The following is a 54,581-nucleotide window of genomic DNA, read 5'->3' on the forward strand; positions in this document are numbered from 1 at the left end:
ATGTGTGGCAAATATAATGAATTCATAGATAAATAGAATTTTGCATAACCAGTGAATTGACAAGTCCGTCTTCAAAACTGTAATCTTAGAGGCATTTTAAAAGAATGACAGAAGTCACCCAAATAAGCTGAAAATATGCAAAGAAAATATACCTTACGGAAATGAAACAAAAACCCAGGCAAAAGGTCACATTCAGGGGGCTTGAGTATAAAGCTGTCAAAACTGGTAAAATGTGTAAATCACGATGGGAAAAATTAGAAATGATAAGTGTGTGACAGAATTCTGATTGAATGGCAATACAGACGACAGAAGGAGTTAAGTATATCTTAGTTTAACCAGACCACTGAGCTGGTTAGCAGCTCCCCTAGGGCTGGCCCGAAGGATTAGATATTTTCACGTGACCAGGAACCAATTGGTGACCTAGAAACGGGACCTACAGCTTATTGTGGAATCCGAACCACATTATATCGAGAAATGACTGTCTAATCACCAGAAATAAATTCCTCTGATTCCACGTTGGCAGAGCGGAGAATCGAACACACGACTACCGAATGGGTAGTCGAGCACGTAATTCCCTCGTCCAACGAGGAACTAGACAACAGAAGGACTCATAGAGGAAAGAACTGTGCAAGTTTCAGAAAACTAAGAGCGAATGATGATCAAGTATTTTTCATGAAAAAAAAAAATTGAACGCAGTTGGGAGAGGCTGTATACATAGGCGCACATAGGCCAAGGGGAAAAAAACAGAGACAATGTGGAGACTAACCAGAGGCTATTGAGGTAATTCTGTAATCAGTAATGAGTCCCTATTTGATAATTTCCCTCTATTTGCAACAAACACTTATCACTTTAGCTCTTCTGAATAATATACTCACCACTCCAGATGGAATTTCCGAGTCTTCACCACCGGCCACCCGAGTTACCACAGGATACTCATCTTGGAAGTATATGACGTTCCTGGAGGCTCTTCTCTGCGTTTGTCCTGAAAGGATTCGTCGGTGATTTATTTCCACGAGTCTCGCAAATGAAATATATCTTTGGGCTGAATATAGAATAAATATGAGTAATGAATTCAACCGTTTTTACAAAGGAGTGATATTCCTTGAATATAGAGTAGAGTTAGAGAGTTTAGTTTTTATCTAATAATTGTATTCCAGTTATCTATATTTTGTTTTCAAATTCCTTGCAGTGAGAAAATATACGCAATTGTCCTTCCATGTAATCATTGCTACATATGAATGAACAAAATGCTTTTTGAATAAAGAGACTACAGTTAGCTTTTTGTTTGCTGAAATGATAATAAAAAGTAAAATATGTGGATATTGCACAAATAGGCTTTCGGAGAGCTATGGGACTAAAGGTTTTTGGCAAACTGAAGTGGATAAACTACCTCACTATCCAGATGGTGCTGTTTCACGCTTAGAAATTACTTTACGTCGTGACAGGAGACTCTGAATTCCACAAACTCTTAACTAAATCAGTTTCTTCATAAGGCCGTGACTTTGAAATATATTCTCAAAATAAAATAATTGCCAGGAGGGACAATTACCAGCCCCAACGGTACTTTTACTAAGCTTACGAAAATCAGGGGGAAATACGTAAAATTTTGCCCTGCAAATTAACCTGTGGCGTTAAAAGCAGGTAAAGATGAATAAATATATCATTATTGCCCAAAATATCTACCCAGCAAGTTTAATCTAAATCATAAGGAAAATCAAGGTAGAAAATGTGTTGTGTAGAGGGAGGGGGAGCTTGGAAGAGATAATGGCGAATCTCCAATATATCTATTACTAGAGTTTGGGTCAGAATCAGAGGCAAATTAAATGTTTGAATTTAAATTGACTTGTTGGCATTCAAAAAGAGATCAAGGTAAACATTTGGTGATAATAAGTGCCCACCATAATGTAACTACCTATCATGTGTCACCAGTCGGAGAAACAATAATAATAATAATAATAATAATAATAATAATAATAATAATAATAATAATAATAATAATAATAATAATAATAATAATAATAATAATAATAATAATAATAATAATAATAAATCCCAAGAAAGTTTAAGAAAGATCAGAATCAGAGACAAATTAAATTTCTAAATTTAAATTGATTTGCTGGCATTCAAAAAGAGGTCAAGGTAAAAACATTTGGTGAAAATAAGTGCCCACCATAATGTACCTACCTATCAGGTTTCACCAGTCAAAGAAATAATAATAATAATAATAATGTTTATGAAATACAGAGGAAAATAGAAAATTTCCTTCCAATAGACACGAGACCTTGAAAAATAAGTCAGTGTCCAAATGCCTAAAGCAATAACTTCTGACGCATACTTTCTAATACTTTCTCATACTTTTATCGCGATTTTTGTAAGTGGAATAAAATGTACTAACATTTTACGATTTATTAACCTATAACCTTTAAGGCTTGGTCAAGGTAAACAAGTCGTGATCCAAACTCCAGCTTACTCGGGACACATGCAAGGTTTTCCTCTCATTCATAAGTTGTAAACATTATATTCCTACTTTTAACGTAAATGAAAGCGTGCTAAAATCTACGATCAAATAGAACCTTGCTTAACCAACGAAAATTGAAATAAATACGCTATGTTTTATTAGAAATAATTTTTCTGTACTGTTTAACGTGCACGTTATTTGTTTTTCACATTTTTCTTCCAATAAATAAATCATAAATATCCTGTCCTAAAATTCCTGTATCTTTAACCCAACGCGAAACACCTTTTTCAGACCTTTTTAGGAACTTCTATCGATCTTTCTTACCCCCCTTAACAAGAACAACAAGAACAACAAGAACACGAACAACAACAAAGTAACTTGTAGGCTTACTCACCGAGTAAGCGAAAATAATGGTAAAATAGTCACTAACCCTCATCATGCCTACTTGGAGAATTTCTTCCGATTTGAAGAAAAAAGTACAAAGATTGCTAATCTTACTGTACCATAAAGGGCTTTTTGTCTGTCCGTCCGTCTGTCCATCTGTCATTCAATCACGGCCAAATGGCTGGTCCGATGGGCATGAAACTTAGCAGGGTTATAGTGGGAACTCCTAAGATGGTTTATAATGTGGTTTCATCCTACCTCCCACCCCAAACTCCCAAGGGAGTGGGGATGAGAAGGGATTTTTTTTTATGGAGCTGGTTCTGCCCGTGAAACGGGGCTGGTTATGCCCGTAGACTTAGTTCCGTTTACGAATGCATCATACATCATGGAAAAGAGTGCTATAAGGTAATCATGACAGTCGTACCTCAAAAAAAATCATCTGTCGACATAATCGAATAGTAATTCAAACAGTAATAGTTTTTTTCTCTTACCTGCAGGATGTTGCCAAGTAAGGCTGCCTTTCGTCAGTAGAACAAACGCGAGTAGAAGTCTGGCAGATTTCCGTCGCATTTTTTGGCTTCTTCTCTTCGATCGAATCACGAATGAGACTTCAGAGGTGTCAAAGGTCACATGAAACGTCGAATAACTGAAAGAGAAACGAATTGATTCTTTCCTGTCGTCTATAATTGTAAAATAACTCGCACATATATTTGTTATACTTCCTATTGCAAAATGGGACATTATATTGTTCTCACGTGCATGTACTGCGCATATTTATACATAAATACATACAGACATGCATATATATATATATTATATATATATATAATTATATATATATATATATATATATATATATATTAGAGAGAGAGAGAGAGAGAGTGGCATAAAACAGAACCGTTATTGTACTTTTAATTGTTTTTTTCTTCATGAATATAATCATCAATTATACCGTCTACAGAAATTTATGAATGCTGAAAATAAATGGAAATACTTCAACGATTCTCACTGGGAATATGGAGTCTCTTTTTGTATTGGAATCTACTCTTCTCTTTCGAATTCAGTTTTATGTCTTTAACTAAAAATTTGCTCGTGTCCTATGTTGACACTTTTCTTGCGTGGGTTCTTTTTCCAGCGCAATTTACTTTGGTATTAATATATAATAACGATGGCGTTTTCTTTTTACTCTTCTTACCAAAAAACGAGAAGAAAATATTACTTATCGTAACCTAATATCTATGTCTAACAGCAACAACGAAACAGGTCAAAAGGAACGTGAACAGAACAACGGTTTCGGAAACAAAATGAGACAAGGGTTCGCAAAGGAAATGAACTGCTCCTGTGGTGGGTTATAAGGGTTGATGATACTCCGGAGCCCCGTTATGCATTAAGGCATCTTCTTGAAAAACGGCACCGTTCTTAAACCAGGTAGAATAAGTGAACTTTCTAAAAACCTATTTATATAGACATAACCTTTCCGTAGATATCTATGTAAACTGGAATCCAACTGCAGTTTATGTATGAATTTTCACAAGCATAGGCCTATCTTTCAACAAACTCCACACGCATAGGCCTAGCTTTTCATAAAGTCCACACGCATAGGCCTATCTTGAAAATAAGTCTTATAAACTGAAACTGGACACCAAATCCAAATGCGTGTCCTTGAACGCTTACGTAATCTTGTTAACACAATATTATCCATAAATTCGTACGAGCATAAGGCACAGTTTGACACAGAAGTGCGCCAACTCTGATTCAGCGACTAACTTCGAAACTTAAACAAGCAGGACTGGATACAGACTGAAGGGGTTACTGGAACACGCTCTCTCTCTCTCTCTCTCTCTCTCTCGTCTACGTTCTTTATTTCATTAATATTTTGTTTAAAGAACTCAGGGAAAATTCATCTATTGTTAGAGTTCATTATGAATTCTCTCACTAGTTTATGGGAAAAACTTGAATTACTGAAATATTACCAAAATCGCGGTAAACAGTATTCATCGGTTATCTGGCAACTCAAGCAAGTGAATACACAATTTGACTAGTGATAACTTCTCTCGCACCAAAGATCATAAATAATAATTAACGAATTCTGGAGGAGACAAAACCATCATTGACTGGGTTAGAGGTTCATAACTATAATGATTAATCGATGAAATAAAATGCGTTAAGTACAGAATGACTTTAAAACGCAAATGCTGGTTTTGGTACATGAAGAAAGAACATTTAAAAGATTTTCTTGCTAAGAGGATTTATTTGCATGAAAGAAGAGGACGTGGTAATATTTGTTTACGTGCATATTCAGTGATTCTAGTTATAGAATATAAGCTAATTTTGGTGGTTGTGTAATTGCATACACACAAACATATAAATTATATATATAATTTGTGTGTTTGTATATACATATGAAACGAAACCAAATAAACTAACACTGTGTAAGGAGTTGCTATTACTAATATTTGTCTGAAGAGAACCTCTTCTTGTCAAGGAATTCCTGTGGTTGGCTGGTTAGATTAATCTGGTTTATTCCAGCCATGAGTGAGTCAGGTGTGAGAGGGATGATGGGGGAGCCTGGTGTAGACCTCGGGCTCTGCCCTACCTACAGAGAAAAATAGTTCAAAGCCCGGTTGATGAAAGTTGTTTGTTTTTGTTAATGAACAAGTGGGTATTGTGTCAGTGAGTGTTCTGAGAGTCGTGATAATATTTGTCATAACATCTTTTAATCTTTTTGTTGTTACTGTCGTTAATATAAGCTGTTGTCGATGATGATGATTAGATAAAATTATAAAAGTTATGTTATAAATAACTTTATATAGTATATGCATACCAAAAATGGTTGGGATCAGATCATAGGTCCATGGCATTTATTTATTTGTGAAGGCAGAGACGAGAAAACAAAACACGGATATCTACATTTGGCGCTGCTTAGGAAGTGGAAGACACTTTACCTCTCTCTCTCTCTCTCTCTCTCTCTCTCTCTCTCTCTCTCTCTCTCTGTCCCTTCACATTCTTCTCTTGGCAAGTCGCCTCTGATGAAAGTGGCAACCTACCCAGCCAGTTATTAGCTACCTGGCAAACGGCTCCATCACTGTAATATGCTTATCTAGCTCTCGCTACAAAATGTGTTTAGCTTTAACCTCTTGTATTTTGAGGAGCCAAATTGTAAACCGTCCTTTAACGCTAATAATCTGCCTTTTACCGAAATTATCTTCCCCCAGAGGGCGTTGTCGAACGCGATTTTGAGGTCTGGCAGCAGCGTTTGTCGCGGTTGTACGTGTGTGAAGACGGACGTACCAGGCGAGTGACTGGACTGCTTTGAGGTTTCCAGTTGATATGTTTCACTATGTACCTTGGATCTGCTATGCCTAGGCTTGTGCGAGTGTTTTGTGGAATGCTGCATTACTCGATTTCCACATTTTGGAGCGGAATAATAAAGAAAATACCAACCTTACGAGAAATGGGGACGTGGTGCACACTTTTTGTTTATTTGCTTTCCTAGTACGTGGTGAGTTATTTGTATTGTTTCTCAAGAAGTCAAACTTACGCGATTCATTTGAATTAGAACGTCGAACAAGCCAAATACATGCAGAAAATATGGAGATACAGACTGAAAGTGCAGCGAATTAGATCGGTAAGGCTTATAATATTAGAACCACACACACTAACACATGACGAAATAGTCGTTACCTTACTTGTCTAGAACTCACAGCACCACATCTTGGATATACACTGATCACATACAAAGAGCTGGACTCCCTTGCCTCCCTGTTAACAGCGAAAGACTATGCGGCTGAGATCGGCCTCCTCTTACTTTATCTCTCTCTCTCTCTCTCTCTCTCTCTCTCTCTCTCTCTCTCTCTAGGAACAGGAAAGCCGCAAGCCCACCAATGGCTAGGATCCTCTCGCACGTTCGCGTAATCAGGTTCTTCTTGAAGAAAGACGCAGCACAAATCATATAGACTCATAAGCCAAAACAGTCCTACTCGTGTCGAATCTTATCAGAAGGATAAAGTTGCATTTTCTTCTTCTTCGTTTTCCCTTTCATATCTATAAAGGTTGGAAGCTTAAGATTTTATGAATAGCTGCATTATCAATTAAGTCGATTTTATTTTACTTTGTTCATCTTGCATCACTGAATGTAAGGCTTGTTTGTACCTTGCCTCGTGGTATTTCCTCTCGTTGCGCAAGATCATAATAGTGGCACTAGTCAGCTACTTGCTATGACTTTTCATAGGTGTTTACCGTTAATGCAAATTCATTACTTATATCCATCGATATAATAATTTTTCTTACATATTTCCTGTTCTTATGATTTTTTTCTGATTCCACGTTATATTCTCTAAGAATAGTCTTTTAAAAAAATCAAAAGATATTATGTTTACCCGGGAATAGTTATGCATATGAGGGCAATAATCCACACTTTAGTTGTAACCGTAATATGCAGATTATTCTTTATGTTTTTCTTGCTCCTTGATTTATTTTTTTGCCCACTTCACAGGAAGAGAGAGAGAGAGAGAGAGAGAGAGAGAGAGAGTTGAATGCCTTCCTTTAACACCTAAATTAATTATGTAATGGAGGTCGTGGGATTCTGTAGCCATGACCAAAGTGCTAAGAACTTTTGGGGTTATTTTTGTATTTTTGTGTTTTATCTGAAACGGATGATCTTCTATATTCTTTTTTTATTTAACCTTTAAAAGTATCAAAAACTAAATATATTTCCACCTAAATATTTGATCAGCTAGAATATTGCATCATTTTTTCTTTCAAAAGCACTTTACATCATCTAGGACACCTCTGTTATTATTATTATTATTATTATTATTATTATTATTATTATTATTATTATTATTATTATTATTATTATTTAAGTGCTAGTAATTGGTGAGGTTGAAATAGATTTCGCCGACGTATTATTATTATTATTATTATTATTATTATTATTATTATTATTATTATTATTATTATTATTATTATTATTATTATTATTTAAGAGCTTGTAATTGGTGAGGTTGAAGTGTCGCCAACGTATTATTATTATTATTATTATTATTATTTTATTATTTATTATTAATTAAATTATTTATTTTAATTTTATTTAAGGTCTGGTATCGGTTAGGTGTTGCAATAGTCGCCAACAGGCATTTTTGTTAAATATTATTTTTATATTGTTATTATTAATCCTTATTTACGGGCTTATTAAATTGGTGAGGTTTTGAATTAGGATGTGGCCCGACTTTGCTTATTATTATTGTTAATACAAATATGCAAAAAATCTTTAATGATAATAACAGCAGAAAGCAAGCACGGTGAAATTTTTGGGGTCACTGACCGAAACGGCCGTGGTCACATACCAGACAGAATCGTCTTCTCCACGCAGGAACATTTGAGAATTTTTTTAGAAGAGATGAAAAGTTTATAGGTTTTTTTTAATATCAGGTTCAAGAGCGAATACTCATGAACAGACTGGATATTGGTTTCTATGTGAATCATTACTGAGAGTATTTCCGGTATGTCCAGTGAGCGAACGCTTATTTACGATATTTTTGCATGTATACGAATGAGTAATATATATATATATATATATATATATATATATATATATATATATTATATATATATATATATATACATATACATGCATACATACATACATACACAAACACACACACACACATACACACATATATATATGTATATATATATATAATATAGTATAATATCTATATAATATATTATATATATATATTTACTTTTAATATATATCTAGTAAGCGCTAACAAAAATGGATAATTTTTCTTTTAAAATAACTAATTCAGTCTTTAAATTTCAACTTATGCATCGAACTTTCTCAAGTTAGCTTTATTAACGTTACTCAGAGCTTTTTTTTTTCTTTTTTTAACATAACTAACATCTTTCCCCGTTTTCAGTGGTTCATCTGCTTTCCCCCTTCCCTGTCTGTGCTTGTATTCAGATGTAGCTATTTTCGTATATGCACTGATACGCGTCATTAACCCAGGTAAACTACCTGCGCACATCTGCGCTTCCTCTGCGGGAAATGTCTGAAGGGTGACTAACAGTCCTGAAAAAAAAGGGGAGAATTCCTTATATGACTATTTAACCTAGTTAACCTCACCATGGTCCATCGATTATATCCCACCTGCTCAGACAACACGAGACCCTAATGCTTAGATCCGATAACTTTCATAGCGTCTTGGTCAAAGGGGATTCCCCCATACGGTTAGGAAGCGTTCGCTTTGAGGTAGCGAAAACATTTGTAACATTGCGCAACCACTCTCTCTCAGTCTCTCTCTCTCTCTCTCTCTCTCTCTCTCTCTCTCTCTCTCTGCATATTTGCATGTACACCTTTCTAAAATTCATCTCTCTTATCTTCCTCTCTATCTTTTAACAAGATGTCGACCTGTGTAAGAGGCCAAATATATCTTCCTTTTGAAGTCTGATAAATTAGAAATATGGATCTCGTTAACGACAGTTTTTTGTACCTACTCATTTTCATCGGCAAGTACGCAATATAGTGTTCTTAAGATACAGGCGTCTGCCTGATGGCATTAGTATTCTGTACGGCAAGTCTCTAAGCTTTTTCTGAGAATAATTTGGCACTAATCCCATCTGTCTCCTATGGGGAGACTTTAAGAATGCATTCTCTGGTGTACATGAAAGTTACCTCACTTTTATTACTGAAGTGATGTTGACTCTTAAATTGTCATACTTGGAAGTTTTGATAGTGACTTTTAATACTGGTCTGAACACTGATTTCGCTCTGAATTGGAATAGCTTTGTAACATGGAAGACCTTGTTTCCAATGTCATTTAATTTCCGCAACATAAGTTACCATATTCAATAACACAAACACAAACGCACACAAACACCCGCATACACATATACATAAATGTACGCATATATATAAAAATAAGATATAGTGTACGTGCGATATATGTATATATATACGTATATATATATATATATATATATATATATATATATATATATACATATATATATATATATATATATATATATATATATATATATATATATATATATATATATATATATATATATATATAGTACTGGTAATCTTCTTAGGCACGGAGATATGGTAATTTAATTGTATTCCACGTAGGAAAATGGAAATAGTTTATCTCAGAAAATGCCCAACAGTTTCGTCCTCCAAGAAGAGGTCCATTGGAGGACGAAATTGTTTGACGTTTTCTGAGATAAACTATTTTCATTTTCCTATGTGGAATACAATTGAATATATATATATATATATATATATATATATATATATATATATATATATATAGTATGTATGTTATTTATTTGTAATGTATACATTTTTTTTTTCTAGCGGCAACAATAAAAACGAATAGCAAATTCTCCCTTTTCCAGTAAAGGATATATATTTCCATCCATTCGAACATATTTAGCATAACGTTTTTGAGCATTGCGCAGCAACTTAGTAGGAAGCTTTTGGTGTAATGAAAACTGAGAAAGCGCCTGACATTTCAGGAAGAGATACGAAAGAAAAGGGGTTTTAAGTGACCTCACGGGACTTTTCTTGAATATGGGGACGTATCGTTCAACTTGGTTCGTCTCTGACACGCACGCCGTGGGAAAAATCCTTTTTCTTTTTGAAGTATTTTCTGAAATAACGTCAGTAACCTGAAGGAAAATGGCGATCCGGGGCGCGGATGTGAATTTTTTCCTTCGGTCTGAGTAGGGAAACGAGAAGTTGGAGGTTAATGAAGATTCCTAAAGCAAAATTCGTTTTTCAGGAAGTGGAGAAATGTAAGAGTGACGTCGCGCTCGAATGAATATATATATATATATATATATATATATATATATATATATATATATATATATATATATATATATATATATATAGTATATATATATATGTATATATATATATATATATATATATATATATATATATATATATATATATATATATATATATATATATATATATATATATATATATATATATATATATATATATATACATACACACGCACACACATACTATATATATATATATATATATATATAATATATATATATATATATATATATATATAGTATATATATATATATATATATATATATATATATATATACCTTTATACCTTTATATATAGTATATATATATATATATATATATATATATATATATAGTATATATATATATATATATATATATATATATATATATATTATACCTTTTATATTTAGTATATATATAATATTATATATATATATATATATATATATATATATATATATATATATAAATATGTGTTCCAAACTTTCTTGATTCAATTATACATATACTATATATACATATATTAATGATACAGATTTTACCCTACTTGAAGAAATCAACCCTGGAGTTTGACCATCAAGAAAGTGGACAGCTGTTAAAAATAGGAAAAATGATTTGGAATTGGCTGAGGATTAATGTGGAACTTTTGGATGAGGATGAATTTATTACATTCAGTCTCGATTGCACATCAGATGAAGTCTGTTTTTTGCTCTCATCAATAACCTTTACGTTCATTAAGGTTCATTTTTAAAAAGTTTGTTTCGTCCTACGGTATTAAGAAGGCGGAGAATATTCAAACAGTCAAGGACAATAGAATCTGAGAGTCTGAACTTGGAAGATTTAAATAAAAGATGACAGCATGACAGGAGATTCACATGGGACGCGTTTTTTAAAACGGAAACTATGAGCTTGCAAATGTAGACAATGCATTAGTATGCAGAGGCTCTAAATAATGGATTTTTATAAGATGTATGACAGGATTAGTATATTTGATAAAATGAGTTAATTTTTTCTCACTAGTCTCACTGCTCTGACTCTCAAGAGATGGATGCTTTGCAAAAATGTTTGGAGCAGGATTGGTCAATGTTTTATTTATTTACTTATTTATTCTTAAGTAAGCGACCTACCTGAATGTTTAGAAGGTGGAAGATACTCAGAAAGCTAACGTTAAGTGTTAATATTTAGTCCTTTTAAACATAGTTCAAAATATGGCCGTTTATAGGTGGATTTTCAGGAAGATAAAAGCAGGCCTGCATATTCAGATGAAAACGCATATCCAGAACCCACCACTAGGAGGTCTGGACCTCAAGAAAAGTGAGGAATAGTAAAAAGCCAGAGGCAGGTTTTGACATCCCAGAAGTGCGTTTTTAGAAGGGTAGGCCTGAATGTCAAATGAATATACAAGAAGATCCTGTTGCAGGTTCCATTCCCATGCAAGTGTAATGAAAGCTGAGAAAGCAACTGATATTTCAGGAAGAGATACGAAAGAAAGGGGGTTTTAAGTGACCTCACGGGACTTTCCTTGAATATGGGGACGTAGCGTTCAACTTGGTTCGTCTCTGACACGCACGCCGTGGGAAAAGTCCTTCTTCTTTTTGAAATATTTTCTGAAATGACGTCAGTAACCTGAAACAAAATGGCGATTCGGGACATGGATGTGAATTTTTACACTCGGCCTGAGACTCTTGCAGTCCTCCACTTCCTAAATAAAGAATTGTGCTTTAGAAATTTTCATTAAATCTATAGGATTTTTATATGTATATGCATAGTATATATATATTATATATATATATATATATATATATATATATATATATGTGTGTGTGTGAGTGTGTGTGTGTGTGTGTGTGTGTGCGTGTGTGTATACACACACACACACACACACACATATATATATATATATATATATATATATATATATATATATATATATATATATATATACGCTGCATATATACATATATTAATCATATAGATTTTGCCCTACTTAAAGAAATCAACCCTGGATTTTGAGTATCAAGAAAGTGGACAGCTGTTAAAAATAGGAAAAATGGTTTGGAACCTTTGGATGAGGATGAATTTGTAAAATTCAATCTCGATTGCTCATCAGATGAAGTCTGTTTTAGCTCTCATTAATAACCTTTACGTTCATTAAGGTTCATTTTTAAAAAGTTTGTTTCGTCCTACGGTATCAAGAAGGCGGAGAATGTTCAAACAGTCAAGGACAACAGAATCTGAAAGTCTGAACTTGGAAGATTTAAAAAAAAAAAATATTACAGCATGACAGGAAATTCACATGGGACGCGTTTTTTAAAACGGAAACTATAAGCTTGCAAAAGTAGACAATGCATTAGTATGCAGAGGCTCTAAGTATAATGGATTTTTTATAAGATGTATGACAGGATTAGTATATTTGATAAAATGGGTCCATTTTTTCTCACTAGTCTCACTGCTCTGACTCTCAGGAGATGGATGCTTTCCAAAAATGTTTGGAGCAGGATTGGTCAATGTTTTATTTATTTACTTATTTATTCTTAAGTAAGCGACCTACCTGAATGTTTAGAAGGTGGAAGATACTCAGAAAGCTAACGTTAAGTGTTAATATTTAGTCCTTTTAAACATAGTTCAAAGTATGGCCGTTTATAGGTGGATTTTCAGGAAGATAAAAGCAGGCCTGCATATTCAGATGAAAACGCATATCCAGAACCCACCACTAGGAGGTCTGGACCTCAAGAAAAGTGAGGAATAGTAAAAAGTCAGCGGCAGGTTTTGACATCCCAAAAGTGCGTTTTTAGAAGGGTAGGACTGAATGTCAAATGAACATAAAAGAAGATCCTGTTGCAGGTTCCATTTCCATGCAAGTTCCTTGTTGGACGAGTCGATAACGTGCTCGATTACCGCTCTCAGGGTGCGGGTTCGATTCCCCGCTCTACCAACGCGGAACCGGAGGAATTTATTTCTGGTGAAAAACATTCATTTCTCGATGTGGTTGAAATGTGGTTCGGATCCCACAATAAACTGTAGGACCCGTTGCTAAGTAACCACATGGTTCCTAGCCACGTAAACTTATCTAATCCTTCGGAGAGCGGTTAAGCAGCTCAGTGGACTGGTAAAATAAAATATATTTAACTTTTATTGTACATTAGCATGTCTCTTTTGTGAATGGAATTGAGCTAAGTGAATTCAGACGGGTCACTTTGTCACGACGAACGTTATAGAAAGAAAGGCTCCTCTGACAATAGGATGTCTCTTATTGTTATAATCAGGAAACAATGTGATCGAACGCCAGGATCTTCATTATTGGCCCCAGGTCATCTAGTCAGGTAATCTGGTGGTACGTCCAGCAAAGGAGTCAATAGGCAATAATCTCTGAATGCCATTTTTCTTGTATTGTCCTCTTCGACCGTCCCCATCCTCACCCCCTCCCCGGGGGGGCGGGGGGCTCTTCACTGATAAAAAAAAATTCTATAGATAATTGATTATCCGCTAAAGACTGAATTGCAAGTTCGTACATAATAAGCCTAAGGTTTTAGACATGGCGTTGGATAAGGTCCCTTTCATATCATTAAGGCTTTAATAAGGTGAATAAACAACAGGATTTCTTGGCATAGATTGAAATTTTTAAAACTATATATTCCATAAGGCCAAGCTTCTAACGATCTTCTCGCGGAAGGGAAACCATTCATACTCGGTGAGGTCATTCATTTTAGAGACAGCCTAACAGGAAATTGTTACGTACAGAAAAATTTTAAAGCAAAAAAGGGAGTACAGTTCTAAAGGCTTTTAGCCTTAAGGGCATGACGTCATCAGTGTTCACATGATCTTTGTTGGAACAAGTTGGTCTAGGTTCCCGGGCTAACTTGTCCCAACAGAGCACGATCATGGAAGGGGAATGTCCCCATCATTTTAGTAATGGCGTGAACACCTCATCCTCTGACAATGTGACGTTCGTATTACTTCTTTCGAACGTCTCTAGAACAAAGAACGCTCGTCCAACCTGACGTTCTAGACCCAAGGCGAACTTGAGAACTATAGTACTATATACAGGGTGTCCATAAAGTCCCAGTACCATTCTAAGCAATAAATACCTGTAATGGTACTGGGACTTTATGGACACCCTGTACTCTCTTCATCAAAAGTCAGTTGAGGGCACCGTCCAATCAGATTCGTATCATGGAAATGGCGTCATCTAGAGGGATGACATCATAGCTGGAAAAGTACGCGCAAATAATGCTATAAGAAAAAATACTCGGAAAACCGTACGTCTGCGTCGTTGCTATCAACAAGGGAATTCCCCGTGTTTAGAATGAGACTCGGCCGTCCTCGAACTTGCACTGCCAACACGTCTCTCTTCCTCTCACCCCAGCGCGCTCGCATACATACATGCATCTATGTATGTCTGTAATATATATATATATATATATATATATATATATATATATATATATATATATGTTATATGTATATGTATATATATATATATATATATATATATATATATATATATATATATATATATGTGTGTATGTGTGTGTATATATATATATATATATATATATATATATATATATATATATATATAAAAGAGAGAGAGAGAAGAGAGAGAGAGAAGAGAGAGAGAGAGAGAGAGAGAGAGTTGACTAAATAGAGAGAGAGAGAGAGAGAGAGAGAGAGAGATTGACTAAATAGCATCATCATAAGTAACCGAACGGAAGTATAATCTGAATATCGCAGCTTTTAACAAAAGCTGTGAAAATGAAAACCGTCGTTTGTCCTGGTCTTCGCAGCATAAAGAAGCAAAAGAGAAGAAAAATCAACTGACGATTCAAAATATATAATCCCCCCCCCCCCCCCCGCCCGTAGAGTTTTCCACGGCTTCTTGTCATTTCTAGCTTTCTGAAAAGAAAACCACTTTGTCTATCCGTCCGCACCTTTTCTGTCCGTCCTCAGATATCTTCAAAACTACTGAGGCTAGAGGGCTGCAAATTGGTATGTTGATCATCCACCCTCCAATCATCAAACATACCAAATTAGATCCCTCTAGCCTCAGTAGTTTTTATCTAATTTAAAGTTAAAGTTAGTCATGATGGTGGGTCTGGCAACGATATAGGATACCCCACCACCGGCCAGTGGTTAAGGTTTCATGGGCCGCGGCTCATGCAGCGTTACACCAAGACCACCGAAAGAGGGATCTATTTTCGGTGGCCTTGATTATACGATGTAGCGGCTGTACAGAAAACTCGATTGCTCCCAAGAAACTTAGGCGCATTTTCTACTTGTTCTGTGTTGCTGTTGATCAGTAAATTATTAAATTATTTAGTTTTAGAAGTCTATTCATTTGGAGTCAAGAGGACAGTAACCTTAAATAATGAAATTGGCAACTCGAAATCTCTGATCAAAATAAAAGGATAAACTTCCGACTGCGTTGTTAATCAACATCTAAAGTTCATTTTACCCCGTAGGAGGGTAATACCGTCAGGGCACCTCATGCGGTGCACTGTAGGCATTACCCAGGACCCACTATATGCATATGGAATTTCAGAAGATCCCTTGTTGTACCATTTCTTCCTTTATGCTATAACCTTACTCCTGATATTTTTAAGGTTTTATATATTTTTATGGCAAAACAGGTCGCACTTGACTAATGTATAGGTACTCTTACTTTCATATGCGACGTCACTCTGATTTCCATACATACTTCTTCTTTCCCACCGATATTCCTACACTAGGGGTTGGTTGCCTGATGCGCCTTTCCTTACAATATCAGACATGGCTTATTATTTGGCAAAGAGGTTTTGACGACCGCATGCCCTTGCTGTCATCAACCACCGTTATTGGCGGTGGGCCTAGCCTTTTACTAAAACTTGAGACTGCAAGGCAGCAGTTTCTACAATTACTGGCGGTGGGTCTAGCCTTTTACTAAAAAGTCCACCTGCAAGGCAGAAGTTTCCACAGTTATTGGCGGTGGGCCTCTCCTTTTACTGAAAAGTAAGACTGCAAGGCAGCAGTTTCCACAGTTACTGGCGGTGGGCCTCTCCTTTTACTGAAAAGTAAGACTGCAAGGCAGCAGTTTCCACAGTTACTGGCGGTGGGCCTCTCCTTTTACTGAAAAGTAAGACTGCAAGGCATTAATTTCCACAGTTATTGGCGGTGAGCCTCGCCTTTTACTAAAAAGTAAGACTGCAAGGCATTAATTTCCACAGATATTGGCGGTGAGCCTCGCCTTTTACTAAAAAGTAAGACTGCAAGGCACTAGTTTCCACAGTTATTGGCGGTGGGCCTAGCCTTTTACTAAAAAGTAAGAATGCAAGGCAGCAGCTGTCCTTTTAGTCGTCTTTTACGACACGCATACCTGAAGCCACTTTCTCAAAGTGATCAAAAAACTCATCTGGAGCTTCTTCAGTAAACTTAGGGATTAACTTCTGTACTCTTACTACATCAAATACAGGGTCTTGATTACCTTGGTTAGGGTTAGATGGTGTTACAGGTAATGTGGATCTAGCTCTTATCAATTCTATCTCCCTTTCAAACCTTACTCTTTCTCTTTCCTCTTCTGCTGCTTTTTCTTCTTCTCTTTCTCTTCTTTCTTGTTTTCCCTGTCTATTCTTTCTCTTTCAGCTTGCATTCTCTCTCTTTCAGCAAGCATTTTTAGCTTAATCAAATTCTCTTCTGCTTCAATGCGTCTAAGCTCTAACTCTGCATCACTTTTCTCTTTCTTTTCTGCTTGCTTATTTATGAGATCAGCACGTGCTACATTCAACAACTCTTGAGCCAATTCTAACTCATCTTCATCAGTTATTCTACCAGAGTTTATCAATGATTCCATAGCAATACATCTTATTTGTGCCTTTACCATACTAGTAGACACATAACCACCACATGCCACTGCTAAAGCACTCCACTATGCTTAGTCAGAGTGGTTTCAGATAAAACTTGGATGGAAGGGGCTGCTAAAAATTCCTGAACATTGAACTGAGCCATTTTCCTCTAAGTTATCAACTTACAATTCAATACAATAAATGCAAAACAAAATTATATGGTCACTCTCCTAACAAAACATATCCATAACACCACCGGTACATACTAGAGTGATAATGAAATCTGTTTTCCCGGGTCTCTGGGCACCATTAATTACTTGTGACGAAGTGCCAAGTATCTGGTTACTACACTTACCATTCATTTATTGTTACCTCACAAAAGCCAGACACCTGAATCCTCATCACAGGTACTAAACGACTGAATGCTCTAGAGGCAACAGTGATCCCTTAACAACTTACCAGTATTGCAGAAAATCAGACTAAGTTCATCAAAACAGGTGTGAGGTAATCTTGTAAGTAATTAAATTAATCTAAGGGCATCACTCCATCAACAACTTTAAAAGTCTAAGTATTTCCCTGATTTCAGAAGTCTAAGTACTTCCCTGGTTCTAAGTCACTTATAGTTAATTGAAGGAAAACAGATTAATCACCACTCTATATTTCTACCTAACATCAATATAATCAAATGCAAATATACTGGTTAGAAATGAAAACACTTATAAAAATTTTAAATAAAAAAATTTATTATTAAACTCAAAATTTATAAGTGAAATTCACAATATCAGGGAAAATTACTGCAACTCGAAAACAAAGTAAAGTTTAATTAATTCTTGAATCAATTAAGTAAAATTAAATCAAAATTAATTTATCACAAAATTCAAGAAAATTAATTCAATCAAAATTCAAAAGTGTTAGGCAATAATTGAAATTTGGAAATTAATTCACAAGTGCTAAACAACAATAAAACTTGAAAAGAATTCTAAGTAAATGCAAATTAATTCACAAGTGTTAAATTCAATTAATTGTGCAACGATTAATTAATGAAAATAGCTAAGTTAATTAAATTATCAATGCAAATGAAAATACAGAAAAATTTGGGCTATACCAAAATGGCAAAAAGTATTAATCACACAAAATATAAAATAAAAACACACACTTCAATAAGAAAATGATCAAATGAACAAAAAAAATAAACAAACACAAAACACAAAAATTTGCAATGTGCAAAAACGTAAATAGTTTCTCTCAAACCACTGTAACCATCAGTTATTAGTTTTTACCAAACCTTAGTAACCATTAGTTATTAGTTTTTACCAAACCTTAGTAACCATCAGTCATTAGTTTTTACCTAACCACTGTTCCTATCAGTTATTAGTTGCAACTAATAAAAATATAACACACTTTACCTTTTTGGTATACCATTGCTGCAGCTTGTTTCACACTTTCACAAAACCAGGCGCCGTTACAACAACAATGTTTGTTCAGATTCCACAAAAAACACTAAATACTACTAAATAAACTCTAAGAAATATCAAATCTGAAATTTACAAATTACGAGTGACCATTCAATAAGTACGAAATCATTACGTTACTTTAAGATCAAAAGTGCTATGCGATGAAGAGAGAGGGAGGGAGAGAGAGAGAGATGTGAACGGTTTGAGTCTTTCAGCCCGAATAAAAAACTTCTCCCTTACGGAAGCTGGACTGGAGATGACACAAAATGTTTTGGGCAATAATGCTTCCAGAAGCTTCGAAATCTTACGCAACTTTACATACAAAATGTGTAATCTGCATGTGGCTTTGACAAAGACATACACTTATGAGACCAGTCTGTTAAAAAAAAAGACACGTACTCGACTCGATCGACCGAAGCAGAAGTCCCTTATTATACATGATGACAGAATCCCAAAACACAATGAAGACTCGAGCTCGCTTATCAAACGTGTTGACAGATTAGGAAAAACAATTCTAGCTTTGATCGGACAGATATTCTCTCTCTTTCTACATTCTATGTTAAATATATATTCTTTATATAAATTATGTTATGCGAAATCTGAACACATATAAAACATCCTATCTCTAAGCTATCTAGGAATCTGAAAAAATGTTGCACAATTTTATACACAATACTTTATCAGTCAAAGAGGGAAATATGCATTTTGAAAATAAAGCAATATATGAATAATATATATATAATATATATATATATATATATATATATATATATTATATATGTATGCATATATAACACATACATACATACATACATACTTACATACCAGTTAGTTAGGCTTCGGTAAGATATGATGGCTTAGAATCTAGAATCTACTGAAATTATTCCGTCTTATTGAAGCTTAACACGATTATTATGAATCTACATGCACAGTGAGATGTGTGGTTATTATTATTATTATTATTATATATATATATATATATATATATATATAATATATATATATATATATATATACATATAATATATATATATTCCTGTCTTGGTAGTTTTCTCCTTGACTTCAAGGGCAGGGATATTCGAAAATATTCTAAGACAAGCGTTTACGAAAGAGTTTGTGTAGTATGTTCGAATAATAAGGTATACAAAAACAGTTCTTGCTTTTTTCAATAGGTCGGCGCCTAGGTAACAAATGAAGCCTTACCGGTTCACTAAAGGCCTGTACACACTAGGAAACATTGTTTGCAAGCAAAGTACAGTTTACAAACTGTTTGCAAACAATGTTACTTGTCCAGACCTTAGTTGTCGTCAGGTTGCTTGTGGTGCAGTAGCCTCTGTATTCTACTTGGCTATTTTAATGCACTCTACACACACACACACACACACACACACACACAACACACATATATATATATTATATATATATTATATATATATATAATATCTAATATATAAGTTGTTATAATACCATATATACGTGTATATATATATATATATAATAATCAAGTATGATATATATATATATATATATATAGGAGGATGCATGGATAGGAAGAGCAGTAAGCTCATCATGGACAATTTATTAGCTGCACTTCGGGATCACCATATCCCATCTTCTCTGGTTAAAAAGACAAAAATAAAAAAACACTAATAAACTTACAATAGAGTTTACAAAATGAAAATGCTTTAAAGATTGAAAAAGGACGATGACAATACAAGAAACAGATTCCCTTCAACAGTAAAGTCCAGAGGATGAAAGCTCAAGACGAGTAAACAAGGTTAGGAAGTAAACAAGAATGAGGGAAGGGTACTGGGCATTCCTGTTCATTTCTTAACCTTGTTGTTACTGCATCCACTAGAGATTGTTTTGGCTTGACTTCCCCTGATATAAGAATACATATATGTATTTATATACGTCTGTATATATATATATATATATATATATATATATTATATAACTAAGGGCTGTCCACACTAGGAAACATTGTTTGTAAACAAAGTTTCCAAACTATTGCAAACACTTTTTACCGTATATTTGTTTCCCATCCAGAAAGGAAAACATTTAAGTGTTTCTGTGTGTAATATGTATATATATATATATATATATATATATATATATATATATATTATACATATATATATATACATGTATAATGTATGCATATTTTAGATATATGAACATATACATACATTATACATTTAGATATATATATATATATATATATATATATATATATATATATATATATATATATATATATATATATACACACAGAAGCACTTAATGTTTTCCATTCTATGGGAAACAAATATACGGTAAAAAGTGTTAGCCAACAGTTTGGAAACTGTTTACAAACAATGATTCCTAGTGTGGACAGGCCTTAATACATAAAAAAGAAAAAAAATAGTATTAATCACAATCCTTGAGAGGAATGACAAAGAGAATGGACTGAATGACCTCATACGTAGCGCTACGTGATTCTTTCCTTTGTTATTTTGATGTAAAACGTATGAGTTGTTTTATACTCCAACAGCTTGCCTTTGTTTCTTGCAAGCAATATAGCCGTCCCACCTTGGCCCGCCCAAGGTAGTTGACCCCTCTCGAAAAGGTATGAAGATGTTTTGATGCGTCTTCCTCTGGTCTTTCTCGCTACCTGTATACGTATAGGCTACATCCCTCCATGGGGATGTTTGCGAGGTTTGCGCAAAAATGAGCGACAGTAGAAGGCTCGTTATGACAAAACTTAGAGGTATTTCTTAGATCCTATTTCAATTCTATCGATTCAATACTTAGTCCTTCTTCCAAAAATCTCCGACTTGGACGACCCTTCGTCCTCCTCGTCTTTCCCGGCCTACGCCTTGCAACTTCCACCCCGGTGGGTTTTCCCGCACAAGATTCCACTAAACAAAGAGCTTCCCAACTAAAACCAGATTTACCAAGTTCTTGCTTGCGAGTATTCGTAGACCAATAAATCCTCTCCCATAGCAGGGGTTGGTTTTAGAGACGAAGAAAACGCAATAGTCACTGCCGCGTTTATACTTAACCGCTGAACCGTGGATGAACTCCCTGCTCAGAGAACTTCAGCAGCGTTCGTTGCTTCGTTTACCAACAGAACTAAAAACGGTAGTGATTCGAACACCCCGACATACTGTGCGACTATACTCTGTTTTATTTTATTTTATTTATTTATTTATTTATTTTTTCATCTGTCCATCCACCTGTGGTGTTTGCGCATGGTAACACTGCGTCCTGGGCTATAAATAATATCCTATTTCGAATATTAATGGCGTAATTCGAATACAGTAATTTATTAAAACTCTTTCCAGTTGCAAATGTACACCCATATATCCTTTTATTTACCTTAAACTTACACATAGCGTAACATTTAAAGCCCGGGACGCAGTGTTACCATGCGAAAACACCACAGGCGGATGGACAGATTGAAAAAAAAGAGTAGCCTATAAGTGTGCCACTGGTTTCAACTGACTCGTACTTCTGCGCTTTCTTCCAAAGGAATTCTACAGGAAATTTAGTTTTTCTCAAGTTACATAAATGTGGATTTTTTTCATATTATTAGTAATATAAGTAGTATTGTTTCTGATTTTGTCAGTAGTAGCCTATTGGTGGTGGTACTAGTAGTTGTAGTACTAGTGTTTACTTTTGACTCATCTCATGTCACAGGAAATACAAGAGTTGTGTAATTGCTAATTAAACTTTTTTTCAGTATATAAGTAGTATTGTTTCTGGTTTTGTCAGTAGTAGCCTATTGGTGGTGGTCCTAGTAGTTGTAGTACTAGCGTTTACTTTTGACTCATCTCATGTCACATGAAATACAAGAGTTGTGTATTTGCTAATTGAATTTTTTTTTCAGCTTTTGTGGACTTTTTATCGGACGAATTCACAAGCTAAGTAATACTGTCAGCTCTAAAAACAATCTTGGGAGGTTACAAAGTAAAGACCCATTTATGCTCTAACTCATGTTTCCGAGCAGGCCTCAGTTGCTATTATACTGTAAATTTATGTCGTTATCACAAGTAGTAAAACGCCTTCGTTAATGATAAGAAATTATTTTGTGTACTTTCAGCAGAAATCACCAACAAAAATGCTGGGGAAGTATTTCCGCTTTCTCTGTCTTAGTACCCAGTAAGAGGCAGTTATTTTGGAGAAAAAATCCATCAGTTAACTGAATACGCAGTTCTCAAGACTGGATTCATTTGTCACCGACAGCAACCTTTTACTGGATGAGTCATACAGGAACCAAACAGGTCTTAGGAAACTATTTCAGAATTCTAATTTTTATGACTAACTTACTGATTGGTTTAGAACTACAGGAACTGGGCTAACAATAAATAGGATTTAAAATTACTAAAACAACAAAAAGAAAAAAAGTTGTTCTAGAAGAGCCATGGCAGTTATAAAAAATATTTCACAGCAGGATAAATTCTTGGTAAAATCATTTGACAATTGAACGCTCAAAAAAATAAATAAACAAAAAAGTTCATTTCATTGGTAAGGGCATTGTAGGCCTATTTGTAATCTGCGTTACTAGGCATACGAATCCCGTTCCCACCTAAAAAAATCAGAAAAAGAAAAGAAAAGTTCATTTATTAGCACCAGGTACCTCCGAGAATAACCTAAAACCAGAGCAGCGATAGGCCTATCAGATGCTTTCCCAATTTTCTCGAAGCTAGGCCTAAAGTGAACCATGAATTTGAGGAACAGGTTATTTGTGGTTCAAGCAAGAAATGCGAGATTTTAGGAGGCTTAGATCTCTTCTTATGACGTTATCTAATTGTCGAGCTTTGACCTACGTACGTGTGCACGAATGTATTTGATGCAAAGGAAGAACAATTATCACAATAACCCAAAATATATTTGACTACGTACTTAATCTGTAAATGATTGGATTTTTCACCAATATGTGTATCAAGGAAATTTAAAAAAAGTAAATTGCTTTATCTAATTACTAATTTAGCACTAACGAAAAGTGGATGGGATAAAAAAAAATTGTAGGGTATAAGGATATAAGTAAACTGAAAATAGAAAGTATGATGTTTAAAGGATGGCTAAAATCTAGTCTCACAGAAGCAGTAAAACTTCACTGGCGGCGACTGACGCGGTTATGCTGATTAAAAGCCTGCTCTTTCAAACTAAAAGAGTTATGATAATGATTTGACTATCTAACAGCCCCTTGCGCACACAAACACACATTCAGTATTACACTCCTGTATTATTGCCAATCAAGTAAATGGAAGTGTGTATAAATACATATTCGTATTCACATATAATTATAATCCAATAATTTTTGGACACTATTTTTCAAAGAAATTAGGAAAAACGGTTAGATTTCTCTAATAACTGAGGGCTGTAATTGTAACCTCCCACATCCCTTCAGCCAGAATGAACAGTTAGGCAGGGTTCAAGGTTACGGCCACTTACGAAAGTCCTCAAGGCAGGTTTCTGATGATTGTGAAGATCGGAGTTGATCGTCCAAGTTCTGGAAAGGACTTCTTGTCCCTTCATAGCGGCCACAAAGAAGCGGGTGGGATTTAGTGCCCTAGTAATTTACTCAACGAAAATGCGTTCGTCTGTTTGGGAGAGATGTTCTAGAAAGCGCGAGGTGGCAACTCACAGAGAAACGGCGTGAACTTGACTTTCCATGCCCCATCGTCTGAGTCATTATATATTCATTATTAATGCATGTATAACGACCCAGACGAAGTAAAGTACTGGGTACGCGCATCCACAATGACACCATGGCTCAGAGAAAGATACAGGGAAAAGAAAGCTAAAGCTTAACACCTACCTGTAGGCTGTCTGGGCGTTCTTCTTCTTACGTATACGTAGGAATTCGTCGACAGCTGTCAGTTAGTTCATCTGGCTCTTATAGGATTCTTCTTCACCTTTTTAGTTTTTAGCATTCTGTAAGAGAAAATTGTCGAGATGGCTTTATAAGTCCGTCCGCACTATTTCTTTCCGCACTGTATCTGTCCGCCCTCAGATCTTAAAAACTACTGAGGCTAATGGCTGCAAATTGGTATGTTGATCAACCAGCCTCCAATCGTCAAACATTCCAGATTGCAGCCCTCTAGCCCCACTAGTTTTCCTTAAAGTAAAAGTTAGCCATGAATATGCATCTGGCAACGCTATGGGACGCGTCATCACGGGGCCGCGGCTAATTTAGTATTATACACTGAGCAGAAAACTCGATTGCGTCGAAGAAAGTTTTTTTACTTGTTCTTGTTCGTATCCAATACGATGGAACTGAGCAAAGGTTCCCCCATGCCAGTTATTTACTTGGCGCGTTTGCTGTGTTGCATTTATGAATAAACTCCATATGGATATAAACAACTCCAAAAATCTAGCTTATACCATTATATGTAAGCATGATGTTGGATCGTGATCACGCAATTCAGATGCAGTTATATGCATTTGTATAGTGAATGCGCTCAGGTATTACAGCTATAATTTTGCTATCAAGTAGAGATATACTAAATTTGGAAACTGAAACTCATACAGGGTACATTACATAATCTTTCTCTGTCTCCCTCTTTGTATATATAAATATATTAACTTACATACATACACACATAATATATATAATATATAATATATATAATATATATATATATATATATATATATATATATATATGTGTGTGTGTGTGTGAGTGTGTGTGTGTGTATGTGTAGTTAGCATACACACATAATATATATATATATATATATATATATATATATATATATATATATATATATATTTGTATGTATGTGTAGTTAGCATTTTCACTAACTTTCTATTTCTGTTGAATTTATTGCGGTTATTCTCATTATCATTTTTACTGTTAATAGATTTATTTTTCTGTATTATAACAATAACATTAATTACTTCTGTATCATTAAGGGAAAACTAAACGATCGGCAGAGAAGGAGACAAAGTGAACTCTCGCTTTCATCCAGTTTAAGTTTTTTCGAGTTTTTGAGACGCCGAAAAATATCAAGGAAACGCTCAGAAATTATGTGACTCACTGTCCTGTCTATAGTACTTTAAGACAAGATATATGTATATTTCCCGTAAATTAATTTGTAGTGTTACCGCTTACCTGGTGAGTAAGCCTACAGACTATTTTGTTGTAGTTGTTGTTGTTGTTGTTGTTGTAGGCGGCTTAACCGTGAGTAACCTACAATTTATTTTGTTGTTGTTGTTGTTGTTGTTGTTCTTGTAGGCGGCGGGGCTGGGGATGGGGGGTAGGACAACCTAAAAAGGTCTAAAAATGGTGTTTCGCGTTGAGTTAAAGATACAGGAATTTTAGGGTAGGAAGTTTATGATTTATTTATTAGATGAACATGTAAAAAATAATATCTATTTTAAACGGTAAAGAACAATTTTTTCTAATAAGAAATAGCATATTTATTTTGAATTTCGTCGGTGAAACAACATGCTATTTGGCCATAGATTTTAGCACGCACCCGAGTAAGCTGGAAGTCAGATCAAGCCTTGTATATATACATACTTATATGCCTTTAATTTCCTGTAGAATCATTTATTTTGTTTACATCTATTAAGGTCTGTACTCTCATTCGTTTTAATTTTTTTTCATTTGTTTGTTTATGTAAATCTGTTTTTTAATCCTAAGGTTATTCTCATCACCGTTTACTATGTATGAAAAATGTCAAATTGGCTTTATAATATTTCAAAATGTAGCCTTAAATTGGGAGGTAATCATATTCGTATATGTTTTTTTTTTTTTTGACCTTCGGCAAACTAGTTGAAATGTAGCCTTAAATTGTATATATTTGTTTATGTTTTTTTTACCTTTGGCAAACTAAAATTGTACATATTTGTATATGTTTTTATTTTTACCTTTGCAAGTAGGTATAAGCAAACGAAAAAGGAACTCGCTTTCAGACGACAGTGTTGCGCTTTGAAGTTTTACCCTTGACTTCCCGACAAAAGCTGTTTATTCCTCCACTTTTGAATTCAGCAACTTAAATCGCGATGACCTTTGTAGGGAACAACATTTTTCGGGGGCATATAGTTTTTAAATAAACGATTAAAATCTATCAAAGTCCCGACCTTTAAGGTTACCAGAATGTGACGCAAACCGGTTGCCTGACGTTCTTTTCCTAGTTCCTGGCGAGACCTCGCCTTACGAAAATCAGGGTCACGCGACTCGTAAAGGCCACGGTTGGTGTTCGTTGTCCGGGACTGGAGTTGGAATTCCCTGTCTAACCCAAGAGCCTCTGAAGACATGCCTGGCTAGTAGAAGTACAGCCGTGTAACAGTAAAGGTTCTCGTGAGTGGAAGTGCTGTGGTCTCTGCCTGCTTGCGCCCGTCTCTAGACTCCTTGAAACATATTCACGGTCTAGGTATTACTTGTAAGTCTGTGGGAGATGATCGCCATTCATCTCCATTTTCTCTCTCTTCGTAGTCTTATTTAGGTTCCCAAGTGGAGTGCGGGATAATTATGAGGATAAGGATGGGATAAGGATAATTGTGAATCTCGGTGAAAATTTCTCCAGTGGTCGATTCCAAGAAGTCTACATAGAGATTTCAAAACAGCGTAAGACTGTAATGCGCTTTTCGTTGAAAAATGAAGCAATGTATGGTGACGTTGTTTACATCCTCGTTGAGTTTTGTATGTTGTGTCTGTTTGAATGTGTACAGACGAACGAATACTTAGGAACTGAGATGCTGCAGGTAAGACATAAACAAATCATATTGCCTGGAGACCAATATCCCGAGACATATTCTCGAAGGCAGATATTGCTGATGTTACAGCTGATGCTCCCGTGAAGGGATGAAAGGGCACCTCCACTAAGCTTGCGTCTAATAATATAGAAAAAACCGGATTGTGTTTGTGGCAAAGCAATGAATTCTTGTACCTCCACTCCTGCCTTCAGACATCAACTCGCACAAGGGTGAGATTCTCAGCTCACAAAAGAGCAAACATTTTCTTTATAGTGAATAAGACGACAAGAACAACACTGAAATTAATACGTATGATCGTTTCCTCCTCTGAATTCCCTGAGTGAAGCGACGCGCCCTTATTCACCAGCAGATGTTGCCAGCTATGACATTTCGGTCAATATTTCGGTGCGGATAATGATCGAAGCCCGCAATGCTTCGTCATGGCGATATCTCTATCCCTAAGTTTACCTCCGATGGCTAGTGAAGAAATCACGAAATCACGAGATATCGAAGGAATTCCTGTGAACCTCTAGACAGCTGCGAACGCTGTGGACTCATCAAACAAACGCTTAGGTCAAGGTTTCCAGTACTATGCAGATCTAAGCAATAAGGTGTGAGAGAAGTGTAACTCCCCAGAGGTTCGTCGTTCCTGCTGGAATAATGAAAACAACAGTTGTGGTCACCTTGGTTCTTCTCAGAAGTCGCGTCAGTTTGGGACACACGGCTTATAGCTGGAAGAAAATATATTCTATGTTATTATTAAATGTTTGTAATTACATTACGTATTTTCATATAACTGGAGTTGGTTTTATTATGTTAACTCTGCGTTAAGATCTAGAGGCCAATGTAACGGCAAGAGCGTATACAATTGTATGTTATTTACTAACGTTCATACTTAAACATTCTCGCTCGCCCTCAAAGCTCCAAACATGAATACGAATGCATATACCGCATATGGACGTATACACACACACATATATAGAATATATAATAATATAATATATATATATATATATAATAATATATATATACTATATATAGCTATATAATATATATAAGATATATATATACATATATATATAGAAGAGAGAGAGAGAGATGCAGTGATGAGAGAGATCGAGAGAGAGAGGAGCGATGAGCGAGAGAGAGAGAGAGAGAGAGAGAGAGAGAGAGAGAGAGATTAGGTCAATTTTATTGTGTAGTATCCTAATCAAACTCGCAATTCTTGTTCATTTTCTGGTCAAAATATTAACATGTTTTGGCAGCTTTTCTTTATGATATTTTCTTGCATTGTTGTTTCTTTAATTATCGATGTTACGATTTAATCTTTAAATAAAACCTCGGTAAACAGGCAAAGTCATTTCCCGTAATTTTGGTTCGTATTTCTCAGCTAACTCGTTTATGATTAGGGAAAACCGAACTCCAGCTCCGTTCATCATTGTCGGTTATTTGATCCAGATACCACTGAAAGCCATATTGTAGCGTTAAACCTCTCCCTGACTTTTTTCCTACATCTTGTGTTGTTGCCATATGTCGCAACTTCCTTCCCGTCAGCTCTCGTTTTTGTTCGAATATTTATAAATTCATCATCTGTTATTTCTAGCCTCGATTGCAAAGTCCGTTCCTTTACCGGTCGATGTAGCAACTTCCTGTCAGCTTTGGTGTTATATTCTTTTGTTTACAAATTAATCCTTCGCATCTCAACTCGCACCTGTTATTTCTAGCCTCGACGGCTACTGGTGGAGTCCTCAACATTCGCTTTAACCCTTACCTTTCGAAATTATTAGATTTTGCTACTTTGTGCACGCTGTAGTAGATTCACATCAACCGTGCATTTGAGGTCTAGGCTAGTCCCTAACGGCGCTCCTGATTGGCTGTTGATAAGCCAATCACAGGGCTGGAAACCCTCAATCTCTCGAGAGAGTTCACATAGGTAGGATGTATGTTCCACCTCTCCTGAAAAAAGTATCCCTCAAGAAAAGGGAACATGCATCCTGCTTATGTGAACTCTCGAGAGGTGGAACATACATCCTGCCTATGTGAACTCTCTCGAGAGACTGCGAGTATCCACCCCTGTGATTGGCTTATCAACAGCCAATCAGAAGCGCCGTAAGGGACTGGCCTATACGTCAAATGCACGGTTGATGTGAATTTACTATAGTCACCATGTTCCCAAATGTTGTTATTGATGTTGTCAGTGATTAAGCTGGCCTTATGCCAGCTCGGGCTCTTGCCCCTGAAGAGACCGGTAAAAATTCCCCTCCCCCACCCCCCAAAAAATGTGAAAATCTAATGACATTCCAGTAATATTGTTTCTCTTCCAGGTAAGAGTTATCTTCCTCAGGTCAGAAAGTCACCTGGCTAGATTTTCAATTTGCCTTAGTAAAAAAAAAATAAGAAATAAGGTAAATGATAAGAATATAGATAACTGAAAGCTACCAACTTGCCCGAGAACAATGTCGTCTGACTCCATTCGTCGGTCCCTGGTGGTACTGATTGTGGTGGCGTTGGTTACGGAATCCAGAGCTCATATTGGTGAGTGTATTTGCAGAATAACACTCCATTTGTTATGTGTAACTGTGATCAGTAGTTTTCCATATGTCTTGCTAAAAAGAATAAATATATGAATAAAAAAATAAATAGATTGATAAATGAATAGATCAATAGATAAATAATAGATAAATTAACGGGTAACTAAATAAATAAATAGATAAATAAATAGCTAAATAACAAAATAAATAGATAGATAAATAAATAGGCTAACTAAATAAATAGATACATGAATGAATAGAGAAAAAAAATAAATAGAGAAATGAATAGATACCTAAATAAATAAATAAAGAAATAGTTAAATGAATAGATAACTAAATAAATAAACAAAGAAATTAATAGATAACTAAATAAAATAAATAAATAGTTAAATGAATAGATAAATAAATAAATAAATAGATAAATGAATAGATAAATAAATAAGTAAATAAATAGATAATAAATAGATAACTAGATAAATGAATAAATGGATAGATAAGTAAATAAATAGATAAATGAATAGATAAATAAATAAATATGTAAATAAATGGATAACTAAATAAACGAATAAATAAATGAATAAATAGATGAATTAATAAATAAACTACTAACTAAATAATAGATAGATAGATAATTAAATAGATAAATCGATATATAAATAGATAAATGAATAGATAACTAAATAAATAAATAGAGAAATTAATAGATAACCAAATAAATAAAAAGAGAAATGAATAAATAAATAAATAAATAAATAGGGAAATGAAGATGTAAATAAATAGATAGAAAAAGGAATAGACAACTAAAAACATAAATAAGTGAATGAACAACTAAATAAATAAATCAATGAATGAATAGATAACTAACTAACTAAATGAATAAATGAATAAATAAATAAATAAATAAATACAAAAATGAGTAGACAACTAAATAAAAATAAAAGTGAATAGGCAACTAAATAAATAAATCAATGAATGAATAGAGAACTAACTAAATGTATAGGTAGATAACAGATATATAAATAAATAAATAAATAAATAAATAGATAAATAAACAGATGACTAACTAAATGAATCGATAAATAATAAACAAACAAATAAATTAATAAATAACCAACCAACCAAATAAATAAATAAATTTAAAAGATTCCTTCCCTCCAAATTATGTTACTAAAATCACTTCTTTTTAACGGCTTTATTCTCAGGTTAATATCCATTCTTTCTCCTATGGTAACGTCCGGTAGTCTCTTGCCTGAATATTCATGACTATTTTAGCATATCTGGCAGCAGTGTCAGGAACAACTGGTAACTGTAAATTTTAGAAGGCAAGAAAGTGCACTGAGTACTTGGCCTGATTCTCCTCCATGTCTTACATCGTCCAAAGTTATGTAAAGTTAAAACTTATTTGGGGAAAGGAGAAAATTATACACTTATATTGATGTCTATCGTTCAGTTCCGTGCATAGCTATAGTCTCATTTCATTAGACTCATATTGTGTATCTAAAATTAAAAATGAGTCGGATGAAGCAGAAAATGCTGCACTTGTATTGATTTCTACTGTTTGAGTCGTGCATAATCATAGCCTCACGTCATTAATTCTATATTATTTATGAGCAATATATTCGAGGCTTCCTTATGCTAGTATTTACCACACAGTCATCACGTTTGCTTCGTCACTTCCTCTTGCTTACTTCTATTCTATCTTTCCTCCTTCTGTAACTTCCCTTCTTTGTTTATTATTATCAGGGAGCTGCGAGGACCACTCGTTCGAATGTTCCAAGTGGAGAGGATGGGGTCTGTGCGATTCCAATCTCCGGTTCATGGCGCTGAATTGTCCGGTTACCTGCAACGTCTGCCTAGGTAAGCGAGAGAGAGAGAGAGAGAGAGAGAGAGAGAGAGAGAGAGAGAGAGAGAGAGGATTGTGGGTAGTAATAATGTGCAGAGATCATTTCGTGTCTATGCCATCTTGAGTACATGATTCTCGTTCATATGTTCTGAATATTCTTCTGGAATATGCCACAGAACAGAAGGTCCACGGGATAATAAGAGAATAAAAGCATTCTCCTGCGCTTCCATTTTCATGCAGAAGTCACTTGATTATGGTTTGAATGATTCTGCATCGTCATCCTATCTTAGTTTATTTTCCCGTGGACACACTACGTCTTATTTCGTATGCGATGGCTTGTGCGGCCTTATATGTTTGTGTATTCTGATAGCCACAATGGCCTCTTCATTTCTTGATTTTTTCACAGTTTTTATACAACAACATTGAAAGTAATGGCAACTTCAGCAGCGTTACGCTTGTAGAGATTCTTCTCTATTTTTCGAATAGCGGCTTTTTCCGTACCGTAGTATAAGTGTAAAAATTGAAATATACACACCGATCTTGACCCTGTGTTTGATAACGTCCTCCACGGGGGCTCTACTAGCCTTTTAAGTAGTACGGAAAAAGCCGCTATTCGAAAAATAGAGAAGAATCTCTACAAGCGTAACGCTGCTGAAGTAGGCATTACTTTAAAAAAAGTATGCTTGAGAGAGGGTTTGCTTCTTAAGTACAATAATAATAATAATAATAATAATAATAATAATAATAAAAATAATTATAATAATAATAATAATAATAATAATAATAATAATAATAATAATAAGGCGTGATCCGACCTCCAGCTTACACGGGATGCGTGCAAGATTTGTTTTTTCCCCTCAGGCACAAGTTGCAAACATTATATTCCTAACTTTTAACGTAAAGAAAACGTGCTAAAATCTACAATCGGATAGAGCCTTGTTTCACCAACGAAAATTTAAATAAGTATGCTATATTTTATTGGAAATAATTTTTTTTTATATTTTCATTCTAATAAATAAATCATAAATAGTTATCCAGTCCTAAAATTCCTATACTTTAAGCTCAACGAGAAACAACCTTTTCAGACCTTTTTAGGCTTTTCCATAGACCTTTCCTACCACCCCAACAGCAACAAAGTAGTTTGTAGGCTTACTCCCCGAGTAAGCGATAATAGTATGTTTCATTTTCTAAAGAGGTTTCTCAGCTATGGTAGACCAGACAGCCCGGGAAGAAGGTATTCCACCTAAGCCTAATGATTATACATACAATTTTTATTCTTTTAACCATTATTATGATTACCAACCAAGCTGCCATCATGTTATGAAAACCGAAAGCTACAAGCGCGCAGAAATAAAAAAGAAATAAACAGATATGGTAAAAAAAAGTAGATTACATAGTCAGTTTGAGCTTCCGAAGTTTCGCTGATTCAGCAAAAGAACCAAGATCATTCCGTACTTTGGTCACAGATATCGAACGATAAAATCATGTTCATTGTTTCCTTTTCTGCTTTTGACTTACGGTTTCGTTGTATATTTCAGTGATGTTCTCCATGTAGTAGTAGTATCCTGGATATATTAGCATTCCTTACAGTTCTCAATGTAAACTCTGTTTTTTTCCATCTGTCCAATCCGCCTGTGGTCTTTTCGCATGGTAGCACTGCGTCCCGGGCTTTAAACAATTACGATATGTGTAAGTTTTAGGTAATCAAAAGGATATTTGGGTGTACATTTGCAACTGAAAAGTGTTTTAATAAATTACTGTATGCTAATTACACCGTTAATATTTATTTGAAATAGGATGTTATTATCATTGTTGAATGTAACTATCTAAAGCCCGTGACGCAGTGTTACCATACGCAAACACCACAGGCAGATGGACAGATGGAAAAAAAACAGAGTATAGTATCTGGGATATTAATATTTCTTACAGATCCCGGATGCTTCGACAGGAGTCAGGAGTGCTCAGAGTGGGTGCAGTTGGGATTATGCAATCGCAACAGGCAGGTTCAGAGGACGTGTCCCCATTCCTGCAGCCTGTGTCAAATTCCAGAATTTTTCACGAAAACCCAGAGCATCGCTGAACCCGACTTTGGCAAGTATCTTAGATGTGTATGTATGTATGTATGTATGTATGTGTGTGTGTATGTATGAAGACACACATACACACACTTAAATATATATATATATATATGTGTGGTATGCTGAATATATGATATCTACACAGTTTTTTGTCTGATTTTTATTTCATTTTGCATCTTCCATTTTTATATATAGACACACACATATATATATATATATATATATATATATATATATATATATATATATATATATATATATACATACATCATACATGTGTGTGTGTGTGTGTTTGGTATGCTGAATTTCATGATTTCATTTACTCAGTTTTGTCTGATTTTGATTTCACTGTGCATTTTCATTAGTTATGTTTTTTCTTGCAGTTTATTAATAATTTTAATCTCTCGAATGCATCTTAGCTTTCATTCCTAACTACCAAGTGATCTCCCCTCGCCATTTTCCAGTAACTAATATACACTTTTAACTTATCTCATAAGTCGCAAGTATTCATCATTAATGAGTTGTCCTTGTTTCTCTGTGTAACTCCATTTAATGACAGATATCCTAATAGTTCATTATTTGATCCCCTGATTATCATAAAATTCTATTTGTCCTTTGCTTTTGCACTGATCTTTGACACAATTGGAAACGTAAACAATTTCACAACATCGACCTTTTTGAAACAATTGATTGCGCACTGCATAGTTATTTCTTGAGGACAAAGTCGAGCTTGTTAAGTGTACTAATAAACCTTCAACTACCATTTTCGCCATTAATTATTTGAAGGAAAATTTGTTTCCTAATTCTTTTCCCATAATTTCTCCTTGAGGATGAAATCGATCGTGGTGGGTGTAATGACAAACCTTCGACTTTCTTTTCCCCACTGACATCCTGACGTAAGTGTATATGTTTCTTTGTATTGTAGAATGTGGCAGACCAGTAACACAAGGCGGTGGAAGAGGGAGGAGACAGATTATCTTCCCAGATGAACTACAAGACTACCTCAGAAGTCGCGTAAGTACAATGTATGATGACCGAAGCACGGTATCAGCTCTTTTAGTCGTTGCATTATATTTTTTTTTTCTCGGTAGTTTTATGCCGTCAGTTACTTTCATTTACCTCTATCTCTGACCCTAAATTGATTATCTTTGCTCTCTACCAGGTGATCTCTTCCTGTCTATTAATGTTTTGGAGTTTACAGTATAAACGTTCATAGCAACATTTCGTTTGCTAATTTTGTCATAAGAGTTGTAATTCAGTACAAACGAAAACAAAAAACACAGTTAATACTAATTAATGTATATGTCTTTAAAATAAAGCTCATCATGGATGTAGGTAAGATGTGTTGCAATTTTCAATTTTACTTCCTTCTGATATTAGCCATTCTAAGTATGTTTTTGAGATGCACTCGTTTACTAACCTAATTTCCATAATGTAGGTCTTGTCAACCTCTAGTCCCATGCGAAATTCATGTAAAGTTAAATGACCATGTTGAAAAACTAATAATAATAATAATAATAATAATAATAATAATAATATAATAATAATAACTAATAATAATTGGCACGAGAGTTTATACAATATTCTAAGGGGTCCATAATAATAAAAATGTTAAAAGTTCGTGTGTAATTTATAAATACTTTATAAAACCTTTCGAACCCTTCTCTGGGTTCAGCTTCAGTCCAAGATTTTGCACTGAAGATGAACCCAGAGAGGAGGATTCGAAAGCTTTTATGAAGTGTTTATAAATTATACAATAACTTTTAACATTTTTATTAGTGTGGACCCCCTTAGAATTTAATAATAATAATAATATATTTAATAATAATAATAATAATAATAATAATAATAATAATAATAATAATAATAATAATAATAATAATAATAATAATAATAATAACGAGACGAACATTTTCTTAATGTCGAACTGGAATAAGATTAAAGGTCAATAAAATGAACCATCACAGTGTTCGAAAGCTATTGTAGCACTTTTATAAATCATTACAGTCCACTACTGAATATTATTGTTGACCTGTAATCGATAATAATAATGAATATAATAATAATAATAATAATAATAATAATATAATAATAATAATAATAATAATATAATAATAATAATAATAATAATAATAATAATAATAATAATAATAAATGAGTCTTGAAATAGAGAAACAAATCCCACCGTTATGAATGGGTGAAAAACATATTTTAAAAATAGAGATATTTGTACCCATACATAACTGCGGATTAGTGTCTCCGATAATAATAATAATAATAATTATAATAATAATAATAATAATAATAATAATAATAATAATTACAGTCTACTCAGCTGTAAATGAGTACCTATCCCTGATGGGGTAGGGTCCAGCTATGGGTTAAATAGCAAAAGTCAGCAATGATGGAAAGAAATGAAGGAATAAACGACAACGACGTAAATGGAACCTCTGGCAACAGAGGAGCTTCGTCCGGCAACCAGGTATTAACCCCAATTGAAGGGGAAGACGGTCAGGTACTTGGAGGTCGTCATCCAGCAACTGATCACCACAACGACAATAATCAACAGCCTGAGATTGGAGCTTACAGAGGCAAAAAGGAAGAAATGGACAAGAGAAGAAAATAAGGAAATATGGAGATGCTACATCAGAAGCAACCCGACGGAGAGAGGATATAGAAGAAGATTGGTCAACATCTGGAATGAGAGGAATAACACCCCCAATCAGAGCAGAGGCTGGCAGACCAAGTAAGGAACATAAAGAAAAAGAACTGGCTCTCCCCAACAGAAAGAGAAGAACTGGAAAGGGAAATGTCACACGACAACGAATTACACGAAGACGAACTGAGAGACGATGCCACAGAAGACGACAGGGAGGATGAGGTATCAAACAACGACACACGAAGAAACACCGACCAAGTAACAGAGAGGACGGAATGGGTAGAAAAGATCAGACAATGGATGGGAGCCAGATACAGAGAGAACAAAGATCCCCTCCATGAAAGCCTACAACACCAAGAAATTAAGGGAGAAAAGTGAGGTCAATGAAATAATGGGCATAATACACACCACCAGTATCACAGAAACAAATAACTTGACATATGCAGGAGCAAGATTAGTAGCAGAACTGATGGGGATTCGAACACCAACACCACCAGCACAACCAACCCAACAGAAACCAAAACAGCAACCTCCTTGGAAAAGGCGCCTGGAAAAGCAAATCATGGTGAGAGATCTGACTTGAGTAAACTGAAAGAGATGGCAGAAAAAAGGCTAAGAAGCAAGAAAAACAAGGGAGGAACTCAACGAGAAATAAATTACAAGAGAGGGGACTAAAACAGCACCATAGAAGATGTAAAACAGAGGCTTAAGGCCAAAGCACATAAGATCCAACGGTACATGAACAGGAATAAGGGATACCAACAGAACAAACTATTCGGAACCAACCAGAAAAGACTATACAGCAACTAAGAGGGGAAGCAACCACCCAGAAATTCCTGAAGCCGAACCAAGTAAGAGACTCTGGGGAAAACATATGGAGCAATCCGGTATCACATAACAAACATGCAACATGGCTCCAGGAAGTCAAGGAAGAAGAAACAGGAGATAAAACAAAGATTCACAGACATCACGACAGACACAGTCAGACACCAACTAAAGAAAATGCCAAACTGGAAAGCCCCAGGTCCCGATGAAGTCCATGGATACTGGCTCAAAAACTTCAAGGCCCTACACCCACGAATAGCAGAACAACTCCAGCATTGTATCTCAAATCACCAAGCACCCAAATGGATGACCACAGGAAGAACATCCTTAGTACAAAAAAGACAAGAGTAAGGGAAATATAGCCAGTAACTACAGGCCTATCACCTGCCTACCAATAATGTGGAAGTTACTAACAGGTATCATCAGTGAAAGCTATACAACTACCTAGAGGAGACAAACACCATCCCCCACCACAGAAAGGCTGCAGAAGGAAGTGTAGGGGCACAAAAGACCAGCTCCTGATAGACAAAATGGTAACGAAGAACAGTAAGAGAAGGAAAACAGACCTAAGCATGGCATGGATAGACTATAAGAAAGCCTTCGACATGATACCACACACATGACTAATAGAATGCCTGAAAATATATGGGGCCAGAGGAAAATACCATCAGCTTCCTCAAAAATACAATGCGCAACTGGAATACAATACTTACAAGCTCTGGAATAAGACTAGCAGAGGTTAATATCAGGAGAGGGATCTTCCAGGCGACTCACTGTCCCCACTATCTTCGTAGTAGCCATGATTCCCATGACAAAAGTACTACAGAAGATGGATGCCGGGTACCACTCAAATAAGAAAAAGAGGCAACAGAATCAACATCTGATGTTCATGGACGACATCAAGCTGGTATGGTAAGAGCATCAAGGAAATAGATACTCTAATCCAGACTGTAAGAATTGTATCTGGGGACATCAGGATGGAGTTTGGAATAGAAAAATGCGCCTTAGTCAACATACAAAAAAAGGCAAAGTAACGAGAACTGAAGGGATAAAGCTACCAGAATGGGAGCAACATCAAACACATAGATGAGACAGGATACAAAATTACCTGGGAATAATGAATGGAAGGAGGAGATATAAAACACCAAGAGATGAAGGACACGATCAGGAAAAGAATATATGCAGAGACTCAAGGCGATACTCAAGGTCAAAACTCAACGCCGGAAATATGATAAAAGCCATAAACACATGGGCAGTGCCAGTAATCAGATACAGCGCAGGAATAGTCGAATGGACGAAGGCAGAACTCCGCAGCATAGATCAGAAAACCAGGAAACATATGACAACTACACAAAGCACTACACCCAAGAGCAAAATACGGACAGACTATACATAACACGAAAGGAAGGAGGGAGAGGACTACTAAGTATAGAGGACTGCGTTAACATCGAAAACAGAGCACTGGGGCATATCTAAAAACCAGTGAAGACGAGTGGCTAAAGAGTGCATGGGAAGAAGACTAATAAAAGTAGACGAAGGACCCAGAAATATACAGAGACGGAGAAAGACAGAAAGAACTGAGGACTGGCACAACAAACCAATGCACGGACAATACATGAGACAGACTAAAGAAACTAGCCAGCGATGACAATTGGCAAGTGGCTACAGAGGGGAGAGCTAAAGAAGGAAACTGAAGGAATGATAACAGCGGCACAAGATCAGGCCCTAAGAACCAGATATGTTCAAAGTACGATAGACGGAAATAACATCTCTCCCATATGTAGGAAGTGCAATACGAAAAATGAAACCATAAACCACATAGCAAGTGAATGCCCGGCACTTGCACAGAACCAGAACAAAAAGAGGCATGATTCAGTGGCAAAAAGCCCTCCACTGGAGCCTGTGCAAGAAACATCAGCTACGTTTGCAGTAATAAGTGGTACGAGCACCAACCTGAGGGAGTGATAGAAAACGATCAGGCAAAGATCCTCTGGGACTATGGTATCAGACGGTAAGGGTGATACGTGCAAACAGACCAGACGTGACGTTGATTGACAAAGTCAAGAAGAAAGTATCACTCATTGATGTCGCAATACCATGGGACACCAGAGTTGAAGAGAAAGAGAGGGAAAAAATGGATAAGTATCAAGATCTGAAAATAGAAATAAGAAGGATATGGGATATGCCAGTGGAAATCGTACCCATAATCATAGGAGCACTAGGCACGATCCCAAGATCCCTGAAAAGGAATCTAGAAAACTAGAGGCTGAAGTAGCTCCAGGACTCATGCAGAAGAGTGTGATCCTAGAAACGGCACACATAGTAAGAAGAGTGATGGACTCCTAAGGGGGCAGGATGCAACCCGGAACCCCCCCACACTATAAATACCACCCAGTCGAATTGGAGGACTGTGATAGAGCAAAAAAAAAAAAGAAAAAAAAAAAAAAAAAAAAAAAAAAAAAAACAAAAAAAAAAAAAAAAAAAAAAAAAAAACAATAATAATAATAATAATGAGTAGTTCATCGGGATAAACTGAACAATATTTATATTATTTGCCATTAAGATTCTCTGAATAAAACATCTCTCATTTATTCATCAACGCTAACTTTATCTAATTCTTAAATATATTCTTTCTATTCTTGCATTTCCAGCCTAATAATCCCCAGGATCCCCACGATGTCCTTGATCCGCATGGCCCCGATGATCATCATCATTTCGATGAAGAAGATCATCACGATCCACATAACGATCCGCATCGTCCAGATGATCGTCATAGGCCTCAACCTATCAAGAAAGGTAAACGACAATTGTTGTTGTTGTTTTGATTTAGCTGGACCTTGTGTCAGACGGGCTCTTGTCACAGAGCAGCCGTAACGGGAACGACAAGCATTGGCGTTTGTGCTGTTTTTTTTTTTTTTTTTTTTGTTTTATGAGCATTCGCATCTGTCTTTCTAATAATACCTTTCCCACACTTCTTCCCGCTTTTTTTTTTTTTTTCTTTTTAAAAAACATTGTTTTCTTTTTTTTCTTTCTCTTTTGTCCTGTGATGCGTTGCAGTAAAGTGATTGTCAACCTTTTAATTGCCACGCCCCCTTCTGAGAGATGGTCCTTCCCTCCACGACCCCCAACCCCACCCCCACCCTTTGCATCTGTGAGTGAAATTCCCTCCCAGATTTAAAGGAAAATGTAAAAAACAAGCAACAGAGAGAATGTAATTTCGAGGGATGGAGAGGGAGGCAGATAATTACACAACAGAGCATACTAGGACACCACAGTAATTATTTCCTCACTTTTGTTAAATGACTAACGAATATAACTATAGAATTTAACATTTTTCCTTAGGGCTCACGCCTCCCCTGGAAACTGCAGACGACACCCCTAGGGGGCGTGCCCCCCCCAGGTTGAGAACCACTGGTGTAGTAGGTGTATGACAGCATACGCTGTGGAAGTCTGCCTACACAAGGGTTCATCCATGTTTTAGCAGTTAAAGTATATACCACTGAGCGAAGTGTTTAGAACTCCATAGGGGTGGGCTGTGGTTATTGCCGTCAGCGCACCTCACGCTATGCACTGCAGACAGAGGGTTTAGGGCTACTGTAGGCCTAGTAGGCATTTCTGCATGTAGGGATTTCACAGGGAATATGATCTAACCAGACTTACCTTCACCTACCCTACCCTCGGACGCCGTGCCCTAACCTTGGCTTGGGAGATGAGCTTTTAAGCGCCTTAAGGCAGTAATGCGTTGCATCTTGACTTGAAATTTCGAGGTTCTAATTGTACATCATCCTCAGGGAGACTATTCCACAGTCCAACGGTGTGAGGAATAAAGGACCTCTTGAACTGAACTGAGAAGTTCGACAGAGAGGCACATTTACTACTGCATACTGCTGCTGTTCAGAGGATCTCGTTGCTCTCGGCAGATAGAGTGAATTAGGGATCAACTGTGGATATGAAAGAGATCTGATGAAATTCGTTTTATGAAAATCATATCTCATTGTGGTTTTCTTATTATTTTTACAGATGCGATATATTTGTTTCCTTTTAGTTATGTTTACTAACAATGGAGAGGCTCTGTTTCTTCTCAGTTGTAAGATATTTATGTACGATATGTTTCTTTAGTGTTTCTCACCAGCCGTGCATTGTTTATCCACTTTATAATATTCCTTTTCCCCAAGTATAGAAAGCGTCTTTCCCTTCATAATATTGTGATCTTTATGTGCTGTGAAATGCTTTCCTTTAAGATGATCCATTTCCGTTGTTCATCTGTACAGTACCAAAGTACTGCGAGTGTTTTGTCCATTTCTTAATAGGGATATGAGGCTAAAATTCTTAGCCTTCAGAAGGTAAGCAAATCAACGATATGAGACCAACGCCAGGTTGCAGGGTAGCTGCGACCCTCAAAGTCAACCAACGCCAAATACTCCCATGAAATATTCTAAACGCTTCGATGGAATGGAATATAAAGTTTAGTCCAAAGGAACAAGCGCTGGTACCTTTGCGGTCATTCAGCGCTGAAAGGGAAACTGGGAGTACATAGGTTTTAAAGGTATAACAGGAGGAAGACCTGGCAGTTGCACCGTGGAACCATTCTTAAGAGAAGGCAAAAAGTAAGATGAGTGAAACAGAATATGAACAATGGTACAGTAAAAAGAATGAAAAGGACTGAGGTTAGGGGCCGAATGGCGAGGTAAAGAACCGTAAGTAGTGCCTGCAGTTCACAGTGCCACGTTTCGTAATCTAACTGCTGAAACGTGGATGAACCCTTGTGTAGGCAGACTTCCACAGCGTCTGCCGTTCATACACAACTCAGGACAGAAGAACAGAAGGAAAAATTAAAAACTGGAAAGAGGGTTCTAGCTTAATCAATCAGGAAGAAAGATAGCAATTGTCAGGAATTCAGATGCAGGAAAAGGAACCAGTGAGTCATGCGTTCTGGTGTTTTAGAAACGACGATAATCTTATCCTCAGACTAATAACAATTTCTATTTTCATTCAAAAGATTTCTAACTTTCTTCATAAGATTTCTAACTTTCTACATACCTGAGCGTCCTTTTATTTTCCACACAGAAGATAAGGGTCAGGCTTCATTCGGAGATGCCGATAATTGCATTAATAAATTTCTAGTTAAACATGCTAGCGCAAATACTCTCGCAATCTCTTTGGTACTATCTTGATTGTGAACCGTTTCTGTGAATGTTCGGTCTTGTTAAAAACTCAAGTATACGATATTTCCTTTACTAGAGACATACTCCCATTTTGAGGTAATTTTCTGCCTTTTCATCTGTAATGCTCGTAACTGTCCGGTTTCAGGTCCTGTTGCCACTATTGACGTCACCGAAACCTTCTGTGGCGCCACACTCATCCATGAGAGGTTCCTCTTGACGGCTGCTCACTGCGTCCTAGATCCTGACAAACCGTAAGCATGGAGCTCAGTATATACGCTTATTGCCCTGTTTGTCAAGTGACATATTCTGTGAATGCCACTTACTTGTGAAGTGGGATATTTTGTTAAAAATCTATTTTAGCAGTCTGAATATGAATGCCTCTCTCCCTGCAAATAAACTAACTTTCGGTCTCCCTCAATTTTTCCTAGTGTGAGGACAGTTCGTCTAGGCGAGCTGGATTTCTCCAAAGAAAACGAGGCCTTTTCCGCTCCGGTCGACTACAGTGTGAAGCTCATCACGCTTCATCCGGAATACAAGTATGCTGTAATTATATTTCCTTTCTTAAAGTGGAATTAAAGATATAGATTATAATTTAAGGCATTTTACAATTCAGTCTTCAGGAGAGTCATAACATAAGACACCCAAAGTTCCACTCGCTATATTTTGTATTTTGTTTACAATAGAATTAGAACAGAATACGCTTATTACAATTTGTCACTTGATTTTTCTTTGAACAAGGACAAATACGCTAGAGCGGTATAACGACATCGCCCTCATTGAAACGACGGAGAAAGTCCAGTTCAACGATGTTGTCTACCCCTTCTGTCTCCCAAAAAGAAGACCTACGAACGGTGCCACAGTGACTGGATCCGGCTTCGGTTTGGTTAACAACAGTAAGTAACACGTTTCTTATATTTCTTATGCAAGCGGTCTCCCCAAAATTAAGTATATCTTAATTTTAACAGACCACTGAGCTGATTAGGAGCTCTCCTAGGGCTGGCCCGAAGGTTTAGATATTTTTACGTGGCTAGGAACCAACTGGTTACCTAGCAACGGGACCTACAGCTTATTGTGGGATCCGAACCACATCGAGAAATGAATTTCTATCACCAGAAATAAATTCCTCGGAATTCACGTTGGTAGAGTGTCTATCCAAAAACGTGTCTCTGGTCGTTACTTAGATGGGTGCCCAAAGAGGCATAGTACCAGATGGTGTCAGTCTGTGTGACTATCTGTGAGAGTAGAGGTATGGGCCAGCAAATCTATCACTAAGCCTAGTTATTTTTAGGAAGCATATGAATTCTGGAGCAACATACATACAACGATATATATATATATATATATATATATATAATATATATATATATATATATATATATATATATTTATATATATATATATATATATATATATATATATATATATATATATATATATATATATATATGCGTGTGTGTAGCTACTTTCGTATTCGAATACTTTGCCTGCACAAAAGTATACAAACCTGAAAATGGAAACTCAACAAATATGCATCTTAATGAAGCTGATTCCTTTATAAATACAGTTAGTTTTGACTAGTGGCACTTACTTATTTGTAAAGTTTACATCGGAGTTCTATATTTTCCCTTTATTAACCTTATTCGTTTTCTAATGATTTCAAACAGCTGATCGCTCCACCCACGTACAAGAGGCGGACCTGACGATAGTGGACTCCAACATGTGTTGGAGCATGTACGAACGTGAAGGATTGGGGAACACCATAAGAACTCAGTATCCTCTTCTTTTCCAAGGGACAGATATTATGTGCGCTGCCTTTCCCGGCAGAGATGCCTGTCAGGTGAGCAGTGCCGAAATCTTTTTTCGTTCCTCTTCTTCTTCATTTTAGTAGGAGATCTGGCTTCTTTTACTGGAGCCAATGTAGTACTTCCCTTCTTCTTATTTCATCATTTGCCAATCTCTCAAGCAGCGTTATTCCCATAATCCACCTCAGCATTCTCATCTCTGTTCTCTCAAGATTTACATCCTCTTTTCTTCTTAGAGCCCATGTTTCTGTTCCATACATTAACACTGATCGTATCACTGTGTTGTATATCTTGATATTTAGCTTGATTGGCATTTTCTTATCACATACCACTCCAGCTGTAGTAGATTCACATCAACCGTGCATTTGATATCTAGGCCAGTCCCTTACGACGCTCCTGATTGGCTGTTGATAAAGCCACTCACAGGGCTAGAAACTCTCAGTCTCTCTCGAGAGTTCACATAGGCAGGATGCGTGTTCCACCTCTCCTGAGGGGTACTTTAGAAAGAGGAGAGGTGGAACGTAGATCCTACCCATGTGAACTCTCTCGAGAGAGACTGAGAGTTTCCAGCCCTGTGATTGGCTTATCAACAGCCAATCATGAGCATCGTAAGGGACTGGCCTAGACATTAAATGCATGGTTGATGTATCTCCACTTCCACCATGCAGCTTTTATCCTACTGTCAACTTCAGCCTCTCATCCTATCTTTTGGCTTAAAGTAGTAGATCCTCTCTAACTGTTCTGCCGACACTTTCCAGGGCGACTCCGGAGGTCCTCTCTTCCAAGACGTTTTCGGGCAGCGCTTTCTGGTGGGCGTCATCGGCCAGGGCATCTCCTGCAGGGGCAACGGCGTCCCCAGCTTACCCGGCTTCTACATCAGCGTGGCTGACCACATCGATTTCATCAACAGCGTAATTTATCCATCGTAAATGGGTCGTGTTTCATTCCGGACTGTTGGCTGCGCTCCCGGCGGTATGGGTCTTTCTTAATATAATATATATATATATATTATATATATATAGTATCTATAATACTATATATTAATATATTTTTTTTTTGAACTTGTTAATAATCATAATATCTATACTATATAATTTAATATATATATACTATACTATTATATATTATTATTATATATATATACATTATATATATTATAATATAATAGTATATTGCAACCTGTTACAACTCTTTTGGGTATAACCGAGACGCATCGCTTTTTTTTTTATGTAGATTTATGTGTAAAGGTTGATTTTACAGAAAAATAGATCTTCTTGAATATCATGTATTTTAACTAAAAGTTCCACTGATCATTGTGACTGTTTATGATATGCCCCCCAATTATTTATTGATTTTTTTTTAAATAACCATAGATAGGCCCAAATTGTAATAAATGAACTGACTATTTCATTATTTGAAATGACAATGAGGCAGCTACATATCGAATACTAATCGCAGAGCTGACTGAGGTAATTAAGTTGAGTATTGCATAGATCAAGACGTGTAGAGGCTGTATATGGCCCTGAGCTGAAATAAAGGATATTATTATTATTATTATTATTATTATTATTATTATTATTATTATTATTATTATTATTATTATTATTATTATTATTATATTGAAATGTGAAAGGAAGAGGTTTTACTTTTTAGTCATCATTGACATTCAACTTTGATTTTGTAAATGAAAATACTACATCGATGTACAAAATTCAATGCAATATATTTAGAAAATAATGTATCATGAATTTGTCTCTCAGTGTTTGAAATCCATTGGATCGGTATTTTGAATTTACCATCTCTGGGAACAGAATGACAAACCCTCTTAGAATGCTGTCAATGGTTGCCTTGTAACTAACTACAGTGGACATTGCTTAATACTCATTTGTTATTAAATAAATTTGCTGACATTTGCTGTTTGTCTGATGATAAACCTTGTAACTCTCTATCTCTCTCTCTCTCTCTCTCTCTCTCTCTCTCTCTCTCTCTCTCTATGTACGGATTTCCTTACAGGCTAGAAGCAAGGCTACGCTGGAAGTCACCTTGTGAAAACTCTAATAAACAAGTAAAGTTTATCATTGCGATAAATACGCTGCGTTAATAACGAAGCCATTCGCGTTCATAGGTAAATCTACTTAACTTGCCTTGATAATTCACGCATTTCTCTACTGGCACCAAGAAAATCTTTTATCTTTGAAGAGGAAGGAAGAAAAAAGAGAAAGAAAAAAAAGGACGAGGAATACTTCACTTTCATGTTGAGGAATTGTTATTATTTCTTGATATTAAATCTTTAATAGTATTTGAATCGAAGCTTACGCATAGCCTCTCCGTATCTTACTATACTATATAATGGGTATTAGATCTGTCCGTCGGTCTGTCATTCAATCACGGCCAAACGCCTGGTCCGATGGGCATGAAACTTGGCAGGGATATATAGGGTACCCCTAAGTTGGTTTATAATGGGATTTCATCCTACCTCCCCTCACCCTCCGAAGGGGGTGAGAAAGGATTCACTGAAACGGAGCTGGTTCTGCCCGTGAAGCGAGGCTGGTTATGCCCGTAGACTTAGTTACTTTACGAATTTATCATACATAATTTCTGGATACATAAGACTTATCATTTGGAAAAGAATACTATAGGGTAAACATCAATGACACTAGCGAGTCACTTATATGAAGTAGCAGATGAACATGCTTTTAGTAAGGATTGGTAAATTGCTAGTCTGACTAATTCTCCGTCTGAAAATGATGTTCCTAGAGTTCTGTGGGTTATTTTACGGGTAAACTTGTAGCCGTCTGAAACTGCACATTCCCTGAAACTTCTTATCGTCCTCCTTAGCGAGATTATCGTATTGGAAATAAGGAAGATGAAAAAGTTCCAATACCTATAGTCGGCTGACTGTCTATCACGGCCAGTGAACCCCCAATATGTTAAGGTCAGCTTCTGCTTTTCACGATAATTAACGTAAGAGGCCATCTAAAAAAAAGGAAAAAAAAAAGCAACAAATGCGCTAAGGTTTCTTCAGCGCAATCGAGTTTTCTGTACAACGTATAATCAAGACCATCGAAAATAGATCTACAATTGTTTTCCAGTGGGAATGATGCCTGCTGGGCACAGTTTAGAAGTTGGGCAATTTTTCTCACCTAAGTTGAGTCGAGTTGAATATAGAATTTAGGCCAAAAGTCAAGCACTGGGACCTATGAGGTCATTCAGCGCTGAAATGGAAATTGACAGCAAAAGGTTTGAAAGGTGTGATAGGAGGAAAACCTCGCAGTTGCACTATGAATCAAGTGTTAGAAGAGGGTGGAAAGTAAGTTGAAGAAAGGGAATATGAAAGGAGGTACAGTAAAAGGGACGAAAGTGGTTGCAGTTACGGGCCGAAGGCATGCTGCAAAGAGCCTTAAGTAATGCCTACAGTGTACAACATGAGGTGCCCTGACGGCACTACTCCCCTACGGGGTCTTTCTCACCTGGCCTGGGTTCCAAGGTCACCCTGAATAACATACTTAGCACAGAAAACACGCGATGACACCAATGTACCAAACAGCTGACGCTCTCGTTACTTGACGTTGCGATATACCAAATAATATGAATAGCGCATAGAGAAGTATGAAGTGAAAGATGTGAAAATGAATAAACACGACAAACGTCTGTTATGAAAGGAAATGTGTAAAATGAGGAGTTACGAAAAATGAGAGAGCCTATAAATGAAGGACAGGGCTTGTAAATAATAAACAAATCTTTGAAATTTATGAAGTAGGTCATGAGTGAAAGTGAGAGGGTATATGATTGAAAATATTTTTTATTGAAAGAAGGCGACAAGGATATGATAACAGCCTAGTATGGTTTTCCACTAAAAAAAGAAATGGTGATTAAAACCAAAACAAATGCTTGTGATATATATATATATATATATATATATATATATATATATATATATATATATATATATATATATATATATATATATAAACCTCTGAAACTAGACGATGAGGATATGGAAATGTGAACGAGAGAAGCTGGTATATGAACGGAAAACAATATACGGTAAAAAGAAGGGAAATAATCTGAATAGGCACCACTGATTCTAGCAATAATCAAATAACCTGAAAAATTATACCAGTAAGAGTCCTAGGAACCACAAGAAAGGTTTTAATAGGAAACCGCCTCAATAACAAATACATTTCTGATCAGTGAAGGATAACGAAAGGATCAAGGAACCCGGACACCATCATGTTGCAACCACCATAATTATGCTCATGAAAAAATCACGATTACCCCAACATCCAGCAACAGCTCATCGGCGGAGCATTTCCTCAGAGCGAGAGGATCCTTCATTGTGAATAATCGTTTGGCCGAGCATCAGGTAATGTCTGGCAAGTTAGTAAGAAAATAGGTAAACAAATAGATAAATTAGATATTCATGAAGGGTGCATCTTCTTCTTTCCCACCGTTATCCCTACACTATTGGGCCGGTTGCCTGATGTGCCTTTCCTTAGAACATCAGGCATGCTTTATTATTTGGCCAATGGGTTTTTACGACCGCATGCCCTTGCTGTCATCACCACAGTTGTTTGCGGTGGGTCTCACCTTTGACTAAAAAGTCTACCTGCAAGGGCAGCAGTTTCCACAGTTCTTGGCAGTGGGTCTAGCTTTTTACTAAAAAGTGAGACTGCAAGCCAGCAGTTTCGACAGTTATTGGCGGTGGGCCTAGCCTCATACTAAAAGTAAGACTGCAAGGCAGCAGTTTCGACAGTTATTGGCGGTGGGCCTAGCCTCTTACTAAAAAAGTTAAACTGCAAGGCAGCAGTTTCCACAGTTCTTCGCAGTAGGCCTAACCTTTTACTAGAAAAAGTAAGACTGCAAGGCAGCAGCTGTCCTTCTAGTCGACTTTTACGACACGCAGGATCTACGGTGGCAGTATTCTTACACCCCTACCACAGGGTAGATGCCCATGCTTAATTTCTTCCAATTATAGAGCATTCCGAAGGCTTATATTGAGGCCTCATTTAACAAATCACTAAGTAGTCTTTTGGAAGAAGTGTGCTACAAAATTAGTAAATCATTCTAACAACGTCCTGATACTTATTTATAAGAAACGCATTTTAATGGGCTTGAAAAATCAGGATAAATAAATGTGCAAAAAAAATTATTCAAGATACTGCATCTCTAACCTTACATCTGAATAGGTTATGCAACATGTTTCCTAGTTTCTTGATTTTCTGCGTCTCAGACTAAAATTAGCTATCAAATTTTTTTAGTCTCTTTGGTTGTGTTTGCCATCCTTAACTCAGTGTTTCTCCAAATGAGTAAAGAGAAATAAAGTTTTTTTTTTTTTAGTTTTTCACAAATCAGGGGGCACTGATTTGCTTATCAATATTAATTGGAACTGATAGCAATGAACTGATGTAAATTGATAAAATACATCATTGCAGTTAAACAAGGCAACAGCCTTTTCCACAATTAAGAGTATTATTACCTCCACCAATCAATGTTTAACATAAAGAAAATAAAAACAAAACGAAAAAGAACAAAGCAAATCTTTAATGAGGTTTCTAAAGAGACTGCTGCAAAGATATGGTGGTAAACCGTTGAAAGCAACCACTCAGTGAGATTCAGCCCTGATTGCTGACAGCTCCAACTGCCAGTCTGCCAGTCGAGCAGTTACCAACTCATGTTTTTGTTCAATTTCTAAATTTTAAGACAAATTAAAAATCATGTAGCAGTAGCCTTCCATTCCGCACATAGATTATCCAAATTACCCACCTATAGGTAATTACCCATAGGTTGGGAACAACTGTGTTAGATATTTCCTCCAGATCATGTCTTAATCTTATTTTAGAGAGAGAGAGAGAGAGAGAGAGAGAGATCTGTGCAGGAAACTTCCACAAGACTAGCCGCTTCATACAGCTGATCAGAAGGGTCACCAGTAGTGCGTCGAACCTTCTACTCATGCACACATACCCACTCTGTGCCATTCGGTTTATCTTAAAAGCTCTCTGTCGCTTCCTGGATGCTGAAATCCCTTTCCTTTATTTTCACACCACATCTAGCTTCCTTTTTCTAACGCTTTTGAACTGTTGTTCTCTTTTATCTCCTTATCTTCCTCCATTCTTGATGTGCAATTGAGCTTGTTTTTTCATCTAGCCTGGTGTTCAAGAAAAGCAGACTCCTTGACTGCTTAGTCATTGACGTCTGATTTCCTAAGTAAATTTATACTTTATGTCATTACAGAATGAATAAATTTGATCACTAATGGAAAAGTCACATCCAAATTGAAACCATGACCATTAATTAACTTCACTACTCAACGAGGAGGTAATTTCAACCAACGCCAGAAACACTGACGGATCAAGTAGCCTCCGGGTGTTTGAGAGATTTCCATTTCACCCCTTTCCGAATGCCAGGTGTCTGGGAGTGCGAAACTGGCCAAAATTATGTTCAACGCCTAACTCTGCTGTAGAAAGTTTGTGTGTGTGTGTGTGCCCGTCTCACGTCACTATACAGACCCGTTGTCCAGAAAGGGGTTGGATGGACTTCAGCTTTATGCCCGGAGACATCCATGAACTTATAAGAGTGGCTATACTTCGGGAGAAAAAAAAAAACTGCGGTTGGCAAATGGGTGTCTTGCTGCAGCTGGAACTCACAACGACAAGGTCTAGAAATTTATGCGATCCCATTCCACCAACCTCCCGGGTCAGGAATTCTTCGCTACACTGGGAAGGCCACCATGAGTCAGCATATTCTCTTTGCTAATGGCGACGCGGGCATGGTACCGTTCAAGACGTGCACTTCGCGTAGGGTACGCATGTGTAAATCATTGCCTAGTAGTCGCATACAGTAGTATTAATTTCGCTCAATACTCATCGCAAATCCTTGAGAATGCAATAATACTCCGCCGTTTGTAAATAATCCCTGATAGAAGCTTCACAAACCAATATTAAAGTGGGTCATTAAGGAATCTGAAAATCCCCGCCATTAGAAGATTCATAGACGCGTCTACCTCACACTTCTGTCTCATCTTCCCTCATGTATGGAGCCATGATGTAATTAGACTCTATTTGCCCTTAATCTTCATCTTTATTAATCAAAATCCTCACGAACTTCGAAAATTGCCTGTTATAACCATACCTTTCCAGTCAGTCAGGTAGTCCCTCTTGGGTAATTAAACACAAGTTCTATTAATAAGACAAAAACTGCAAGCGTAGCATTTTCCAATATGTAACCAAGTACCGTGACCTTTTCCTTAGAAAAAGCGGGACGCCATATTTTAAAAGCTAACCATAGAATTTTATTGAAAATAATCTCATGTTCTCCACACACAAATTATAATGCGGAAGTGTATCTTAACCTAACCTAACCTAACCTAACCTAGGGGCACGGCAAAAAACCTGGGCTGGTGTAATACTAGCATACATCTCAGGAATTTGATACCGGTCTAATACATCATATGAAGAAATGATGATAATCGACGGAAAATCAAAGGTAAAAATTGGTTCAGAGATGATGACGAAAGAAAAAAGGGAATCGTGGAAAAGTGTAAATGCTACGCAATGATAAATGGCAGTTTGAATCTACCAAAAGGCAAATGGACTCCAGTAAATCTACCTTTCATAACTCAAAGCATTCAATGGAAGATAGAAAGATACAGAAAAAGATAATTAGAAGCATTTCTCAGAAAAAAAGCCAAGTTTTAGACGACCCGTCATTTCAGAGAGATTCGTTTGAATGCTCAAACGAACATCGTATAGGAGATGAAATGCACTACGGTCGGTGTCCCGAAGTGGCAGTCAAGGGGCGAGATAAGCACCCGTTTGTGCTGTAGGGGAAAATTCTTGTGCTGTGAGTCACATTAAGCGAGACCTAAGAAGACAATGAATATACGTTGTACTCGTATACCGGCCATCCTCTTCCTCTTTTAAAAGGAACGAAGCCAGGACCGCTCATAACAACAAGCTGCCAAAAACTGGTTTGATTCAGCTTGAAACGCATAAGAAAAAGTAGTTCTGTCCTCAGACTTGCCCTAAGGTGATAGTAAGATGACTTTGCTGAATCGTGAGCCTGCTTGGTTTAGATGAAGCCAGTTTTAAACGGAGAAAAGGTCTAGAGTGGACCCCTGGACCCTGGCCACCCAACATACACGAGCGCCTCTAGGCCACCCATGTCTCTTCTCAGGCAAGGAATTCCCTTCAAGTCAGGGGTTCTTATTGACCTCCAGACATCGAAAAGGGAACAGTGTACATCTCCTGCTAGACCTGGCTTCTTGGGTCGTTGGTGTTGGAACCAAAGATTCACGCAAATAACCAACCACCGTTTAAATGTTTATTAATGAAGAAGCAAGTCCAAGGAACAGTTCAAGACTCTTGCTTACAACCCAGTATCTCAAAATTAGTTATACTTACCTATTAAAGACAGAATGGTCATTCGATGGTGCAACTCCAGTTAATCAATGACTGTGTCAAATACTCTTATCAATAATTACAGTGGGGAAAGCAAGCGCTTGCAAAAAAAAAAACAACCTCATTGTTTTTGCCACAGAATCGAATGGGTTCAATGATTTTGTCCGCCATCAGCTGCCCAGTTTAATACAGTCATTTTCATTTTCTTCATTTTGTCAAGAGCCAGTGGGAAATGATCTGAATAGGGTGCTAATTTTCCCCTCAAATTTGTAGAACGTCCTGTACTGGTACTTTTTGAATTATGTGTATCTAATAAGGTATTTTCACTTGGGGAGTCATTCTATAAGCAAAAATTCGGGTATAGCATGGGTAGTCCTTTAAGTCCTGTTTTAGCCAATCTATACATGGAATACTTTGAAACTATAGTAATGAATGCAATAAAACCCAAAAACATGCTGTGGATGAGATATGTAAAGGTTATTCTAACATTTTGGGATAATAGATGGGGCAATTTCAACGAATTCCTTTAAAAATTAAATGCATTAGTGCCCAGCATCAAATTTAAAGTTGAATGGGAAACAGACAGCAAAATTGATTTTCTTGATGTTTTAATAATGAGAGACACGGGAGAATGCAAATTTACCATATACAGAAAATCATCATTCTCCCTTTCATGCATTCACGTACTATAGTTATCATGACATTTCTATCAAGATAGGCGTAGCCAGCAACCTATTTTTAGGAGCCTTACGAATTTGTTCCCCATATTTCCTGGAAAATGAATTTGAACTAATTCGTAAGCAGCTTTCGTCTTTAAAGTATCTTGACCATATGATTGAGAGAGCGATTTATAAAGCAAACACAATTTTCTACCGGTCCCCTAAAGACAAGGCCAGAGAGACACCCAACAATGAAAAAAAAATCCCACACCTGGACAGGATTAAGACAGTGACCCAGACTCTCGGAAAATCTAACCCTTTTCCCTTTAAATACCCAAATACCTGATTAACGTCCAACAAAATACAATCCCCAATGACACAGAAGAATACAAAATCCCATGACTGGACTGTGACCAATCTTAGGTCAGTTTTACGGGAAAATCACTTCGCCAGAGATTAATAAAACGTAAACGGTCAGTTAGGTATGGGCAGCAGAGCTCAGCAATTTTTAACCATATAAATAACCATAACCACAGAATAAACTGGAATTTGTCATGTATGATTTATAGCAGCAAATGTTCTCACAAAAGCCAGATGATAGTCTGCCTTAATTAAACAAAGGCAGGTAATGAACATCTCAAAAGGTGCCTGGGATTCAGGTTTCAAAGATAAAGTCTTCCTTCAATCAACGCTAAGAAGATTAAAGACGAAGTATCAGCGGGGATGACCTAAAAACGGCTAACTGTTGATGGATCTCTTGGTATGAATACCACCCTTTCTGTAACTTTTCTCATTCACTACCTATCTGAAGAGAGAGAAAGCAGTCTCTGAAGTATAGTACTTACTTTCTATATTTTAGCATTTTTATGGGCTCCTTTTATTATCAATATATATGTGTATATATATATATATATATATAGATAGATATATATATATATAATATATATATATATATATAATACACACACA

General features: G+C 36.2%; 2 protein-coding genes across 9 annotated transcripts in view; one reads left to right on the top strand and one right to left on the bottom strand.

Annotated features, from left to right (window-relative positions):
- The window catches only part of LOC135206724 (uncharacterized), a 9,330-nt gene extending 2,648 nt beyond the window's left edge, over positions 1-6,682 (bottom strand). Inside the window, exons 1-3 of one of the 6 annotated variants that reach the window (XM_064238178.1) lie at positions 6,527-6,682; positions 3,334-3,488; positions 876-982 (exon numbers count right to left, since the gene is read on the bottom strand). In XM_064238178.1, the coding sequence (XP_064094248.1) occupies positions 876-982; positions 3,334-3,412 (186 nt within the window). In that variant the 5' untranslated portion in view covers positions 3,413-3,488; positions 6,527-6,682. The other 5 variants (XM_064238180.1, XM_064238184.1, XM_064238183.1 and 2 more) reach the window with 5 other exon arrangements.
- A 20,501-nt stretch (positions 6,683-27,183) lies between these two features.
- LOC135206725 (vitamin K-dependent protein C-like) lies at positions 27,184-45,541 on the top strand. Of its 3 annotated transcripts, none has more exons than XM_064238185.1 (11): positions 27,184-27,338; positions 29,976-30,186; positions 31,926-32,039; positions 33,955-34,116; positions 35,029-35,117; positions 40,239-40,383; positions 42,898-43,003; positions 43,181-43,288; positions 43,491-43,645; positions 44,417-44,589; positions 45,313-45,541. In XM_064238185.1, exons 2-11 carry the CDS (start codon positions 30,108-30,110, stop codon positions 45,481-45,483), a joined length of 1,302 nt encoding a protein of 433 aa, XP_064094255.1. In that variant the 5' UTR covers positions 27,184-27,338; positions 29,976-30,107; the 3' UTR covers positions 45,484-45,541. The 3 variants fall into 3 exon arrangements, with proteins under 3 accessions (XP_064094255.1, XP_064094256.1, XP_064094257.1); XM_064238186.1 differs by having other exon boundaries at positions 27,206-27,329; XM_064238187.1 differs by lacking the exon at positions 27,184-27,338 and adding an exon at positions 27,404-27,523.
- Positions 45,542-54,581: the final 9,040 nt, after the last annotated feature.

Source organism: Macrobrachium nipponense, chromosome 31, assembly GCF_015104395.2.
Source record: "Macrobrachium nipponense isolate FS-2020 chromosome 31, ASM1510439v2, whole genome shotgun sequence".
NCBI lineage: Eukaryota > Metazoa > Arthropoda > Malacostraca > Decapoda > Palaemonidae > Macrobrachium > Macrobrachium nipponense.

Coding starts and splice junctions, on each gene's coding strand:
- LOC135206725 (XM_064238185.1), top strand. CDS start 30,108: ATGTCGTCTGACTCCATTCGTCGGTCCCTGGTGGTACTGATTGTGGTG. Junction 43,289..43,490: donor ACGCTTCATCCGGAATACAA/GTATGCTGTAAT, acceptor TCTTTGAACAAG/GACAAATACGCTAGAGCGGT. Junction 43,646..44,416: donor CTTCGGTTTGGTTAACAACA/GTAAGTAACACG, acceptor GATTTCAAACAG/CTGATCGCTCCACCCACGTA.